Below are 72,089 nucleotides of genomic sequence, written 5' to 3'. Positions count from 1 at the left end.
AGACTAGACAAGACTAGACAAGACTAGACAAGACAAGACAAGACAAGACAAGACTAGACAAGACAAGACTAGACAAGACTAGACAAGACTAGACAAGACAAGACAAGACAAGACAAGAATGGACAAGACAAGACCAGACAAGACAAGACAAGACCAGACAAGACAAAACAACACAACACAATATGACATGACATGACATGACATGAGAAGACAAGACAAGGCAGGACAGGTCAGGACAGGACAGGACAGGACAGGACAAGACAAGACTAGACAAGACAAGACAAGACAAGACAAGACAAGACAAGACAAGACAAGACAAGACAAGACAAGACAAGACAAGACAAGACAAGACAAGACAAGACAAGAAGACAAGACAAGACAAGACAAGACAAGACTAGACAAGACTAGACAAGACTAGACAAGACAAGACAAGACAAGACAAGACAAGACTAGACAAGACAAGACAAGACAAGACCAGACAAGAAAAGAAAAGACAAGACAAGACAAGACTAGACAAGACAAGACAAGACTAGACAAGACTAGACAAGACTAGACAAGACTAGACAAGACTAGACAAGACTAGACAAGACTAGACATGACATGACATGACATGAGAAGACAAGACAAGGCAGGACAGGACAGGACAGGACAGGACAGGACAGGACAAGACAAGACAAGACAAGACAAGACAAGACAGGACAAGACAAGACAAGACAAGACAAGACAAGACAAGACAAGACAAGACAAGACAAGACAAGACAAGACAAGACAAGACAAGACAAGACAAGACAAGACATGACAAGACAAAACAAGACAAGAGAAAACAACACAACACACGACATGACAAGACTAGACAAGACTAGACAAGACTAGACAAGACTAGACAAGACAAGACAAGACAAGACAAGACAAGACTAGACAAGACAAGACAAGACAAGACAAGACCAGACAAGAAAAGAAAAGACAAGACAAGACTAGACAAGACAAGACAAGACTAGACAAGACTAGACAAGACTAGACAAGACTAGACAAGACTAGACAAGACTAGACAAGACTAGACAAGACTAGACATGACATGACATGACATGAGAAGACAAGACAAGGCAGGACAGGACAGGACAGGACAGGACAAGACAAGACAAGACAAGACAAGACAAGACAAGACAAGACTAGACAAGACTAGACAAGACTAGACAAGACAAGACAAGACAAGACAAGACAAGACAAGACAAGACAAGACTAGACAAGACAAGACAAGACACGACAAGACCAGACAAGAAAAGAAAAGACAAGACAAGACTAGACAAGACAAGACAAGACTAGACAAGACTAGACAAGACTAGACAAGACTAGACAAGACTAGACAAGACTAGACAAGACTAGACAAGACTAGACATGACATGACATGACATGAGAAGACAAGACAAGGCAGGACAGGACAGGACAGGACAGGACAGGACAGGACAGGACAAGACAAGACAAGACAAGACAAGACAAGACAAGACAAGACAAGACAAGGAGAAGACAAGACAAGACAAAACAACACAACACACGACATGACATGACATGACATGACAAGACAAGACAAGACAAGACAATATAAGACATGACAAGACAAGACAAGACAAGACAAGACAAGACAAGACAAGACAAGACAAGCCAAGACAAGACTAGACAAGACAAGACTAGACAAGACTAGACAAGACAAGACAAGACAAGACCAGACAAGACAAGACAAGACAAGACAAGACAAGACAAGACAAGACCAGACAAGACAAGACAAGACAAGACTAGACTAGACTAGACAAGACTAGACAAGACTAGACAAGACTAGACAAGACTAGACTAGACAAGACTAGACAAGACAAGACAAGACAATATAAGACATGACAAGACAAGACAAGACAAGACAAGACAAGACAAGACAAGACAAGACAAGACAAGACAAGACTAGACAAGACAAGACTAGACAAGACTAGACAAGACTAGACTAGACAAGACTAGACAAGACTAGACAAGACTAGACTAGACAAGACTAGACAAGACAAGACTAGACAAGACTAGACAAGACTAGACAAGACAAGACAAGACAAGGCTAGACAAGACTAGACAAGACTAGACAAGACAAGACAAGACAAGACAAGACAAGACAAGCCCAGACAAGACAAGACAAGACAAGACAAGACAAGACAAAACAAGACAAGACAAGACAAGACTAGACAAGACCAGACAAGACAAGACAAGACAAGACAAAACAAGACAAAACAAGACAAGACAAGACAAGACTAGACAAGACTAGACAAGACAATATAAGACATGACAATACACAACAAGACAAGACAAAACAACACAACACACGACATGACAAGACAAGACAAGACAATATAAGACATGACAAGACAAGACAAGACAAGACAAGACAAGACAAGACAAGACAAGACTAGACAAGACAAGACTAGACAAGACAAGACTAGACAAGACTAGACAAGACTAGACAAGACAAGACCAGACTAGACAAGACTAGACAAGACTAGACAAGACAAGACAAGACAAGACTAGACAAGACTAGACAAGACTAGACAAGACAAGACAAGACAAGACAAGACAAGACAAGACAAGACAAGACCAGACAAGACAAGACAAGACAAGACAAGACAAGACAAGACAAGACAAGACAAGACAAGACAAGACAAGACAAGACTAGACAAGACAAGACTAGACAAGACTAGACTAGACAAGACAAGACAAGACAAGACAAGACAAGACCAGACAAGACAAGACAAGACATGACAAGACAGGACAAGACAAAACAAGACAAGACAAGACAAGACAAAACAACACAACACAACATGACATGACATGAGATGACATGACAAAACAAGACAAGACAAGACAAGACAAGACAAGACAAGACAAGACAAGACAAGACAAGACAAGACAAGACAAGACCAGACCAGACAAGACAAGACAAGACAAGACAAGACAAGACAAGACAAGACAAGACAAGACAAGACTAGACAAGACAAGACTAGACAAGACTAGACTAGACAAGACAAGACAAGACAAGACAAGACAAGACCAGACAAGACAAGACAAGACATGACAAGACAGGACAAGACAAAACAAGACAAGACAAGACAAGACAAAACAACACAACACAACATGACATGACATGAGATGACATGACAATACACAACAAGACAAGACAAAACAACACAACACACGACATGACAAGACAGGACAAGACAATATAAGACATGACAAGACAAGACAAGACAAGGAGAAGACAAGACAAGACAAAACAACACAACACACGACATGACAAGACAAGACAAGACAATATAAGACATGACAAGACAAGACAAGACAAGACAAGACAAGACTAGACAAGACAAGACAAGACTAGACAAGACTAGACAAGACTAGACAAGACAAGACAAGACAAGACTAGACAAGACTAGACAAGACTAGACAAGACAAGACAAGACAAGACAAGACAAGACAAGACCAGACAAGACAAGACAAGACAAGACAAGACAAGACAAGACAAAACAAGACAAGACAAGACAAGACAAGACAAGACAAGACAAGACAAGACAAGACAAGACAAGACAAGACAAGACTAGACAAGACAAAACAACACAACACAATATGACATGACATGACATGACATGAGAAGACAAGACAAGGCAAGAGAGGACAGGACAGGACAAGACAAGACAAGACAAAACAACACAACGCAACACATGACATGACAAGACAAGACAAGACAATATAAGACATGACAAGACAAGACAAGACAAGACAAGACAAGACAAGACAAGACAAGACAAGACAAGACAAGACAAGACAAGACAGGACAAGACAAGACAAGACAAGACTAGACAAGACAAGACTAGACAAGACTAGACAAGACTAGACTAGACAAGACAAGACAAGACAAGACAAGACAAGACCAGACAAGACAAGACATGACAAGACAGGACAAGACAAAACAAGACAAGACAAGACAAGACAAGACAAGACAAAACAACACAACACAACATGACATGACATGACAAGACAATATAAGACATGACAAGACAAGACAAGACAAGACAAGACAAGACAAGACAAGACAAGACTAGACTAGACTAGACAAGACAAGACAAGACAAGACAAGACAAAACAACACAACACAACATGACATGACATGACATGACATGACAAAACAAGACAAGACAAGACAAAACAACACAACACAATATGACATGACATGACATGACATGAGAAGACAAGACAAGGCAGGACAGGACAGGACAGGACAAAACAACACAACACACGACATGACATGACATGACATGACAAGACAAGACAAGACAATATTAGACATGACAATACACAACAAGACAAGACAAAACAACACAACACACGACATGACAAGACAAGACAAGACAATATAAGACATGACAAGACAAGACAAGACAAGACAAGACAAGACAAGACAAGACAAGACAAGACATGAGAAGACATGACAATACAAAACAAGACAAAACAACACAACACAACATGACATGACATGACATGACATGAGAAGACAAGACAAGGCAGGACAGGACAGGACAGGACAGGACAAGACAAGATATGACAAGAGAAGACAAAACAAGACAAGACAAGTCAAGACAAGACAAGACAAGACAAGACAACACAACATGACATGACATGACATGACATGACATGACAAAACAAGACAAGACAAGACAAGACTAGACAAGACTAGACAAGACTAGACAAGACTAGACAAGACTAGACAAGACTAGACAAGACTAGACAAGACTAGACAAGACAAGACAAGACATGAGAAGACATGAGAAGACATGACAAGACAAAACAAGACAAGACAAGACAAGACAAGACAAAACAACACAACACAACATGACATGACATAACATGACATGACATGACAAAACAAGACAAGACAAAACAACACAACACAACATGACATGACATAACATGACATGACATGATAAAACAAGACAAGACAAGACAAGACAAGAATAGACAAGACAAGACAAGACTAGACAAGACTAGACAAGACAAGACAAGACAAGACAAGACAAGACAAGACAAGACAAGACAAGACAAGACAAGACAAGACAAGACAAGACAAGACAAGACATGACAAGACATGAAAAGACATGACAAGACAAAACAAGACCAAACAAGACAAAACAAGACAAGACAAGACAAGACAAGACAAGACAAGACAAGACTAGACAAGACAAGACAAGACAAGACCAGACAAGAAAAGACAAGACAAGACAAGACTAGACAAGACTAGACAAGACTAGACAAGACTAGACAAGACAAGACAAGACAAAACAACACAACACAACATGACATGACATAACATGACATGACATGACAAAACAAGACAAGACAAAACAACACAACACAACATGACATGACATAACATGACATGACATGATAAAACAAGACAAGACAAGACAAGACAAGACAAGACAAGACAAGACTAGACAAGACTAGACAAGACAAGACAAGACAAGACAAGACAAGACAAGACAAGACAAGACAAGACTAGACAAGACTAGACAAGACTAGACAAGACAAGACAAGACCAGACAAGAAAAGACAAGACTAGACAAGACTAGACAAGACTAGACAAGACAAGACAAGACAAGACAACACAAGACAAGACTAGACAAGACTAGACAAGACAAGAAAAGAGAAGACTAGACAAGACTAGACAAGACTAGACAAGACAAGACAAGACAAGACAAGACAAGACAAGACAAGACAAAACAAGACAAGACAAGACAAGACAAGACAAGACAAGACAAGACTAGACAAGACTAGACAAGACTAGACAAGACAAGACAAGACAAGACAAGACAAGACTAGACAAGACAAGACTAGACAAGACAAGACTAGACAAGACTAGACAAGACTAGACAAGACTAGACAAGACAAGACAAGACAAGACAAGACAAGACAAGACAAGACATGAGAAGACATGACAAGACAAAACAAGACAAAACAACACAACACAACATGACATGACATGACATGACATGAGAAGACAAGACAAGGCAGGACAGGACAGGACAGGACAGGACAAGACAAGATATGACAAGACAAGACAAAACAAGACAAGACAAGTCAAGACAAGACAAGACCAGACAAGACAAGACAAGACAAGACTAGAAAAGACAAGACAAGACAAGACAAAACAAGACAAGACAAGACTAGACAAGACTAGACAAGACTAGACAAGACAAGACAAGACTAGACAAGACTAGACAAGACTAGACAAGACAGGACAAGACATGAGAAGACATGAGAAGACATGACAAGACAAAACAAGACAAGACAAGACAAGACAAGACAAAACAACACAACACAACATGACATGACATGACATGACATGACATGACAAAACAAGACAAGACAAGACAAGAAAAGACAAGACAAGACTAGACAAGACTAGACAAGACTAGACAAGACTAGACAAGACTAGACAAGACTAGACAAGACTAGACAAGACTAGACAAGACAAGACAAGACAAGACAAGACAAGACAAGACAAGACAAGACAAGACAAGACAAGACAAGACAAGACAAGACAAGACAAGACAAGACAAGACAAGACAAGACATGACAAGACATGAAAAGACATGACAAGACAAAACAAGACAAAACAAGACAAAACAAGACAAGACAAGACAAGACAAAACAAGACAAGACAAGACAAGACAAGACAAGACTAGACAAGACAAGACAAGACAAGACCAGACAAGAAAAGACAAGACAAGACAAGACTAGACAAGACTAGACAAGACAAGACAAGACTAGACAAGACTAGACAAGACAAGACAAGACAAGACAAGACAAGACAAGACAAGACAAGACCAGACAAGAAAAGACAAGACAAGACAAGACTAGACAAGACAAGACAAGACAAGACAAGACTAGACAAGACAAGACAAGACAAGACAAGACAAGACAAGACTAGACAAGACTAGACAAGACAAGACAAGACCAGACAAGACCAGACAAGAAAAGACAAGACTAGACAAGACTAGACAAGACAAGAAAAGACAAAACAACACAAGACAAGACTAGACAAGACAAGAAAAGACAAGACTAGACAAGACTAGACAAGACTAGACAAGACAAGACAAGACAAGACAGGACAAGACAAGACAAGACAAGACAAGACAAGACAAGACAAGACAAGACTAGGCAAGACTAGACAAGACAAGACAAGACAAGACAAAACAAGACAAAACAAGACAAGACAAGACAAAACAACACAACACAACATGACATGACATAACATGACATGACATGACAAAACAAGACAAGACAAAACAACACAACACAACATGACATGACATAACATGACATGACATGACAAAACAAGACAAGACAAAACAACACAACACAACATGACATGACATAACATGACATGACATGACAAAACAAGACAAGACAAGACAAAACAACACAACACAATATGACATGACAAAACAAGACAAGACTAGACAAGACTAGACAAGACTAGACAAGAATAGACAAGACATGACAAGACAAGACAAGACAAGACAAGACTAGACAAGACAAGACAAGACAAAACAACACAAGACAAGACTAGACAAGACTAGACAAGACAAGAAAAGACAAGACTAGACAAGACTAGACAAGACTAGACAAGACAAGACAAGACAAGACAAGACAAGACAAGACAAGACAAGACTAGACAAGACTAGACAAGACAAGACAAGACCAGACAAGAAAAGACAAGACTAGACAAGACTAGACAAGACTAGACAAGACAAGACAAGACAAAACAACACAAGACAAGACTAGACAAGACAAGACAAGACAAGACAAGACTAGACAAGACAAGACAAGACAAGACAAGACAAGACAAGACAAGACTAGACAAGACTAGACAAGACTAGACAAGACAAGACAAGACCAGACAAGACCAGACAAGAAAAGACAAGACTAGACAAGACTAGACAAGACAAGACAAGACAAAACAACACAAGACAAGACTAGACAAGACAAGAAAAGACAAGACTAGACAAGACTAGACAAGACTACACAAGACAAGACAAGACAGGACAAGACAAGACAAGACAAGACTAGACAAGACTAGACAAGACTAGACAAGACAAGACAAGACAAGACAAGACAAGACAAAACAAGACAAAACAAGACAAGACAAGACAAGACAAGACAAAACAACACAACACAACATGACATGACATAACATGACATGACATGACAAAACAAGACAAGACAAAACAGCACAACACAACATGACATGACATAACATGACATGACATGACAAAACAAGACAAGACAAGACAAAACAACACAACACAATATGACATGACATGACATGACATGACAAAACAAGACAAGACAAGACATGAGAAGACATGACAAGACAAAACAAGACAAGACAAGACAAGACAAGACAAGAAAAGACAAGACAAGACAAGACTAGACAAGACTAGACAAGACAAGACAAGACTAGACAAGACTAGACAAGACAAGACAAGACAAGACAAGACAAGACAAGACAAGACAAGACAAGACAAGACAAGACAAGACAAGACAAGACAAGACTAGACAAGACAAGACAAGACAAGACCAGACAAGAAAAGACAAGACAAGACAAGACTAGCCAAGACTAGACAAGACAAGACAAGACTACACAAGACTAGACAAGACAAGGCAAGACAAGACAAGACAAGACAAGACAAGACAAGACAAGACAAAACAACACAAGACAAGACTAGACAAGACTAGACAAGACAAGAAAAGACAAGACTAGACAAGACAAGACTAGACAAGACTAGACAAGACAAGACAAGACAAGACAAGACAAGACAAGACAAGACAAGACAAGACAAGACAAGACTAGACAAGACTAGACAAGACTAGACAAGACAAGACTAGCCAAGACTAGACAAGACAAGACAAGACTACACAAGACTAGACAAGACAAGGCAAGACAAGACAAGACAAGACAAGACAAGACAAGACTAGACAAGACTAGACAAGACTAGACAAGACTAGACAAGACAAGACCAGACAAGAAAAGACAAGACTAGACAAGACTAGGCAAGACTAGAGAAGACAAGACAAGACAAAACAACACAAGACAAGACTAGACAAGACTAGACAAGACAAGACAAGACAAGACAAGACAAGACAAGACAAGACAAGACAAGACAAAACAAGACAAGACAAGACAAGACAAAACGACACAAGACAAGACTAGACAAGACTAGACAAGACTAGACAAGACTAGACAAGACAAGACAAGACAAGACAAGACAAGACAAGACAAGACAAGACTAGACAGACTAGACAAGACAAGACAAGACCAGACAAGAAAAGACAAGACTAGACAAGACTAGACAAGACTAGACAAGACTAGACAAGACTAGACAAGACAAGACAAGACAAAACAACACAAGACAAGACTAGACAAGACTAGACAAGACAAGAAAAGGCAAGACTAGACAAGACTAGACAAGACTAGACAAGACAAGACAAGACAAGACAAGACAAGACAAGACAAGACAAGACAAGACAAGACTAGACAAGACTAGACAAGACAAGACAAGACTAGACAAGACTAGACAAGACAAGACAAGACAAGACAAGACAAGACAAGACAAGACAAGACAAGACAAGACAAGACAAGACAAGACAAGACAAGACAAGACCAGACAAGAAAAGACAAGACTAGACAAGACTAGCCAAGACTAGACAAGACAAGACAAGACTAGACAAGACTAGACAAGACAAGACAAGACAAGACAAGACAAGACAAGACAAGACAAGACAAGACAAGACAAGACAAGACAAGACTAGACAAGACTAGACAAGACTAGACAAGACAAGACTAGACAAGACAAGAAAAGACAAGACTAGACAAGACTAGACAAGACTAGAGAAGACAAGACAAGACAAAACAACACAAGACAAGACTAGACAAGACTAGACAAGACAAGAAAAGGCAAGACAAGACAAGACAAGACTAGACAAGACTAGACAAGACAAGACAAGACAAGACAAAACAAGACAAAACAAGACAAGACAAGACAAGACAAGACAAAACAACACAACACAACATGACATGACATAACATGACATGACATGACAAAACAAGACAAGACAAAACAACACAACACAACATGACATGACATAACATGACATGACATGACAAAACAAGACAAGACAAAACAACACAACACAACATGACATGACATAACATGACATGACATGACAAAACAAGACAAGACAAGACAAAACAACACAACACAATATGACATGACATGACATGACATGACAAAACAAGACAAGACTAGACAAGACTAGACAAGACTAGACAAGACTAGACAAGACAAGACAAGACAAGACAAGACAAGACTAGACAAGACAAGACAAGACAAAACAACACAAGACAAGACTAGACAAGACTAGACAAGACAAGAAAAGACAAGACTAGACAAGACTAGACAAGACTAGACAAGACAAGACAAGACAAGACAAGACAAGACAAGACAAGACAAGACTAGACAAGACTAGACAAGACAAGACAAGACCAGACAAGAAAAGACAAGACTAGACAAGACTAGACAAGACTAGACAAGACAAGACAAGACAAAACAACACAAGACAAGACTAGACAAGACAAGACAAGACAAGACAAGACTAGACAAGACAAGACAAGACAAGACAAGACAAGACAAGACAATACAAGACTAGACAAGACTAGACAAGACTAGACAAGACTAGACAAGACAAGACAAGACCAGACAAGACCAGACAAGAAAAGACAAGACTAGACAAGACTAGACAAGACAAGACAAGACAAAACAACACAAGACAAGACTAGACAAGACAAGAAAAGACAAGACTAGACAAGACTAGACAAGACTAGACAAGACAAGACAAGACAAGACAGGACAAGACAAGACAAGACAAGACTAGACTAGACAAGACTAGACAAGACTAGACAAGACTAGACAAGACAAGACAAGACAAGACAAGACAAGACAAGACAAGACAAGACAAGACAAAACAAGACAAAACAAGACAAGACAAGACAAGACAAGACAAAACAACACAACACAACATGACATGACATAACATGACATGACATGACAAAACAAGACAAGACAAAACAGCACAACACAACATGACATGACATAACATGACATGACATGACAAAACAAGACAAGACAAGACAAAACAACACAACACAATATGACATGACATGACATGACATGACAAAACAAGACAAGACAAGACAAGACAAGACAAGACAAAACAAGACAAGACAAGACAAGACAAGACTAGACAAGACAAGACAAGACAAGACCAGACAAGAAAAGACAAGACAAGACAAGACTAGACAAGACTAGACAAGACAAGACAAGACTAGACAAGACTAGACAAGACAAGACAAGACAAGACAAGACAAGACCAGACAAGAAAAGACAAGACAAGACAAGACTAGACAAGACCAGACAAGAAAAGACAAGACTAGACAAGACTAGACAAGACAAGAAAAGACAAAACAACACAAGACAAGACAAGACCAGACAAGAAAAGACAAGACTAGACAAGACTAGACAAGACTAGACAAGACAAGACAAGACAAAACAACACAAGACAAGACTAGACAAGACAAGACAAGACAAGACAAGACTAGACAAGACAAGACAAGACAAGACAAGACAAGACAAGACAAGACAAGACAAGACAAGACTAGACAAGACTAGACAAGACTAGACAAGACAAGACAAGACCAGACAAGACCAGACAAGAAAAGACAAGACTAGACAAGACTAGACAAGACAAGACAAGACAAAACAACACAAGACAAGACTAGACAAGACAAGAAAAGACAAGACTAGACAAGACTAGACAAGACTAGACAAGACAAGACAAGACAAGACAGGACAAGACAAGACAAGACAAGACTAGACAAGACTAGACAAGACTAGACAAGATTAGACAAGACAAGACAAGACAAGACAAGACAAGACAAAACAAGACAAAACAACATGACATGACATAACATGACATGACATGACAAAACAAGACAAGACAAGACAAAACAACACAACACAATATGACATGACATGACATGACATGACAAAACAAGACAAGACTAGACAAGACTAGACAAGACTAGACAAGACTAGACAAGACTAGACAAGACAAGACAAGACAAGACAAGACAAGACAAGACTAGACAAGACAAGACAAGACAAAACAACACAAGACAAGACTAGACAAGACTAGACAAGACAAGAAAAGACAAGACTAGACAAGACTAGACAAGACTAGACAAGACAAGACAAGACAAGACAAGACAAGACAAGACAAGACAAGACAAGACAAGAAAAGACAAGACTAGACAAGACTAGACAAGACTAGACAAGACAAGACAAGACTAGACAAGACTAGACAAGACTAGACAAGACTAGACAAGACTAGACAAGACAAGACAAGACAAGACAAGACAAGACTAGACAAGACAAGACAAGACAAAACAACACAAGACAAGACTAGACAAGACTAGACAAGACAAGAAAAGACAAGACTAGACAAGACTAGACAAGACTAGACAAGACAAGACAAGACAAGACAAGACAAGACAAGACAAGACAAGACTAGACAAGACTAGACAAGACAAGACAAGACCAGACAAGAAAAGACAAGACTAGACAAGACTAGACAAGACTAGACAAGACAAGACAAGACAAAACAACACAAGACAAGACTAGACAAGACAAGACAAGACAAGACAAGACTAGACAAGACAAGACAAGACAAGACAAGACAAGACAAGACAATACAAGACTAGACAAGACTAGACAAGACTAGACAAGACTAGACAAGACAAGACAAGACCAGACAAGACCAGACAAGAAAAGACAAGACTAGACAAGACTAGACAAGACAAGACAAGACAAAACAACACAAGACAAGACTAGACAAGACAAGAAAAGACAAGACTAGACAAGACTAGACAAGACTAGACAAGACAAGACAAGACAAGACAGGACAAGACAAGACAAGACAAGACTAGACTAGACAAGACTAGACAAGACTAGACAAGACTAGACAAGACAAGACAAGACAAGACAAGACAAGACAAGACAAGACAAGACAAAACATGACAAAACAAGACAAGACAAGACAAGACAAGACAAAACAACACAACACAACATGACATGACATAACATGACATGACATGACAAAACAAGACAAGACAAAACAGCACAACACAACATGACATGACATAACATGACATGACATGACAAAACAAGACAAGACAAGACAAAACAACACAACACAATATGACATGACATGACATGACATGACAAAACAAGACAAGACAAGACAAGACAAGACAAGACAAAACAAGACAAGACAAGACAAGACAAGACTAGACAAGACAAGACAAGACAAGACCAGACAAGAAAAGACAAGACAAGACAAGACTAGACAAGACTAGACAAGACAAGACAAGACTAGACAAGACTAGACAAGACAAGACAAGACAAGACAAGACAAGACCAGACAAGAAAAGACAAGACAAGACAAGACTAGACAAGACCAGACAAGAAAAGACAAGACTAGACAAGACTAGACAAGACAAGAAAAGACAAAACAACACAAGACAAGACAAGACCAGACAAGAAAAGACAAGACTAGACAAGACTAGACAAGACTAGACAAGACAAGACAAGACAAAACAACACAAGACAAGACTAGACAAGACAAGACAAGACAAGACAAGACTAGACAAGACAAGACAAGACAAGACTAGACAAGACAAGACAAGACAAGACTAGACAAGACTAGACAAGACTAGACAAGACAAGACAAGACCAGACAAGACCAGACAAGAAAAGACAAGACTAGACAAGACTAGACAAGACAAGACAAGACAAAACAATACAAGACAAGACTAGACAAGACAAGAAAAGACAAGACTAGACAAGACTAGACAAGACTAGACAAGACAAGACAAGACAAGACAGGACAAGACAAGACAAGACAAGACTAGACAAGACTAGACAAGACTAGACAAGATTAGACAAGACAAGACAAGACAAGACAAGACAAGACAAAACAAGACAAAACAACATGACATGACATAACATGACATGACATGACAAAACAAGACAAGACAAGACAAAACAACACAACACAATATGACATGACATGACATGACATGACAAAACAAGACAAGACTAGACAAGACTAGACAAGACTAGACAAGACTAGACAAGACTAGACAAGACAAGACAAGACAAGACAAGACAAGACAAGACTAGACAAGACAAGACAAGACAAAACAACACAAGACAAGACTAGACAAGACTAGACAAGACAAGAAAAGACAAGACTAGACAAGACTAGACAAGACTAGACAAGACAAGACAAGACAAGACAAGACAAGACAAGACAAGACAAGACAAGACTAGACAAGACTAGACAAGACAAGACAAGACCAGACAAGAAAAGACAAGACTAGACAAGACTAGACAAGACTAGACAAGACAAGACAAGACAAAACAACACAAGACAAGACTAGACAAGACAAGACAAGACAAGACAAGACTAGACAAGACAAGACAAGACAAGACAAGACAAGACAAGACAATACAAGACTAGACAAGACTAGACAAGACTAGACAAGACAAGACAAGACCAGACAAGAAAAGACAAGACTAGACAAGACTAGACAAGACAAGACAAGACAAAACAACACAAGACAAGACTAGACAAGACAAGAAAAGACAAGACTAGACAAGACTAGACAAGACTAGACAAGACTAGACAAGACAAGACAAGACAAGACAGGACAAGACAAGACAAGACAAGACTAGACAAGACTAGACAAGACTAGACAAGACTAGACAAGACTAGACAAGACAAGACAAGACAAGACAAGACAAGACAAGACAAGACAAAACAAGACAAAACAAGACAAGACAAGACAAGACAAGACAAAACAACACAACACAACATGACATGACATAACATGACATGACATGACAAAACAAGACAAGACAAAACAGCACAACACAACATGACATGACATAACATGACATGACATGACAAAACAAGACAAGACAAGACAAAACAACACAACACAATATGACATGACATGACATGACATGACATGACAAAACAAGACAAGACAAGACAAGACAAGACAAGACAAAACAAGACAAGACAAGACAAGACAAGACTAGACAAGACAAGACAAGACAAGATCAGACAAGAAAAGACAAGACGAGACAAGACTAGACAAGACTAGACAAGACAAGACAAGACTAGACAAGACTAGACAAGACAAGACAAGACAAGACAAGACAAGACAAGACCAGACAAGAAAAGACAAGACAAGACAAGACTAGACAAGACCAGACAAGAAAAGACAAGACAAGACAAGACAAGACAAGACAAGACAAGACAAGACAAGACAAGACAAGACTAGACAAGACTAGACAAGACAAGACAAGACCAGACAAGACCAGACAAGAAAAGACAAGACTAGACAAGACTAGACAAGACAAGAAAAGACAAAACAACACAAGACAAGACTAGACAAGACAAGAAAAGACAAGACTAGACAAGACTAGACAAGACAAGACAAGACAAGACAAGACAAGACAAGACAAGACAAGACTAGACAAGACTAGACAAGACAAGACAAGACCAGACAAGAAAAGACTAGACAAGACTAGACAAGACAAGACAAGACAAAACAACACAAGACAAGACTAGACAAGACAAGACAAGACAAGACAAGACTAGACAAGACAAGACAAGACAAGACAAGACAAGACAAGACAAGACAAGACTAGACAAAACTAGACAAGACTAGACAAGACAAGACAAGACCAGACAAGACTAGACAAGACAAGACAAGACAAGACAAAACAAGACAAAACAAGACAAGACAAGACAAGACAAGACAAGACAAGACAAAACAACACAACACAACAAGACATGACATAACATGACATGACATGACAAAACAAGACAAGACAAAACAACACAACACAACATGACATGACATAACATGACATGACATGACAAAACAAGACAAGACAAGACAAAACAACACAACACAATATGACATGACATGACATGACATGACAAAACAAGACAAGACAAGACAAGAAAAGACAAGACAAGACAAGACAAGACAAAACAACACAACACAATATGACATGACATGACATGACATGACAAAACAAGACAAGACAAGACAAGACAAGACAAGACAAGACAAGACAAGACAAGACAAGACAAGACAAGACAAGACAAGACAAGACAAGACAAGACAAGACAAGACCAGACAAGAAAAGACAAGACAAGACAAGACTAGACAAGACTAGACAAGACAAGACAAGACAAGACAAGACTAGACAAGACAAGACAAGACAAGACAAGACAAGACAAGACAAGACTAGAAAAGACTAGACAAGACAAGACAAGACCAGACAAGACCAGACAAGAAAAGACAAGACTAGACAAGACTAGACAAGACAAGAAAAGACAAAACAACACAAGACAAGACTAGACAAGACAAGAAAAGACAAGACTAGACAAGACTAGACAAGACTAGACAAGACAAGACAAGACAAGACAGGACAAGACAAGACAAGACAAGACAAGACAAGACAAGACAAGACAAGACTAGACAAGACTAGACAAGACAAGACAAGACAAGACAAAACAAGACAAAACAAGACAAGACAAGACAAGACAAGACAAAACAACACAACACAACATGACATGACATAACATGACATGACATGACAAAACAAGACAAGACAAAACAACACAACACAACATGACATGACATAACATGACATGACATGACAAAACAACACAACACAACATGACATGACATAACATGACATGACATGACAAAACAAGACAAGACAAGACAAAACAACACAACCCAATATGACATGACAAAACAAGACAAGACTAGACAAGACTAGACAAGACAAGACAAGACAAGACTAGACAAGACAAGACAAGACAAGACAAGACAAGACAAAACAACACAAGACAAGACTAGACAAGACTAGACAAGACAAGAAAAGACAAGACTAGACAAGACTAGACAAGACAAGACAAGACAAGACAAGACAAGACAAGACAAGACAAGACAAGACTAGACAAGACAAGACTAGACAAGACTAGACAAGACAAGACAAGACAAGACAAGACAAGACAAGACTAGACAAGACAAGACTAGACAAGACAAGACAAGACTAGACAAGACTAGACAAGACAAGACAAGACAAGACAAGACAAGACAAGACAAGACAAGACAAAACAAGACAAGACTAGACAAGGCTAGACAAGACAAGACAAGACAAGACAAGACAAGACAAGACAAGACAAGACAAGACAAGACAAGACAAGACAAGACAAGACAAGACAAGACTAGACAAGACAAGACTAGACAAGACTAGACAAGACAAGACAAGACAAGACAAGACAAGACAAGACAAGACCAGACAAGAAAAGACAAGACAAGACAAGACTAGACAAGACTAGACAAGACAAGACAAGACTAGACAAGACTAGACAAGACTAGACAAGACACGACAAGACAAGACAAGACAAGACAAGACAAGACAAGACAAGACTAGACAAGACTAGACAAGACTAGACAAGACAAGACAAGACCAGACAAGAAAAGACAAGACTAGACAAGACAAGACAAGACAAGACTAGACAAGACAAGACAAGACAAGACCAGACAAGAAAAGAAAAGACAAGACTAGACAAGACAAGACCAGACAAGAAAAGAAAAGACAAGACAAGACTAGACAAGACAAGACTAGACTAGACTAGACAAGACTAGACAAGACAAGACAAGACAAGACAAGACAAGACAAGACAAGACAAGACAAGACTAGACAAGACTAGACAAGACTAGACAAGACAAGACAAGACAAGACTAGACAAGACTAGACAAGACTAGACAAGACAAGACAAGACAAGACAAGACAAGACAAGACAAAACAAGACAAAACAAGACAAGACAAGACAGGACAAAACAACACAACACAACATGACATGACATAACATGACATGACATGACAAGACAAGACAAGACAAGGCAAGACAAGACAAGACTAGACAAGACTAGACAAGACAAGACAAGACAAAACAACACAAGACAAGACTAGACAAGACTAGACAAGACAAGAAAAGACAAGACTAGACAAGACTAGACAAGACAAGACAAGACAAGACAAGACAAGACAAGACAAGACAAGACCAGACAAGAAAAGACAAGACAAGACAAGACTAGACAAGACTAGACAAGACAAGACAAGACTAGACAAGACTAGACAAGACTAGACAAGACAAGACAAGACAAGACAAGACAAGACAAGACAAGACAAGACAAGACAAGACAAGACTAGACAAGACTAGACAAGACTAGACAAGACAAGACAAGACCAGACAAGAAAAGACAAGACTAGACAAGACAAGACAAGACAAGACTAGACAAGACAAGACAAGACAAGACCAGACAAGAAAAGAAAAGACAAGACTAGACAAGACAAGACCAGACAAGAAAAGAAAAGACAAGACAAGACTAGACAAGACAAGACAAGACTAGACTAGACAAGACTAGACAAGACAAGACAAGACAAGACAAGACAAGACAAGACAAGACAAGACAAGACTAGACAAGACTAGACAAGACAAGACAAGACAAGACAAGACAAGACTAGACAAGACTAGACAAGACTAGACAAGACAAGAAAAGACAAGACTAGACAAGACTAGACAAGACAAGACAAGACAAGACAAGACAAGACAGGACAAAACAACACAACACAATATGACATGACAAAACAAGACAAGACTAGACAAGACTAGACAAGACTAGACAAGACAAGACAAGACAAGACAAGACAAGACAAGACAAGACAAGACTAGACAAGACAAGACAAGACAAGACAAAACAACACAAGACAAGACTAGACAAGACTAGACAAGACAAGAAAAGACAAGACTAGACAAGACTAGACAAGACAAGACAAGACAAGACAAAACAACACAACACAATATGACATGACAAAACAAGACAAGACTAGACAAGACTAGACAAGACTAGACAAGACTAGACAAGACTAGACAAGACAAGACAAGACAAGACAAGACAAGACTAGACAAGACAAGACAAGACAAGACAAGACAAAACAACACAAGACAAGACTAGACAAGACTAGACAAGACAAGAAAAGACAAGACTAGACAAGACTAGACAAGACAAGACAAGACAAGACAAGACAAGACAAGACAAGACAAGACAAGACAAGACAAGACAAGACAAGACTAGACAAGACTAGACAAGACTAGACAAGACAAGACAAGACAAGACAAGACAAGACTAGACAAGACTAGACAAGACTAGACAAGACTAGACAAGACTAGACAAGACAAGACAAGACAAGACAAGACAAGACAAGACAAAACAAGACAAAACAAGACAAGACAAGACAGGACAAAACAACACAACACAACATGACATGACATAACATGACATGACATGACAAGACAAGACAAGACAAGGCAAGACAAGACAAGACTAGACAAGACTAGACAAGACAAGACAAGACAAAACAACACAAGACAAGACTAGACAAGACTAGACAAGACAAGAAAAGACAAGACTAGACAAGACTAGACAAGACAAGACAAGACAAGACAAGACAAGACAAGACCAGACAAGAAAAGACAAGACAAGACAAGACTAGACAAGACTAGACAAGACAAGACAAGACTAGACAAGACTAGACAAGACTAGACAAGACAAGACAAGACAAGACAAGACAAGACAAGACAAGACAAGACTAGACAAGACTAGACAAGACTAGACAAGACAAGACAAGACCAGACAAGAAAAGACAAGACTAGACAAGACAAGACAAGACAAGACTAGACAAGACAAGACAAGACAAGACCAGACAAGAAAAGAAAAGACAAGACTAGACAAGACAAGACCAGACAAGAAAAGAAAAGACAAGACAAGACTAGACAAGACAAGACAAGAAAAGACAAGACTAGACAAGACTAGACAACACAAGACAAGACTAGACAAGACTAGACAAGACAAGAAAAGACAAGACTAGACAAGACTAGACAAGACAAGACAAGAAAAGACAAGACTAGACAAGACTAGACAAGACTAGACAAGACTAGACAAGACTAGACAAGACAAGACAAGACCAGACAAGACCAGACAAGAAAAGACAAGACAAAACAACACAAGACAAGACTAGACAAGACTAGACAAGACAAGAAAAGACAAGACTAGACAAGACTAGACAAGACAAGACAAGACAAGACAAGACAAGACAAGACCAGACAAGAAAAGACAAGACAAGACAAGACTAGACAAGACTAGACAAGACAAGACAAGACTAGACAAGACTAGACAAGACTAGACAAGACAAGACAAGACAAGACAAGACAAGACTAGACAAGACAAGACAAGACAAGACAAGACAAAACAACACAAGACAAGACTAGACAAGACTAGACAAGACAAGAAAAGACAAGACTAGACAAGACTAGACAAGACAAGACAAGACAATATAAGACATGACAAGACAAGACAAGACAAGACAAGACAAGACAAGACAAGACAAGACAAGCCAAGACAAGACTAGACAAGACAAGACTAGACAAGACTAGACAAGACAAGACAAGACAAGACAAGACAAGACAAGACCAGACAAGACAAGACAAGACAAGACAAGACAAGACCAGACAAGACAAGACAAGACAAGACTAGACTAGACTAGACAAGACTAGACAAGACTAGACAAGACTAGACTAGACAAGACTAGACAAGACAAGACAAGACAATATAAGACATGACAAGACAAGACAAGACAAGACAAGACAAGACAAGACAAGACAAGACAAGACAAGACAAGACAAGACTAGACAAGACAAGACTAGACAAGACTAGACAAGACTAGACTAGACAAGACTAGACAAGACTAGACAAGACTAGACTAGACAAGACTAGACAAGACAAGACTAGACAAGACTAGACAAGACTAGACAAGACAAGACAAGACAAGGCTAGACAAGACTGGACAAGACTAGACAAGACAAGACAAGACAAGACAAGACAAGACAAGCCCAGACAAGACAAGACAAGACAAAAAAAGACAAGACAAGACAAGACTAGACAAGACTAGACAAGACTAGACAAGACAAGACAAGACAAGACAAGACAAGACCAGACAAGACAAGACAAGACAAGACAAGACAAGACAAAACAAGACAAAACAAGACAAGACAAGACTAGACAAGACTAGACAAGACAATATAAGACATGACAATACACAACAAGACAAGACAAAACAACACAACACACGACATGACAAGACAAGACAAGACAATATAAGACATGACAAGACAAGACAAGACAAGACAAGACAAGACAAGACAAGACAAGACAAGACTAGACAAGACAAGACTAGACAAGACAAGACTAGACAAGACTAGACAAGACTAGACAAGACTAGACAAGACAAGACCAGACTAGACAAGACTAGACAAGACTAGACAAGACAAGACAAGACAAGACTAGACAAGACTAGACAAGACTAGACAAGACAAGACAAGACAAGACAAGACAAGACAAGACAAGACAAGACCAGACAAGACAAGACAAGACAAGACAAGACAAGACAAGACAAGACAAGACAAGACAAGACAAGACTAGACAAGACTAGACAAGACAAGACTAGACAAGACTAGACTAGACAGGACAAGACAAGACAAGACAAGACAAGACCAGACAAGACAAGACAAGACATGACAAGACAGGACAAGACAAAACAAGACAAGACAAGACAAGACAAAACAACACAACACAACATGACATGACATGAGATGACATGACAAAACAAGACAAGACAAGACAAGACAAGACAAGACAAGACAAGACAAGACAAGACAAGACAAGACAAGACAAGACAAGACTAGACAAGACAAAACAACACAACACAATATGACATGACATGACATGACATGAGAAGACAAGACAAGGCAAGACAAGACAAGACAAGACAAAACAACACAACACAACATGACATGACATGAGATGACATGACAATACACAACAAGACAAGACAAAACAACACAACACACGACATGACAAGACAGGACAAGACAATATAAGACATGACAAGACAAGACAAGACAAGGAGAAGACAAGACAAGACAAAACAACACAACACACGACATGACATGAGATGACATGACAAGACAAGACAAGACAATATAAGACATGACAATACACAACAAGACAAGACAAAACAACACAACACACGACATGACAAGACAAGACAAGACAATATAAGACATGACAAGACAAGACAAGACAAGACAAGACTAGACAAGACAAGACAAGACTAGACAAGACTAGACAAGACTAGACAAGACAAGACAAGACAAGACTAGACAAGACTAGACAAGACTAGACAAGACAAGACAAGACAAGACAAGACAAGACAACACCAGACAAGACAAGACAAGACAAGACAAGACAAGACAAGACAAAACAAGACAAGACAAGACAAGACAAGACAAGACAAGACAAGACAAGACAAGACAAGACAAGACAAGACAAGACAAGACTAGACAAGACAAAACAACACAACACAATATGACATGACATGACATGACATGAGAAGACAAGACAAGGCAAGAGAGGACAGGACAGGACAAGACAAGACAAGACAAGACAAAACAACACAACGCAACACATGACATGACAAGACAAGACAAGACAATATAAGACATGACAAGACAAGACAAGACAAGACAAGACAAGACAAGACAAGACAAGACAAGACAAGGCAAGACAGGACAAGACAAGACAAGACAAGACTAGACAAGACAAGACTAGACAAGACTAGACAAGACTAGACTAGACAAGACAAGACAAGACAAGACAAGACAAGACCAGACAAGACAAGACAAGACATGACAAGACAGGACAAGACAAAACAAGACAAGACAAGACAAGACAAGACAAGACAAAACAACACAACACAACATGACATGACATGACAAGACAATATAAGACATGACAAGACAAGACAAGACAAGACAAGACAAGACAAGACAAGACAAGACTAGACTAGACTAGACAAGACAAGACAAGACAAGACAAGACAAAACAACACAACACAACATGACATGACATGACATGACATGACAAAACAAGACAAGACAAGACAAGACAAAACAACACAACACAATATGACATGACATGACATGACATGAGAAGACAAGACAAGGCAGGACAGGACAAAACAACACAACACACGACATGACATGACATGACATGACAAGACAAGACAAGACAATATTAGACATGACAATACACAACAAGACAAGACAAAACAACACAACACACGATATGACAAGACAAGACAAGACAATATAAGACATGACAAGACAAGACAAGACAAGACAAGACAAGACAAGACAAGACAAGACAAGACAAGACATGAGAAGACATGACAATACAAAACAAGACAAAACAACACAACACAACATGACATGACATGACATGACATGAGAAGACAAGACAAGGCAGGACAGGACAGGACAGGACAAGACAAGATATGACAAGAGAAGACAAAACAAGACAAGACAAGTCAAGACAAGACAAGACCAGACAAGACAAGACAAGACAAGACAAGACAACACAACATGACATGACATGACATGACATGACATGATAAAACAAGACAAGACAAGACAAGACTAGACAAGACTAGACAAGACTAGACAAGACTAGACAAGACTAGACAAGACTAGACAAGACTAGACAAGACTAGACAAGACTAGACAAGACTAGACAAGACTAGACAAGACAAGACAAGACATGAGAAGACATGAGAAGACATGACAAGACAAGACAAGACAAGACAAGACAAAACAACACAACACAACATGACATGACATAACATGACATGACATGACAAAACAAGACAAGACAAAACAACACAACACAACATGACATGACATAACATGACATGACATGATAAAACAAGACAAGACAAGACAAGACAAGAATAGACAAGACAAGACAAGACTAGACAAGACTAGACAAGACAAGACAAGACAAGACAAGACAAGACAAGACAAGACAAGACAAGACAAGACAAGACAAGACATGACAAGACATGAAAAGACATGACAAGACAAAACAAGACCAAACAAGACAAAACAAGACAAGACAAGACAAGACAAGACAAGACAAGACAAGACTAGACAAGACAAGACAAGACAAGACCAGACAAGAAAAGACAAGACAAGACAAGACTAGACAAGACTAGACAAGACTAGACAAGACTAGACAAGACAAGACAAGACAAAACAACACAACACAACATGACATGACATAACATGACATGACATGACAAAACAAGACAAGACAAAACAACACAACACAACATGACATGACATAACATGACATGACATGATAAAACAAGACAAGACAAGACAAGACAAGACAAGACAAGACAAGACTAGACAAGACTAGACAAGACTAGACAAGACTAGACAAGACTAGACAAGACAAGACAAGACCAGACAAGAAAAGACAAGACTAGACAAGACTAGACAAGACTAGACAAGACAAGACAAGACAAGACAACACAAGACAAGACTAGACAAGACTAGACAAGACTAGACAAGACAAGAAAAGACAAGACTAGACAAGACTAGACAAGACTAGACAAGACAAGACAAGACAAGACAAGACAAGACAAGACAAGACAAGACAAAACAAGACAAGACAAGACAAGACAAGACAAGACAAGACAAGACTAGACAAGACTAGACAAGACTAGACAAGACTAGACAAGACAAGACAAGACAAGACAAGACAAGACAAGACAAGACTAGACAAGACAAGACTAGACAAGACAAGACTAGACAAGACTAGACAAGACTAGACAAGACTAGACAAGACAAGACAAGACAAGACAAGAAAAGACAAGACAAGACATGAGAAGACATGACAAGACAAAACAAGACAAAACAACACAACACAACATGACATGACATGACATGACATGAGAAGACAAGACAAGGCAGGACAGGACAGGACAGGACAGGACAAGACAAGATATGACAAGACAAGACAAAACAAGACAAGACAAGTCAAGACAAGACAAGACCAGACAAGACAAGACAAGACAAGACTAGAAAAGACAAGACAAGACAAGACAAAACAAGACAAGACAAGACTAGACAAGACTAGACAAGACAAGACTAGACAAGACTAGACAAGACTAGACAAGACAAGACAAGACTAGACAAGACTAGACAAGACAGGACAAGACATGAGAAGACATGAGAAGACATGACAAGACAAAACAAGACAAGACAAGACAAGACAAGACAAAACAACACAACACAACATGACATGACATGACATGACATGACATGACAAAACAAGACAAGACAAGACAAGAAAAGACAAGACAAGACTAGACAAGACTAGACAAGACTAGACAAGACTAGACAAGACTAGACAAGACTAGACAAGACTAGACAAGACAAGACAAGACAAGACAAGACAAGACAAGACAAGACAAGACAAAACAAGACAAGACAAGACAAGACAAGACTAGACAAGACAAGACAAGACAAGACCAGACAAGAAAAGACAAGACAAGACAAGACTAGACAAGACTAGACAAGACAAGACAAGACTAGACAAGACTAGACAAGACAAGACAAGACAAGACAAGACAAGACAAGACAAGACAAGAAAAGACCAGACAAGAAAAGACAAGACAAGACAAGACTAGACAAGACTAGACAAGACAAGACAAGACAAGACAAGACTAGACAAGACAAGACAAGACAAGACAAGACAAGACAAGACTAGACAAGACTAGACAAGACAAGACAAGACCAGACAAGACCAGACAAGAAAAGACAAGACTAGACAAGACTAGACAAGACAAGAAAAGACAAAACAACACAAGACAAGACTAGACAAGACAAGAAAAGACAAGACTGGACAAGACTAGACAAGACTAGACAAGACAAGACAAGACAAGACAGGACAAGACAAGACAAGACAAGACAAGACAAGACAAGACAAGACTAGACAAGACTAGACAAGACAAGACAAGACAAGACAAAACAAGACAAAACAAGACAAGACAAGACAAGACAAGACAAAACAACACAACACAACATGACATGACATAACATGACATGACATGACAAAACAAGACAAGACAAAACAACACAACACAACATGACATGACATAACATGACATGACATGACAAAACAAGACAAGACAAAACAACACAACACAACATGACATGACATAACATGACTTGACATGACAAAACAAGACAAGACAAGACAAAACAACACAACACAATATGACATGACAAAACAAGACAAGACTAGACAAGACTAGACAAGACTAGACAAGACTAGACAAGACAAGACAAGACAAGACAAGACAAGACAAGACTAGACAAGACAAGACAAGACAAAACAACACAAGACAAGACTAGACAAGACTAGACAAGACAAGAAAAGACAAGACTAGACAAGACTAGACAAGACTAGACAAGACAAGACAAGACAAGACAAGACAAGACAAGACTAGACAAGACTAGACAAGACAAGACAAGACCAGACAAGAAAAGACAAGACTAGACAAGACTAGACAAGACTAGACAAGACAAGACAAGACAAAACAACACAAGACAAGACTAGACAAGACAAGACAAGACAAGACAAGACTAGACAAGACAAGACAAGACAAGACAAGACAAGACAAGACAAGACAAGACAAGACTAGACAAGACTAGACAAGACTAGACAAGACAAGACAAGACCAGACAAGACCAGACAAGAAAAGACAAGACTAGACAAGACTAGACAAGACAAGACAAGACAAAACAACACAAGACAAGACTAGACAAGACAAGAAAAGACAAGACTAGACAAGACTAGACAAGACTACACAAGACAAGACAAGACAAGACAGGACAAGACAAGACAAGACAAGACTAGACAAGACTAGACAAGACTAGACAAGACTAGACAAGACAAGACAAGACAAGACAAGACAAGACAAGACAAGACAAAACAAGACAAAACAAGACAAGACAAGACAAGACAAGACAAAACAACACAACACAACATGACATGACATAACATGACATGACATGACAAAACAAGACAAGACAAAACAGCACAACACAACATGACATGACATAACATGACATGACATGACAAAACAAGACAAGACAAGACAAAACAACACAACACAATATGACATGACATGACATGACATGACAAAACAAGACAAGACATGAGAAGACATGACAAGACAAAACAAGACAAGACAAGACAAGACAAGACAAGAAAAGACAAGACAAGACAAGACTAGACAAGACTAGACAAGACAAGACAAGACTAGACAAGACTAGACAAGACAAGACAAGACAAGACAAGACAAGACAAGACAAGACAAGACAAGACAAGACAAGACAAGACAAGACAAGACAAGACTAGACAAGACAAGACAAGACAAGACCAGACAAGAAAAGACAAGACAAGACAAGACTAGCCAAGACTAGACAAGACAAGACAAGACTACACAAGACTAGACAAGACAAGGCAAGACAAGACAAGACAAGACAAGACAAGACAAGACAAGACTAGACAAGACTAGACAAGACTAGACAAGACTAGACAAGACTAGACAAGACAAGACCAGACAAGAAAAGACAAGACTAGACAAGACTAGACAAGACTAGAGAAGACAAGACAAGACAAAACAACACAAGACAAGACTAGACAAGACTAGACAAGACAAGAAAAGACAAGACTAGACAAGACTAGACAAGACTAGACAAGACTAGACAAGACTAGACAAGACTAGACAAGACTAGACAAGACAAGACAAGACAAGACAAGACAAGACAAGACTAGACAAGACAAGACAAGACAAAACGACACAAGACAAGACTAGACAAGACTAGACAAGACTAGACAAGACTAGACAAGACTAGACAAGACTAGACAAGACAAGACAAGACAAGACAAGACAAGACAAGACAAGACAAGACTAGACAGACTAGACAAGACAAGACAAGACCAGACAAGAAAAGACAAGACTAGACAAGACTAGACAAGACTAGACAAGACTAGACAAGACAAGACAAGACAAAACAACACAAGACAAGACTAGACAAGACTAGACAAGACAAGAAAAGGCAAGACAAGACAAGACAAGACCAGACAAGACCAGACAAGAAAAGACAAGACTAGACAAGACTAGACAAGACAAGACAAGACAAGACAAGACTAGAAAAGACAAGACAAGACAAGACAAAACAAGACAAGACAAGACTAGACAAGACTAGACAAGACAAGACTAGACAAGACTAGACAAGACTAGACAAGACAAGACAAGACTAGACAAGACTAGACAAGACAGGACAAGACATGAGAAGACATGAGAAGACATGACAAGACAAAACAAGACAAGACAAGACAAGACAAGACAAAACAACACAACACAACATGACATGACATGACATGACATGACATGACAAAACAAGACAAGACAAGACAAGAAAAGACAAGACAAGACTAGACAAGACTAGACAAGACTAGACAAGACTAGACAAGACTAGACAAGACTAGACAAGACTAGACAAGACAAGACAAGACAAGACAAGACAAGACAAGACAAAACAAGACAAGACAAGACAAGACAAGACTAGACAAGACAAGACAAGACAAGACCAGACAAGAAAAGACAAGACAAGACAAGACTAGACAAGACTAGACAAGACAAGACAAGACTAGACAAGACTAGACAAGACAAGACAAGACAAGACAAGACAAGACAAGACAAGACAAGAAAAGACCAGACAAGAAAAGACAAGACAAGACAAGACTAGACAAGACTAGACAAGACAAGACAAGACAAGACAAGACTAGACAAGACAAGACAAGACAAGACAAGACAAGACAAGACTAGACAAGACTAGACAAGACAAGACAAGACCAGACAAGACCAGACAAGAAAAGACAAGACTAGACAAGACTAGACAAGACAAGAAAAGACAAAACAACACAAGACAAGACTAGACAAGACAAGAAAAGACAAGACTGGACAAGACTAGACAAGACTAGACAAGACAAGACAAGACAAGGCAGGACAAGACAAGACAAGACAAGACAAGACAAGACAAGACAAGACAAGACTAGACAAGACTAGACAAGACAAGACAAGACAAGACAAAACAAGACAAAACAAGACAAGACAAGACAAGACAAGACAAAACAACACAACACAACATGACATGACATAACATGACATGACATGACAAAACAAGACAAGACAAAACAACACAACACAACATGACATGACATAACATGACATGACATGACAAAACAAGACAAGACAAAACAACACAACACAACATGACATGACATAACATGACTTGACATGACAAAACAAGACAAGACAAGACAAAACAACACAACACAATATGACATGACAAAACAAGACAAGACTAGACAAGACTAGACAAGACTAGACAAGACTAGACAAGACAAGACAAGACAAGACAAGACAAGACAAGACTAGACAAGACAAGACAAGACAAGACAAAACAACACAAGACAAGACTAGACAAGACTAGACAAGACAAGAAAAGACAAGACTAGACAAGACTAGACAAGACTAGACAAGACAAGACAAGACAAGACAAGACAAGACAAGACTAGACAAGACTAGACAAGACAAGACAAGACCAGACAAGAAAAGACAAGACTAGACAAGACTAGACAAGACTAGACAAGACAAGACAAGACAAAACAACACAAGACAAGACTAGACAAGACAAGACAAGACAAGACAAGACTAGACAAGACAAGACAAGACAAGACAAGACAAGACAAGACAAGACAAGACAAGACTAGACAAGACTAGACAAGACTAGACAAGACAAGACAAGACCAGACAAGACCAGACAAGAAAAGACAAGACTAGACAAGACTAGACAAGACAAGACAAGACAAAACAACACAAGACAAGACTAGACAAGACAAGAAAAGACAAGACTAGACAAGACTAGACAAGACTACACAAGACAAGACAAGACAAGACAGGACAAGACAAGACAAGACAAGACTAGACAAGACTAGACAAGACTAGACAAGACTAGACAAGACAAGACAAGACAAGACAAGACAAGACAAGACAAGACAAAACAAGACAAAACAAGACAAGACAAGACAAGACAAGACAAAACAACACAACACAACATGACATGACATAACATGACATGACATGACAAAACAAGACAAGACAAAACAGCACAACACAACATGACATGACATAACATGACATGACATGACAAAACAAGACAAGACAAGACAAAACAACACAACACAATATGACATGACATGACATGACATGACAAAACAAGACAAGACAAGACATGAGAAGACATGACAAGACAAAACAAGACAAGACAAGACAAGACAAGAAAAGACAAGACAAGACAAGACTAGACAAGACTAGACAAGACAAGACAAGACTAGACAAGACTAGACAAGACAAGACAAGACAAGACAAGACAAGACAAGACAAGACAAGACAAGACAAGACAAGACAAGACAAGACAAGACAAGACAAGACTAGACAAGACAAGACAAGACAAGACCAGACAAGAAAAGACAAGACAAGACAAGACTAGCCAAGACTAGACAAGACAAGACAAGACTACACAAGACTAGACAAGACAAGGCAAGACAAGACAAGACAAGACAAGACAAGACAAGACAAGACTAGACAAGACTAGACAAGACTAGACAAGACTAGACAAGACTAGACAAGACAAGACCAGACAAGAAAAGACAAGACTAGACAAGACTAGACAAGACTAGAGAAGACAAGACAAGACAAAACAACACAAGACAAGACTAGACAAGACTAGACAAGACAAGAAAAGACAAGACTAGACAAGACTAGACAAGACTAGACAAGACTAGACAAGACTAGACAAGACTAGACAAGACTAGACAAGACAAGACAAGACAAGACAAGACAAGACAAGACTAGACAAGACAAGACAAGACAAAACGACACAAGACAAGACTAGACAAGACTAGACAAGACTAGACAAGACTAGACAAGACTAGACAAGACAAGACAAGACAAGACAAGACAAGACAAGACAAGACAAGACTAGACAGACTAGACAAGACAAGACAAGACCAGACAAGAAAAGACAAGACTAGACAAGACTAGACAAGACTAGACAAGACTAGACAAGACAAGACAAGACAAAACAACACAAGACAAGACTAGACAAGACTAGACAAGACAAGAAAAGGCAAGACTAGACAAGACTAGACAAGACTAGACAAGACAAGACAAGACAAGACAAGACAAGACAAGACAAGACAAGACAAGACTAGACAAGACTAGACAAGACAAGACAAGACTAGACAAGACTAGACAAGACAAGACAAGACAAGACAAGACAAGACAAGACAAGACAAGACAAGACAAGACAAGACAAGACTAGACAAGACTAGACAAGACAAGACAAGACAAGACAAAACAAGACAAAACAAGACAAGACAAGACAAGACAAGACAAAACAACACAACACAACATGACATGACATAACATGACATGACATGACAAAACAAGACAAGACAAAACAACACAACACAACATGACATGACATAACATGACATGACATGACAAAACAAGACAAGACAAAACAACACAACACAACATGACATGACATAACATGACATGACATGACAAAACAAGACAAGACAAGACAAAACAACACAACACAATATGACATGACATGACATGACATGACAAAACAAGACAAGACTAGACAAGACTAGACAAGACTAGACAAGACTAGACAAGACAAGACAAGACAAGACAAGACAAGACAAGACTAGACAAGACAAGACAAGACAAAACAACACAAGACAAGACTAGACAAGACTAGACAAGACAAGAAAAGACAAGACTAGACAAGACTAGACAAGACTAGACAAGACAAGACAAGACAAGACAAGACAAGACAAGACAAGACAAGACTAGACAAGACTAGACAAGACAAGACAAGACCAGACAAGAAAAGACAAGACTAGACAAGACTAGACAAGACTAGACAAGACAAGACAAGACAAAACAACACAAGACAAGACTAGACAAGACAAGACAAGACAAGACAAGACTAGACAAGACAAGACAAGACAAGACAAGACAAGACAAGACAATACAAGACTAGACAAGACTAGACAAGACTAGACAAGACTAGACAAGACCAGACAAGACCAGACAAGAAAAGACAAGAAAAGACAAGACTAGACAAGACTAGACAAGACAAGACAAGACAAAACAACACAAGACAAGACTAGACAAGACAAGAAAAGACAAGACTAGACAAGACTAGACAAGACTAGACAAGACAAGACAAGACAAGACAGGACAAGACAAGACAAGACAAGACTAGACAAGACTAGACAAGACTAGACAAGACTAGACAAGACAAGACAAGACAAGACAAGACAAGACAAGACAAGACAAGACAAAACAAGACAAAACAAGACAAGACAAGACAAGACAAGACAAAACAACACAACACAACATGACATGACATAACATGACATGACATGACAAAACAAGACAAGACAAAACAGCACAACACAACATGACATGACATAACATGACATGACATGACAAAACAAGACAAGACAAGACAAGACAAAACAACACAACACAATATGACATGACATGACATGACATGACAAAACAAGACAAGACAAGACAAGACAAGACAAGACAAAACAAGACAAGACAAGACAAGACAAGACTAGACAAGACAAGACAAGACAAGACCAGACAAGAAAAGACAAGACAAGACAAGACTAGACAAGACTAGACAAGACAAGACAAGACTAGACAAGACTAGACAAGACAAGACAAGACAAGACAAGACAAGACCAGACAAGAAAAGACAAGACAAGACAAGACTAGACAAGACCAGACAAGAAAAGACAAGACTAGACAAGACTAGACAAGACAAGAAAAGACAAAACAACACAAGACAAGACAAGACCAGACAAGAAAAGACAAGACTAGACAAGACTAGACAAGACTAGACAAGACAAGACAAGACAAAACAACACAAGACAAGACTAGACAAGACAAGACAAGACAAGACAAGACTAGACAAGACAAGACAAGACAAGACAAGACAAGACAAGACAAGACAAGACTAGACAAGACTAGACAAGACTAGACAAGACAAGACAAGACCAGACAAGACCAGACAAGAAAAGACAAGACTAGACAAGACTAGACAAGACAAGACAAGACAAAACAACACAAGACAAGACTAGACAAGACAAGAAAAGACAAGACTAGACAAGACTAGACAAGACAAGACAGGACAAGACAAAACAAGACAAGACAAGACAAGACAAGACAAAACAACACAACACAACATGACATGACATAACATGACATGACATGACAAAACAAGACAAGACAAAACAACACAACACAACATGACATGACATAACATGACATGACATGACAAAACAAGACAAGACAAAACAACACAACACAACATGACATGACATAACATGACATGACATGACAAAACAAGACAAGACAAGACAAAACAACACAACACAATATGACATGACATGACATGACATGACAAAACAAGACAAGACTAGACAAGACTAGACAAGACTAGACAAGACTAGACAAGACAAGACAAGACAAGACAAGACAAGACAAGACTAGACAAGACAAGACAAGACAAAACAACACAAGACAAGACTAGACAAGACTAGACAAGACAAGAAAAGACAAGACTAGACAAGACTAGACAAGACTAGACAAGACAAGACAAGACAAGACAAGACAAGACAAGACAAGACAAGACAAGACTAGACAAGACAAGACAAGACCAGACAAGAAAAGACAAGACTAGACAAGACTAGACAAGACTAGACAAGACAAGACAAGACAAAACAACACAAGACAAGACTAGACAAGACAAGACAAGACAAGACAAGACTAGACAAGACAAGACAAGACAAGACAAGACAAGACAAGACAATACAAGACTAGACAAGACTAGACAAGACTAGACAAGACTAGACAAGACCAGACAAGACCAGACAAGAAAAGACAAGACTAGACAAGACTAGACAAGACAAGACAAGACAAAACAACACAAGACAAGACTAGACAAGACTAGACAAGACAAGACAAGACAAGACAAGACAAGACAAGACAAGACAAAACAAGACAAGACAAGACAAGACAAGACAAGACAAGACAAGACTAGACAAGACTAGACAAGACTAGACAAGACTAGACAAGACTAGACAAGACAAGACAAGACAAGACAAGACAAGACAAGACTAGACAAGACAAGACAAGACAAAACGACACAAGACAAGACTAGACAAGACTAGACAAGACTAGACAAGACTAGACAAGACAAGACAAGACAAGACAAGACAAGACAAGACAAGACAAGACAAGACAAGACAAGACTAGACAGACTAGACAGACTAGACAAGACAAGACAAGACCAGACAAGAAAAGACAAGACTAGACAAGACTAGACAAGACTAGACAAGACTAGACAAGACAAGACAAGACAAAACAACACAAGACAAGACTAGACAAGACTAGACAAGACAAGAAAAGGCAAGACTAGACAAGACTAGACAAGACTAGACAAGACAAGACAAGACAAGACAAGACAAGACAAGACAAGACAAGACTAGACAAGACAAGACCAGACAAGAAAAGACAAGACTAGACAAGACTAGCCAAGACTAGACAAGACAAGACAAGACTAGACAAGACTAGACAAGACAAGACAAGACAAGACAAGACAAGACAAGACAAGACAAGACAAGACAAGACAAGACAAGACAAGACAAGACTAGACAAGACTAGACAAGACTAGACAAGACAAGACTAGACAAGACAAGAAAAGACAAGACTAGACAAGACTAGACAAGACTAGAGAAGACAAGACAAGACAAAACAACACAAGACAAGACTAGACAAGACTAGACAAGACAAGAAAAGGCAAGACAAGACAAGACAAGACTAGACAAGACTAGACAAGACAAGACAAGACAAGACAAAACAAGACAAAACAAGACAAGACAAGACAAGACAAGACAAAACAACACAACACAACATGACATGACATAACATGACATGACATGACAAAACAAGACAAGACAAAACAACACAACACAACATGACATGACATAACATGACATGACATGACAAAACAAGACAAGACAAAACAACACAACACAACATGACATGACATAACATGACATGACATGACAAAACAAGACAAGACAAGACAAAACAACACAACACAATATGACATGACATGACATGACATGACAAAACAAGACAAGACTAGACAAGACTAGACAAGACTAGACAAGACAAGACAAGACAAGACAAGACAAGACAAGACTAGACAAGACAAGACAAGACAAAACAACACAAGACAAGACTAGACAAGACTAGACAAGACAAGAAAAGACAAGACTAGACAAGACTAGACAAGACTAGACAAGACAAGACAAGACAAGACAAGACAAGACAAGACAAGACAAGACAAGACAAGACTAGACAAGACTAGACAAGACAAGACAAGACCAGACAAGAAAAGACAAGACTAGACAAGACTAGACAAGACTAGACAAGACAAGACAAGACAAAACAACACAAGACAAGACTAGACAAGACAAGACAAGACAAGACTAGACAAGACAAGACAAGACAAGACAAGACAAGACAAGACAATACAAGACTAGACAAGACTAGACAATACTAGACAAGACTAGACAAGACCAGACAAGACCAGACAAGAAAAGACAAGACTAGACAAGACTAGACAAGACAAGACAAGACAAAACAACACAAGACAAGACTAGACAAGACAAGAAAAGACAAGACTAGACAAGACTAGACAAGACTAGACAAGACAAGACAAGACAAGACAGGACAAGACAAGACAAGACAAGACTAGACAAGACTAGACAAGACTAGACAAGACTAGACAAGACAAGACAAGACAAGACAAGACAAGACAAGACAAGACAAAACAAGACAAAACAAGACAAGACAAGACAAGACAAGACAAAACAACACAACACAACATGACATGACATAACATGACATGACATGACAAAACAAGACAAGACAAAACAGCACAACACAACATGACATGACATAACATGACATGACATGACAAAACAAGACAAGACAAGACAAAACAACACAACACAATATGACATGACATGACATGACATGACAAAACAAGACAAGACAAGACAAGACAAGACAAGACAAAACAAGACAAGACAAGACAAGACAAGACTAGACAAGACAAGACAAGACAAGACCAGACAAGAAAAGACAAGACAAGACAAGACTAGACAAGACTAGACAAGACAAGACAAGACTAGACAAGACTAGACAAGACAAGACAAGACAAGACAAGACAAGACCAGACAAGAAAAGACAAGACAAGACAAGACTAGACAAGACCAGACAAGAAAAGACAAGACTAGACAAGACTAGACAAGACAAGAAAAGACAAAACAACACAAGACAAGACAAGACCAGACAAGAAAAGACAAGACTAGACAAGACTAGACAAGACTAGACAAGACAAGACAAGACAAAACAACACAAGACAAGACTAGACAAGACAAGACAAGACAAGACAAGACTAGACAAGACAAGACAAGACAAGACAAGACAAGACAAGACAAGACTAGACAAGACTAGACAAGACTAGACAAGACAAGACAAGACCAGACAAGACCAGACAAGAAAAGACAAGACTAGACAAGACTAGACAAGACAAGACAAGACAAAACAACACAAGACAAGACTAGACAAGACAAGAAAAGACAAGACTAGACAAGACTAGACAAGACTAGACAAGACAAGACAAGACAAGACAGGACAAGACAAGACAAGACAAGACTAGACAAGACTAGACAAGACTAGACAAGACTAGACAAGACAAGACAAGACAAGACAAGACAAAACAAGACAAAACAAGACAAGACAAGACAAGACAAGACAAGACAAAACAACACAACACAACATGACATGACATAACATGACATGACAAAACAAGACAAGACAAGACAAGACAAGACAAGACAAGACAAGACAAGACAAGACAAGACAAGACAAGACAAGACAAGACAAGACAAGACAAGACAAGACAAGACAAGACTAGACAAGACTAGACAAGACAAGACAAGACCAGACAAGACCAGACAAGAAAAGACAAGACTAGACAAGACTAGACAAGACAAGAAAAGACAAAACAACACAAGACAAGACTAGACAAGACAAGAAAAGACAAGACTAGACAAGACTAGACAAGACAAGACAAGACAAGACAAGACAAGACAAGACAAGACAAGACAAGACTAGACAAGACTAGACAAGACAAGACAAGACCAGACAAGAAAAGACTAGACAAGACTAGACAAGACAAGACAAGACAAGACAAGACAAAACAACACAAGACAAGACTAGACAAGACAAGACAAGACAAGACAAGACTAGACAAGACAAGACAAGACAAGACAAGACAAGACAAGACAAGACTAGACAAGACTAGACAAGACTAGACAAGACAAGACAAGACCAGACAAGACCAGACAAGACTAGACAAGACAAGACAAGACAAGACAAAACAAGACAAAACAAGACAAGACAAGACAAAACAACACAACACAACATGACATGACATAACATGACATGACATGACAAAACAAGACAAGACAAAACAACACAACACAACATGACATGACATAACATGACATGACATGACAAAACAAGACAAGACAAGACAAAACAACACAACACAATATGACATGACATGACATGACATGACAAAACAAGACAAGACAAGACAAGACAAGACAAGACAAGACAAGACAAGACAAAACAACACAACACAACACAATATGACATGACATGACATGACATGACAAAACAAGACAAGACAAGACAAGACAAGACAAGACAAGACAAGACAAGACAAGACAAGACAAGACAAGACAAGACAAGACAAGACAAGACAAGACGAGACAAGACCAGACAAGAAAAGACAAGACAAGACAAGACTAGACAAGACTAGACAAGACAAGACAAGACAAGACAAGACTAGACAAGACAAGACAAGACAAGACAAGACAAGACAAGACAAGACAAGACTAGACAAGACTAGACAAGACAAGACAAGACCAGACAAGACCAGACAAGAAAAGACAAGACTAGACAAGACTAGACAAGACAAGAAAAGACAAAACAACACAAGACAAGACTAGACAAGACAAGAAAAGACAAGACTAGACAAGACTAGACAAGACTAGACAAGACAAGACAAGACAAGACAGGACAAGACAAGACAAGACAAGACAAGACAAGACAAGACAAGACAAGACTAGACAAGACTAGACAAGACAAGACAAGACAAGACAAAACAAGACAAAACAAGACAAGACAAGACAAGACAAGACAAAACAACACAACACAACATGACATGACATAACATGACATGACATGACAAAACAAGACAAGACAAAACAACACAACACAACATGACATGACATAACATGACATGACATGACAAAACAAGACAAGACAAAACAACACAACACAACATGACATGACATAACATGACATGACATGACAAAACAAGACAAGACAAGACAAGACAAAACAACACAACACAATATGACATGACAAAACAAGACAAGACTAGACAAGACTAGACAAGACTAGACAAGACTAGACAAGACAAGACAAGACAAGACAAGACAAGACAAGACAAGACAAGACAAGACTAGACAAGACAAGACAAGACAAGACAAGACAAAACAACACAAGACAAGACTAGACAAGACTAGACAAGACAAGAAAAGACAAGACTAGACAAGACTAGACAAGACTAGACAAGAGAAGACAAGACAAGACAAGACAAGACAAGACAAGACAAGACTAGACAAGACTAGACAAGACAAGACAAGACCAGACAAGAAAAGACAAGACTAGACAAGACTAGACAAGACTAGACAAGACAAGACAAGACAAAACAACACAAGACAAGACTAGACAAGACAAGACAAGACAAGACAAGACTAGACAAGACAAGACAAGACAAGACAAGACAAGACTAGACAAGACTAGACAAGACTAGACAAGACAAGACAAGACCAGACAAGACCAGACAAGAAAAGACAAGACTAGACAAGACTAGACAAGACAAGACAAGACAAAACAACACAAGACAAGACTAGACAAGACAAGAAAAGACAAGACTAGACAAGACTAGACAAGACTAGACAAGACAAGACAAGACAAGACAGGACAAGACAAGACAAGACAAGACTAGACAAGACTAGACAAGACTAGACAAGACTAGACAAGACTAGACAAGACAAGACAAGACAAGACAAAACAAGACAAAACAAGACAAGACAAGACAAGACAAGACAAAACAACACAACACAACATGACATGACATAACATGACATGACATGACAAAACAAGACAAGACAAAACAGCACAACACAACATGACATGACATAACATGACATGACATGACAAAACAAGACAAGACAAGACAAAACAACACAACACAATATGACATGACATGACATGACATGACAAAACAAGACAAGACAAGACATGAGAAGACATGACAAGACAAAACAAGACAAGACAAGACAAGACAAGACAAGAAAAGAAAAGACAAGACAAGACAAGACTAGACAAGACTAGACAAGACAAGACAAGACTAGACAAGACTAGACAAGACAAGACAAGACAAGACAAGACAAGACAAGACAAGACAAGACAAGACAAGACAAGACAAGACAAGACAAGACAAGACAAGACTAGACAAGACAAGACAAGACAAGACCAGACAAGAAAAGACAAGACAAGACAAGACTAGCCAAGACTAGACAAGACAAGACAAGACTACACAAGACTAGACAAGACAAGGCAAGACAAGACAAGACAAGACAAGACAAGACAAGACAAGACTAGACAAGACTAGACAAGACTAGACAAGACTAGACAAGACTAGACAAGACTAGACAAGACTAGACAAGACAAGACCAGACAAGAAAAGACAAGACTAGACAAGACTAGACAAGACTAGAGAAGACAAGACAAGACAAAACAACACAAGACAAGACTAGACAAGACTAGACAAGACAAGAAAAGACAAGACTAGACAAGACTAGACAAGACTAGACAAGACAAGACAAGACAAGACAAGACAAGACAAGACAAGACAAGACAAGACAAGACAAAACAAGACAAGACAAGACAAGACAAGACAAGACAAGACAAGACAAGACTAGACAAGACTAGACAAGACTAGACAAGACTAGACAAGACAAGACAAGACAAGACAAGACAAGACAAGACAAGACTAGACAAGACAAGACAAAACGACACAAGACAAGACTAGACAAGACTAGACAAGACTAGACAAGACTAGACAAGACAAGACAAGACAAGACAAGACAAGACAAGACAAGACAAGACAAGACAAGACAAGACAAGACAAGACAAGACAAGACAGACTAGACAAGACAAGACAAGACCAGACAAGAAAAGACAAGACTAGACAAGACTAGACAAGACTAGACAAGACTAGACAAGACAAGACAAGACAAAACAACACAAGACAAGACTAGACAAGACTAGACAAGACAAGAAAAGGCAAGACTAGACAAGACTAGACAAGACTAGACAAGACAAGACAAGACAAGACAAGACAAGACAAGACAAGACACGACAAGACAAGACAAGACAAGACAAGACAAGACAAGACTAGACAAGACTAGACAAGACAAGACAAGACTAGACAAGACTAGACAAGACAAGACAAGACAAGACAAGACAAGACAAGACAAGACAAGACAAGACAAGACAAGACAAGACAAGACAAGACAAGACAAGACAAGACAAGACAAGACAAGACAAGACCAGACAAGAAAAGACAAGACTAGACAAGACTAGCCAAGACTAGACAAGACAAGACAAGACTAGACAAGACTAGACAAGACAAGACAAGACAAGACAAGACAAGACAAGACAAGACAAGACAAGACAAGACAAGACAAGACAAGACAAGACAAGACAAGACAAGACAAGACAAGACAAGACAAGACAAGACTAGACAAGACTAGACAAGACTAGACAAGACAAGACAAGACCAGACAAGAAAAGACAAGACTAGACAAGACTAGACAAGACTAGAGAAGACAAGACAAGACAAAACAACACAAGACAAGACTAGACAAGACTAGACAAGACAAGAAAAGGCAAGACAAGACAAGACAAGACTAGACAAGACTAGACAAGACAAGACAAGACAAGACAAAACAAGACAAAACAAGACAAGACAAGACAAGACAAGACAAAACAACACAACACAACATGACATGACATAACATGACATGACATGACAAAACAAGACAAGACAAAACAACACAACACAACATGACATGACATAACATGACATGACATGACAAAACAAGACAAGACAAAACAACACAACACAACATGACATGACATAACATGACATGACATGACAAAACAAGACAAGACAAGACAAAACAACACAACACAATATGACATGACATGACAAGACTAGACAAGACTAGACAAGACAAGACAAGACAAGACAAGACAAGACAAGACTAGACAAGACAAGACAAGACAAAACAACACAAGACAAGACTAGACAAGACTAGACAAGACAAGAAAAGACAAGACTAGACAAGACTAGACAAGACTAGACAAGACAAGACAAGACAAGACAAGACAAGACAAGACAAGACTAGACAAGACTAGACAAGACAAGACAAGACCAGACAAGAAAAGACAAGACTAGACAAGACTAGACAAGACTAGACAAGACAAGACAAGACAAAACAACACAAGACAAGACTAGACAAGACAAGACAAGACAAGACAAGACTAGACAAGACAAGACAAGACAAGACAAGACAAGACAAGACAAGACAAGACAATACAAGACTAGACAAGACTAGACAAGACTAGACAAGACTAGACAAGACAAGACAAGACTAGACAAGACAAGAAAAGGCAAGACTAGACAAGACAAGACAAGACAAGACAAGACAAGACAAGACAAGACAAGACAAGACAAGACAAGACAAGACAAGACAAGACAAGACAAGACAAGACAAGACAAGACTAGACAAGACTAGACAAGACAAGACAAGACTAGACAAGACTAGACAAGACAAGACAAGACAAGACAAGACAAGACAAGACAAGACAAGACAAGACAAGACCAGACAAGAAAAGACAAGACTAGACAAGACTAGCCAAGACTAGACAAGACAAGACAAGACTAGACAAGACTAGACAAGACAAGACAAGACAAGACAAGACAAGACAAGACAAGACTAGACAAGACTAGCCAAGACAAGACAAGACTAGACAAGACTAGACAAGACAAGACAAGACCAGACAAGAAAAGACAAGACTAGACAAGACTAGACAAGACTAGAGAAGACAAGACAAGACAAAACAACACAAGACAAGACTAGACAAGACTAGACAAGACAAGAAAAGGCAAGACAAGACAAGACAAGACTAGACAAGACTAGACAAGACAAGACAAGACAAGACAAAACAAGACAAAACAAGACAAGACAAGACAAGACAAGACAAAACAACACAACACAACATGACATGACATAACATGACATGACATGACATGACAAAACAAGACAAGACAAGACAAGACAAGACAAGACAAGACAAGACAAGACAAGACAAGACAAGACAAGACAAGACAAGACAAGACAAGACAAGACAAGACAAGACAAGACAAGACAAGACAAGACAAGACTAGACAAAACTAGACAAGACTAGACAAGACAAGACAAGACAAGACAAGACAAGACAAGACAAGACAAGACAAGACTAGACAAGACAAGACAAGACAAGACAAGACAAGACAAGACAAGACAAGACAAGGCCAGACAAGAAAAGGCAAGACAAGACAAGACACGACAAGACAAGACAAGACAAGACAAGACAAGACAAGACAAGACAAGACAAGACAAGACAAGACAAGACAAGACAAGACAAGACAAGACAAGAAAAGACAAGACAAGAAAAGACAAGACTAGACAAGACTAGACAAGACAAGACAAGACAAGACAAGACAAGACAAGACAAGACAAGACAAGACAAGACAAGACAAGACAAGAAAAGACAAGACAAGACAAGACAAGACAAGAAAAGACAAGACAAGACAACCCAAGACAAGACAAGACAAGACAAGACAAAACAAGGCAAGACAAAACAACACAACACAACATGACATGACATGACAAGACAAGACAAAACAAGACAAGACTAGACAAGACTAGACAAGACAAGACAAGACACGACAAGACAAGACAAGACAAGACAAGACAAGACAAGACAAGACAAGACAAGACAAGACAAGACAAGACTAGACAAGACTAGACAAGACTAGACAAGACTAGACAAGACAAGACAAGACAAAACAAGACAAGACAAGACAAGACAAGACAAGACAAGACAAGACAAGACAAGACAAGACAAGACAAGACAAGACAAGACAAGACAAGACAAGACAAGACAAGACAAGACAAGACAAGACAAGACTAGACAAGACTAGACAAGACAAGACAAGACAAGACAAGAAAAGACAAGACAAGACAAGACAAGACTAGACAAGACTAGACAAGACAAGACAAGACAAGACAAGACAAGACAAGACAAGACAAGACAAGACAAGGCCAGACAAGAAAAGGCAAGACAAGACAAGACACGACAAGACAAGACAAGACAAGACAAGACAAGACAAGACAAGACAAGACAAGACAAGACAAGACAAGACAACCCAAGACAAGACAAGACAAGACAAGACAAGACAAAACAAGGCAAGACAAAACAACACAACACAACATGACATGACATGACAAGACAAGACAAAACAAGACAAGACAAGACAAGACTAGACAAGACTAGACAAGACAAAACAACACAACACAACATGACATGACATGACTAGACTAGACAAGACTAGACAAGACTAGACAAGACTAGACAAGACTAGACAAGACTAGACAAGACAAGACAAGACAAGACAAGACAAGACAAGAAAAGACAAGACAAGACAAGACAAGACAAGACAAGACTAGACAAGACTAGACAAGACAAGACAAGACAAGACAAGACAAGACAAGACAAGTCAAGACAAGAAAAGACAAGACAAGACAACCCAAGACAAGACAAGACAAGACAAGACAAAACAAGGCAAGACAAAACAACACAACACAACATGACATGACATGACAAGACAAGAAAAAACAAGACAAGACAGGACAAGACTAGACAAGACTAGACAAGACAAGACCAGACAAGAAAAGACAAGACAAGACTAGACAAGACTAGACAAGACAAGACAAGACAAGACAAGACACGACAAGACAAGACAAGACAAGACAAGACAAGACAAGACAAGACAAGACAAGACAAGACAAGACAAGACAAGACAAGACAAGACAAGACAAGACAAGACAAGACAAGACAAGACAAGACAAGACAAGACAAGACAAGACTAGACAAGACTAGACAAGACAAGACAAGACAAGACAAGACAAGACAAGACAAGACAAGAAAAGACAAGACAAGACAAGACAAGACAAGACAAGACAAGACAAGACAAGACAAGACAAGACAAGACAAGACAAGACAAGACAAGAAAAGACAAGTTAAGACAAGACAAGACAAGACAAGACAAGACAAGACAAGACAAGACAAGACAAGACTAGACAAGACTAGACAAGACAAGACAAGACAAGACAAGACAAGACAAGACTAGACAAGACTAGACAAGACAAGACAAGACAAGACAAGACAAGACAAGACAAGACAAAACAAGACAAGACAAGACAAGACAAGACAAGACAAGACAAGACAAGACAAGAAAAGACAAGACAAGACAAGACTAGACAAGACTAGACAAGACAAGACAAGACAAGACAAGACAAGACAAGAAAAGACAAGACTAGACAAGACTAGACAAGACAAGACAAGACAAGACAAGACAAGACAAGACAAGACAAGACAAGACAAGACAAGACAAGACAAGACAAGACAAGACAAGACAAGACAAGACAAGACAAGACAAGACAAGACAAGACAACCCAAGACAAGACAAGACAAGACAAGACAAAACAAGGCAAGACAAAACAACACAACACAACATGACATGACATGACAAGACAAGACAAGACAAGACAAGACAAGACAAGACAAGACAAGACAAGACAAGACAAGACAAGACAAGACAAGACAAGACAAGACAAGACAAGACAAGACAAGACAAGCCAAGACAAGACAAGACAAGACAAGACAAGACAAGACAAGACAAGACAAGACAAGACAAGACAAGACAAGACAAGACAAGACAAGACAAGACAAGACAAGACAAGACAAGACAAGACAAGACAAGACAAGACAAGACAAGACAAGATAAGACATGACAAGACAAAGCAAGACAAGACAAAACAACACAACACACGTCAGGACAGGACAAGACAAGACAAGACAAGACAAGGCAAGACAAGACAACACAACACACGACATGACATGACATCACAAGACAAGACAAGACAAGATAAGACATGACAAGACAAAGCAAGACAAGACAAAACAACACAACACACGTCAGGACAGGACAAGACAAGACAAGACAAGACAAGGCAAGACAAGACAAGACAAGACATGACAAGACAAGACAAGACAGGACAAGACAACACAAGACAAGACAAGACAAGACAAGACAAGACACGACAAAACAACACAAGACAAGACAAAACAACACAACACACGACATGACATTACATGACAAAACAAGACAAGACAAGACAAAACAAGAAAAACAAGACAAGACAAGACAAGACAAGACAAGACAAGACAATATAAGACATGACAAGACAAAACAACACAACACACGACATGACAAGACAAGACAAGACAAGACAAAACAACACAACACATGACATCTCATTACATGACAACATAAAACAAGACAAGACAAGACAAAACAAGACAAGACATGACAAGACAAAACAACACAGCACACGACATGACATGACATCACAAGACAAGACAAGACAAGACAAGATAAGACAAAACAACACAACACACGACATGACAAGACAAGGCAAGACAAGACAAGGCAAGACAAGACAAGACAAGACAAGACAAGACAAGACAAGACAAGTCAAGTCAAGACAAGACAAAACAACACAACACAACACACGACATGACAAGACAAGGCAAGACAAGACAAGGCAAGACAAGACAAGACAAGACAAGACAAGACAATACAAGACAAAACAAGACAAAACAAGACAAGACAAAACAACACAACAAACGTCAGGACAGGACACGAGAAGACAAGACAAGACAGGACAAGACAAGACAAGACAAGACAAGACCAGACAAGACAAGACAAGACAAGTCAAGACAAGACAAAACAACACAACACACGACATGACAAGACAAGGCAAGACAAGACAAGGCAAGACAAGACAAGACAAGACAAGGCAAGACAAGACAAGACAAGACAAGACAAGACAAGACAAGACAAGACAAGACAAGACAAGACAAGACAAGACAAGACAAGACAAGACAAGACAAGACAAGACAAGACAAGACAAGACAAGGCAAGACAAGACAAGACAAGACAAGACAAGACAAGACAAGACAAGACAAGACAAGACAAGACAAGACAAGACAAGACAAGACAAGACAAGACAAGACAAGACAAGACAAGACAAGACAAGACAAGACAAGACAAGACAAGACAAGACAAGACAAGACAAGTCAAGTCAAGACAAAACAACACAACACACGACATGACAAGACAAGGCAAGGCAAGACAAGACAAGGCAAGACAAGACAAGACAAGACAAGACAAGACAAGACAAGACAAGACAAGACAAGACAAGACAAGACATGACAAGACAAGACAAGACAAGGCAAGACAAGACAAGACAAGACAAGACAAGACAAGACAAGACAAGACAAGACAAGACAAGACAAGACAAGACAAGACAACACACGACATGACATGACATCACAAGACAAGACAAGACAAGACAAGATAAGACATGACAAGACAAAGCAAGACAAGACAAAACAACACAACACACGTCAGGACAGGACAAGACAAGACAAGACAAGACAAGACAAGACAAGACAAGGCAAGACAAGGCAAGACAAGACAAGACAAGACATGACAAGACAAGACAAGACAAGACAGGACAAGACAAGACAGGACAAGACAAGACAACACAAGACAACACAAGACAACACAAGACAAGACAAGACAAGACAAGACAAGACACGACAAAACAACACAAGACAAGACAAAACAACACAACACACGACATGACAAGACAAGAGAAGACAAGACAAGACAAAACAACACAACACATGACATGACATTACATGACAACATAAAACAAGAAAAGACAAGACAAGACAAGACAAGACAAGACTAGACAAGACACGACTAGACAAGACTAGACTAGACAAGACTAGACAAGACAAGACAAAACTAGACAAGACTAGACAAGACTAGACAAGACAAGACTAGACAAGACTAGACAAGGCCAGACAAGGCCAGACAAGAAAAGGCAAGACAAGACAAGACACGACAAGACAAGACAAGACAAGACAAGACAAGACAAGACAAGACAAGACAAGACAAGACAAGACAAGACAAGACAAGACAAGACAAGACAAGACAAGACAAGACAAGACAAGACAAGACAAGACAAGACAAGACAAGACAAGAAAAGACAAGACAAGACAAGACAAGACAAGACAAGACAAGGCCAGACAAGAAAAGGCAAGACAAGACAAGACACGACAAGACAAGACAAGACAAGACAGGACAAAGCAAGACACGACAAGACAAGACAAGACAAGACAAGACAAGACAAGACAAGACAAGACAAGACAAGACAAGGCAAGACAAGACAAGAAAAGACAAGACAAGAAAAGACAAGACTAGACAAGACTAGACAAGACAAGACAAGACAAGACAAGACAAGACAAGACAAGACAAGACAAGACAAGACAAGACAAGACAAGACAAGACAAGACAAGACAAGACAAGACAAGAAAAGACAAGACAAGACAAGACAAGACAAGACAAGACAAGACAAGACAAGAAAAGACAAGACAAGACAACCCAAGACAAGACAAGACAAGACAAAACAAGGCAAGACAAAACAACACAACACAACATGACATGACATGACAAGACAAGACAAAACAAGACAAGACAAGACAAGACTAGACAAGACTAGACAAGACAAGACAAGACAAGACCAGACAAGAAAAGACAAGACAAGACAAGACTAGACAAGACTAGACAAGACAAGACTAGACAAGACTAGACAAGACTAGACAAGACTAGACAAGACTAGACAAGACAAGACAAGACAAGACAAGACAAGACAAGACAAGACAAGACAAGACAAGACAAGACAAGACAAGACAAGACAAGACAAGACAAGACAAGACAAGACAAGACAAGACAAGACAAGACAAGACAAGACAAGACAAGACAAGACAAGACAAGACAAGACAAGACAAGACAAGACAAGACAAGACAAGACAAGACAAGACAAGACAAGACAAGACAAGACAATACAAGACAAGACAAGACAAGACAAGACTAGACAAGACTAGACAAGACTAGACAAGACTAGACAAGACTAGACAAGACTAGACAAGACTAGACAAGACAAGACAAGACTAGACAAGACAAGACAAGACAAGACAAGACAAGACAAAACTAGACAAGACTAGACAAGACAAGACAAGACAAGACAAGACAAGACAAGACAAGACAAGACAAGACTAGACAAGACTAGACAAGACAAGACAAGACAAGACAAGACAAGACAAGACAAGACAAGACAAGGCCAGACAAGAAAAGGCAAGACAAGACAAGACACGACAAGACAAGACAAGACAAGACAAGACAAGACAAGACAAGACAAGACAAGACAAGACAAGACAAGACAAGACAAGACAAGACAAGACAAGACAAGACAAGAAAAGACAAGACAAGAAAAGACAAGACTAGACAAGACTAGACAAGACAAGACAAGACAAGACAAGACAAGACAAGACAAGACAAGACAAGACAAGACAAGACAAGACAAGACAAGACAAGAAAAGACAAGACAAGACAAGACAAGACAAGACAAGAAAAGACAAGACAAGACAACCCAAGACAAGACAAGACAAGACAAGACAAAACAAGGCAAGACAAAACAACACAACACAACATGACATGACATGACAAGACAAGACAAAACAAGACAAGACTAGACAAGACTAGACAAGACAAGACAAGACAAGACCAGACAAGAAAAGACAGGACAAGACAAGACTAGACAAGACAAGACTAGACTAGACAAGACTAGACAAGATTAGACAAGACAAGACAAGACAAGACAAGACAAGACAAGACAAGACAAGACAAGACAAGACACGACAAGACAAGACAAGACAAGACAAGACAAGACAAGACAACCCAAGACAAGACAAGACAAGACAAAACAAGGCAAGACAAAACAACACAACACAACATGACATGACATGACAAGACAAGACAAAACAAGACAAGACTAGACAAGACTAGACAAGACAAGACAAGACACGACAAGACAAGACAAGACAAGACAAGACAAGACAAGACAAGACAAGACAAGACAAGACAAGACTAGACAAGACTAGACAAGACTAGACAAGACTAGACAAGACAAGACAAGACAAAACAAGACAAGACAAGACAAGACAAGACAAGACAAGACAAGACAAGACAAGACAAGACAAGACAAGACAAGACAAGACAAGACAAGACAAGACAAGACAAGACAAGACAAGACAAGACAAGACAAGACTAGACAAGACTAGACAAGACAAGACAAGACAAGACAAGAAAAGACAAGACAAGACAAGACAAGACTAGACAAGACTAGACAAGACAAGACAAGACAAGACAAGACAAGACAAGACAAGACAAGACAAGACAAGGCCAGACAAGAAAAGGCAAGACAAGACAAGACACGACAAGACAAGACAAGACAAGACAAGACAAGACAAGACAAGACAAGACAAGACAAGACAAGACAAGACAAGACAAGACAAGACAAGACAAGACAAGACAAGACAAGACAAGACAAGACAAGACAAGACAAGACAAGACAAGACAAGACTAGACAAGACTAGACAAGACAAGACAAGACAAGACAAGAAAAGACAAGACAAGACAACCCAAGACAAGACAAGACAAGACAAGACAAGACAAAACAAGGCAAGACAAAACAACACAACACAACATGACATGACATGACAAGACAAGACAAAACAAGACAAGACAAGACAAGACTAGACAAGACTAGACAAGACAAAACAACACAACACAACATGACATGACATGACTAGACTAGACAAGACTAGACAAGACTAGACAAGACTAGACAAGACTAGACAAGACTAGACAAGACAAGACAAGACAAGACAAGACAAGACAAGAAAAGACAAGACAAGACAAGACAAGACAAGACAAGACAAGACAAGACAAGACAAGACAAGACAAGACAAGACAAAACTAGACAAGACTAGACAAGACAAGACAAGACAAGACAAGACAAGACAAGAAAAGACAAGACAAGACAACCCAAGACAAGACAAGACAAGACAAGACAAGACAAGACAAGACAAGACAAGACAAGACTAGACAAGACTAGACAAGACTAGACAAGACAAGACAAGACAAGACAAGACAAGACAAGACAAGACAAGACAAGACAAGACAAGACAAGACAAGACAAGACAAGACAAGACAAGACAAGACAAGACAAGACAAAACTAGACAAGACTAGACAAGACAAGACAAGACAAGACAAGACAAGACAAGACAAGACAAGACAAGACTAGACAAGACAAGACAAGACAAGACAAGACAAGACAAGACAAGACAAGACAAGGCCAGACAAGAAAAGGCAAGACAAGACAAGACACGACAAGACAAGACAAGACAAGACAAGACAAGACAAGACAAGACAAGACAAGACAAGACAAGACAAGACAAGACAAGACAAGACAAGACAAGAAAAGACAAGACAAGAAAAGACAAGACTAGACAAGACTAGACAAGACAAGACAAGACAAGACAAGACAAGACAAGACAAGACAAGACAAGACAAGACAAGAAAAGACAAGACAAGACAAGACAAGACAAGAAAAGACAAGACAAGACAACCCAAGACAAGACAAGACAAGACAAGACAAAACAAGGCAAGACAAAACAACACAACACAACATGACATGACATGACAAGACAAGACAAAACAAGACAAGACTAGACAAGACTAGACAAGACAAGACAAGACACGACAAGACAAGACAAGACAAGACAAGACAAGACAAGACAAGACAAGACAAGACAAGACAAGACAAGACTAGACAAGACTAGACAAGACTAGACAAGACTAGACAAGACAAGACAAGACAAAACAAGACAAGACAAGACAAGACAAGACAAGACAAGACAAGACAAGACAAGACAAGACAAGACAAGACAAGACAAGACAAGACAAGACAAGACAAGACAAGACAAGACAAGACAAGACAAGACTAGACAAGACTAGACAAGACAAGACAAGACAAGACAAGAAAAGACAAGACAAGACAAGACAAGACTAGACAAGACTAGACAAGACAAGACAAGACAAGACAAGACAAGACAAGACAAGACAAGACAAGACAAGGCCAGACAAGAAAAGGCAAGACAAGACAAGACACGACAAGACAAGACAAGACAAGACAAGACAAGACAAGACAAGACAAGACAAGACAAGACAAGACAAGACAAGACAAGACAAGACAACCCAAGACAAGACAAGACAAGACAAGACAAGACAAAACAAGGCAAGACAAAACAACACAACACAACATGACATGACATGACAAGACAAGACAAAACAAGACAAGAGAAGACAAGACTAGACAAGACTAGACAAGACAAAACAACACAACACAACATGACATGACATGACTAGACTAGACAAGACTAGACAAGACTAGACAAGACTACACAAGACTAGACAAGACTAGACAAGACAAGACAAGACAAGACAAGACAAGACAAGAAAAGACAAGACAAGACAAGACAAGACAAGACAAGACTAGACAAGACTAGACAAGACAAGACAAGACAAGACAAGACAAGACAAGACAAGTCAAGACAAGAAAAGACAAGACAAGACAACCCAAGACAAGACAAGACAAGACAAGACAAAACAAGGCAAGACAAAACAACACAACACAACATGACATGACATGACAAGACAAGAAAAAACAAGACAAGACAGGACAAGACTAGACAAGACTAGACAAGACAAGACCAGACAAGAAAAGACAAGACAAGACTAGACAAGACTAGACAAGACAAGACAAGACAAGACAAGACACGACAAGACAAGACAAGACAAGACAAGACAAGACAAGACAAGACAAGACAAGACAAGACAAGACAAGACAAGACAAGACAAGACAAGACAAGACAAGACAAGACAAGACAAGACAAGACAAGACAAGACAAGACTAGACAAGACTAGACAAGACAAGACAAGACAAGACAAGACAAGACAAGACAAGACAAGAAAAGACAAGACAAGACAAGACAAGACAAGACAAGACAAGACAAGACAAGACAAGACAAGACAAGACAAGACAAGACAAGACAAGAAAAGACAAGTTAAGACAAGACAAGACAAGACAAGACAAGACAAGACAAGACAAGACAAGACAAGACTAGACAAGACTAGACAAGACAAGACAAGACAAGACAAGACAAGACAAGACTAGACAAGACTAGACAAGACAAGACAAGACAAGACAAGACAAGACAAGACAAGACAAAACTAGACAAGACAAGACAAGACAAGACAAGACAAGACAAGACAAGACAAGAAAAGACAAGACAAGACAAGACTAGACAAGACTAGACAAGACAAGACAAGACAAGACAAGACAAGACAAGAAAAGACAAGACTAGACAAGACTAGACAAGACAAGACAAGACAAGACAAGACAAGACAAGACAAGACAAGACAAGACAAGACAAGACAAGACAAGACAAGACAAGACAAGACAAGACAAGACAAGACAAGACAAGACAAGACAAGACAAGACAAGACAAGACAAGACAAGACAAGACAACCCAAGACAAGACAAGACAAGACAAGACAAAACAAGGCAAGACAAAACAACACAACACAACATGACATGACATGACAAGACAAGACAAGACAAGACAAGACAAGACAAGACAAGACAAGACAAGACAAGACAAGACAAGACAAGACAAGACAAGACAAGACAAGACAAGACAAGACAAGACAAGACAAGACAAGACAAGACAAGCCAAGACAAGACAAGACAAGACAAGACAAGACAAGACAAGACAAGACAAGACAAGACAAGACAAGACAAGACAAGACAAGACAAGACAAGACAAGACAAGACAAGACAAGACAAGACAAGACAAGACAAGACAAGACAAGACAAGACAAGATAAGACATGACAAGACAAAGCAAGACAAGACAAAACAACACAACACACGTCAGGACAGGACAAGACAAGACAAGACAAGACAAGGCAAGACAAGACAACACAACACACGACATGACATGACATCACAAGACAAGACAAGACAAGACAAGATAAGACATGACAAGACAAAGCAAGACAAGACAAAACAACACAACACACGTCAGGACAGGACAAGACAAGACAAGACAAGACAAGGCAAGACAAGACAAGACAAGACATGACAAGACAAGACAAGACAGGACAAGACAACACAAGACAAGACAAGACAAGACAAGACAAGACACGACAAAACAACACAAGACAAGACAAAACAACACAACACACGACATGACATTACATGACAAAACAAGACAAGACAAGACAAAACAAGAAAAACAAGACAAGACAAGACAAGACAAGACAAGACAAGACAATATAAGACATGACAAGACAAAACAACACAACACACGACATGACAAGACAAGACAAGACAAGACAAAACAACACAACACATGACATCTCATTACATGACAACATAAAACAAGACAAGACAAGACAAAACAAGACAAGACATGACAAGACAAAACAACACAGCACACGACATGACATGACATCACAAGACAAGACAAGACAAGACAAGATAAGACAAAACAACACAACACACGACATGACAAGACAAGGCAAGACAAGACAAGGCAAGACAAGACAAGACAAGACAAGACAAGACAAGACAAGACAAGTCAAGTCAAGACAAGACAAAACAACACAACACAACACACGACATGACAAGACAAGGCAAGACAAGACAAGGCAAGACAAGACAAGACAAGACAAGACAAGACAATACAAGACAAAACAAGACAAAACAAGACAAGACAAAACAACACAACAAACGTCAGGACAGGACACGAGAAGACAAGACAAGACAGGACAAGACAAGACAAGACAAGACAAGACCAGACAAGACAAGACAAGACAAGTCAAGACAAGACAAAACAACACAACACACGACATGACAAGACAAGGCAAGACAAGACAAGGCAAGACAAGACAAGACAAGACAAGGCAAGACAAGACAAGACAAGACAAGACAAGACAAGACAAGACAAGACAAGACAAGACAAGACAAGACAAGACAAGACAAGACAAGACAAGACAAGACAAGACAAGACAAGGCAAGACAAGACAAGACAAGACAAGACAAGACAAGACAAGACAAGACAAGACAAGACAAGACAAGACAAGACAAGACAAGACAAGACAAGACAAGACAAGACAAGACAAGACAAGACAAGACAAGACAAGACAAGACAAGACAAGACAAGACAAGACAAGACAAGTCAAGTCAAGACAAAACAACACAACACACGACATGACAAGACAAGGCAAGGCAAGACAAGACAAGGCAAGACAAGACAAGACAAGACAAGACAAGACAAGACAAGACAAGACAAGACAAGACAAGACAAGACATGACAAGACAAGACAAGACAAGGCAAGACAAGACAAGACAAGACAAGACAAGACAAGACAAGACAAGACAAGACAAGACAAGACAAGACAAGACAAGACAACACACGACATGACATGACATCACAAGACAAGACAAGACAAGACAAGATAAGACATGACAAGACAAAGCAAGACAAGACAAAACAACACAACACACGTCAGGACAGGACAAGACAAGACAAGACAAGACAAGACAAGACAAGACAAGGCAAGACAAGGCAAGACAAGACAAGACAAGACATGACAAGACAAGACAAGACAAGACAGGACAAGACAAGACAGGACAAGACAAGACAACACAAGACAACACAAGACAACACAAGACAAGACAAGACAAGACAAGACAAGACACGACAAAACAACACAAGACAAGACAAAACAACACAACACACGACATGACAAGACAAGAGAAGACAAGACAAGACAAAACAACACAACACATGACATGACATTACATGACAACATAAAACAAGAAAAGACAAGACAAGACAAGACAAGACAAGACTAGACAAGACACGACTAGACAAGACTAGACTAGACAAGACTAGACAAGACAAGACAAAACTAGACAAGACTAGACAAGACTAGACAAGACAAGACTAGACAAGACTAGACAAGGCCAGACAAGAAAAGGCAAGACAAGACAAGACACGACAAGACAAGACAAGACAAGACAAGACAAGACAAGACAAGACAAGACAAGACAAGACAAGACAAGACAAGACAAGACAAGACAAGACAAGACAAGACAAGACAAGACAAGACAAGACAAGACAAGACAAGACAAGACAAGACAAGACAAGAAAAGACAAGACAAGACAAGACAAGACAAGACAAGACAAGGCCAGACAAGAAAAGGCAAGACAAGACAAGACACGACAAGACAAGACAAGACAAGACAGGACAAAGCAAGACACGACAAGACAAGACAAGACAAGACAAGACAAGACAAGACAAGACAAGACAAGACAAGGCAAGACAAGACAAGAAAAGACAAGACAAGAAAAGACAAGACTAGACAAGACTAGACAAGACAAGACAAGACAAGACAAGACAAGACAAGACAAGACAAGACAAGACAAGACAAGACAAGACAAGACAAGACAAGACAAGACAAGAAAAGACAAGACAAGACAAGACAAGACAAGACAAGACAAGACAAGACAAGAAAAGACAAGACAAGACAACCCAAGACAAGACAAGACAAGACAAAACAAGGCAAGACAAAACAACACAACACAACATGACATGACATGACAAGACAAGACAAAACAAGACAAGACAAGACAAGACTAGACAAGACTAGACAAGACAAGACAAGACAAGACCAGACAAGAAAAGACAAGACAAGACAAGACAAGACTAGACAAGACTAGACAAGACAAGACTAGACAAGACTAGACAAGACTAGACAAGACTAGACAAGACTAGACAAGACAAGACAAGACAAGACAAGACAAGACAAGACAAGACAAGACAAGACAAGACAAGACAAGACAAGACAAGACAAGACAAGACAAGACAAGACAAGACAAGACAAGACAAGACAAGACAAGACAAGACAAGACAAGACAAGACAAGACAAGACAAGACAAGACAAGACAAGACAAGACAAGACAAGACAAGACAAGACAAGACAAGACAAGACAAGACAAGACAAGACAAGACAAGACAAGACAATACAAGACAAGACAAGACAAGACAAGACAAGACAAGACAAGACAAGACAAGACGAGACAAGACAAGACAAGACAAGACAAGACAAGACAAGACTAGACAAGACTAGACAAGACTAGACAAGACTAGACAAGACTAGACAAGACTAGACAAGACTAGACAAGACAAGACAAGACTAGACAAGACAAGACAAGACAAGACAAGACAAGACAAAACTAGACAAGACTAGACAAGACAAGACAAGACAAGACAAGACAAGACAAGACAAGACAAGACAAGACTAGACAAGACTAGACAAGACAAGACAAGACAAGACAAGACAAGACAAGACAAGACAAGACAAGGCCAGACAAGAAAAGGCAAGACAAGACAAGACACGACAAGACAAGACAAGACAAGACAAGACAAGACAAGACAAGACAAGACAAGACAAGACAAGACAAGACAAGACAAGACAAGACAAGACAAGACAAGACAAGAAAAGACAAGACAAGAAAAGACAAGACTAGACAAGACTAGACAAGACAAGACAAGACAAGACAAGACAAGACAAGACAAGACAAGACAAGACAAGACAAGACAAGACAAGACAAGAAAAGACAAGACAAGACAAGACAAGACAAGAAAAGACAAGACAAGACAACCCAAGACAAGACAAGACAAGACAAGACAAAACAAGGCAAGACAAAACAACACAACACAACATGACATGACATGACAAGACAAGACAAAACAAGACAAGACTAGACAAGACTAGACAAGACAAGACAAGACAAGACCAGACAAGAAAAGACAGGACAAGACAAGACTAGACAAGACAAGACTAGACTAGACAAGACTAGACAAGATTAGACAAGACAAGACAAGACAAGACAAGACAAGACAAGACAAGACAAGACAAGACAAGACACGACAAGACAAGACAAGACAAGACAAGACAAGACAAGACAAGACAAGACAAGACAAGACAAGACTAGACAAGACTAGACAAGACTAGACAAGACTAGACAAGACAAGACAAGACAAAACAAGACAAGACAAGACAAGACAAGACAAGACAAGACAAGACAAGACAAGACAAGACAAGACAAGACAAGACAAGACAAGACAAGACAAGACAAGACAAGACAAGACAAGACAAGACAAGACAAGACTAGACAAGACTAGACAAGACAAGACAAGACAAGACAAGAAAAGACAAGACAAGACAAGACAAGACTAGACAAGACTAGACAAGACAAGACAAGACAAGACAAGACAAGACAAGACAAGACAAGACAAGACAAGACAAGGCCAGACAAGAAAAGGCAAGACAAGACAAGACACGACAAGACAAGACAAGACAAGACAAGACAAGACAAGACAAGACAAGACAAGACAAGACAAGACAAGACAAGACAAGACAAGACAAGACAAGACAAGACAAGACAAGACAAGACAAGACAAGACAAGACAAGACAAGACAAGACAAGACAAGACAAGACAAGACAAGACAAGACTAGACAAGACTAGACAAGACAAGACAAGACAAGACAAGAAAAGACAAGACAAGACAACCCAAGACAAGACAAGACAAGACAAGACAAGACAAAACAAGGCAAGACAAAACAACACAACACAACATGACATGACAAGACAAGACAAAACAAGACAAGACAAGACAAGACTAGACAAGACTAGACAAGACTAGACAAGACAAAACAACACAACACAACATGACATGACATGACTAGACTAGACAAGACTAGACAAGACTAGACAAGACTAGACAAGACTAGACAAGACTAGACAAGACTAGACAAGACAAGACAAGACAAGACAAGACAAGAAAAGACAAGACAAGACAAGACAAGACAAGACAAGACTAGACAAGACTAGACAAGACAAGACAAGACAAGACAAGACAAGACAAGACAAGTCAAGACAAGTAAAGACAAGACAAGACAACCCAAGACAAGACAAGACAAGACAAAACAAGGCAAGACAAAACAACACAACACAACATGACATGACATGACAAGACAAGAAAAAACAAGACAAGACAGGACAAGACTAGACAAGACTAGACAAGACAAGACAAGACAAGACCAGACAAGAAAAGACAAGACAAGACTAGACAAGACTAGACAAGACAAGACAAGACAAGACAAGACAAGACAAGACAAGACAAGACAAGACAAGACAAGACAAGACAAGACAAGACAAGACAAGACAAGACAAGACAAGACAAGACCAGACAAGAAAAGACAAGACAAGACAAGACAAGACTAGACAAGACTAGACAAGACAAGACAAGACAAGACAAGACAAGACAAGACAAGACAAGACAAGACAGGACAAGACAAGACAAGACAAGACAAGACAAGACAAGACAAGACAAGAAAAGACAAGACAAGACAAGACAAGACAAGACAAGGAAAGACAAGACAAGACAACCCAAGACAAGACAAGACAAGACAAGACAAAACAAGGCAAGACAAAACAACACAACACAACATGACATGACATGACAAGTCAAGACAAAACAAGACAAGACAGGACAAGACCAGACAAGAAAAGACAAGACAAGACAAGACAAGACAAGACAAGACAAGGCTAGACTAGACAAGACAAGTTAAGACAAGACAAGACAAGACAAGATAAGACAAGACAAGACAAGACGAGACAAGACAAGACAAGACAAGACAAGACAAGACAAGACTAGACAAGACTAGACAAGACTAGACAAGACTAGACAAGACTAGACAAGACTAGACAAGACTAGACAAGACAAGACAAGACTAGACAAGACTAGACAAGACTAGACAAGACTAGACAAGACTAGACAAGACAAGACAAGACAAGACAAGACAAGACAAGACAAGACAAGACAAGACAAGACAAGACAAGACAAGACAAGACAAGACAAGACAAGACAAGACTAGACAAGACAAGACAAGACAAGACTAGACTAGACAAGAGAAGTTAAGACAAGACAAGACAAGACAAGATAAGACAAGACAAGACAAGACAAGACAAGACAAGACAAGACAAGACAAGACAAGACAAGACAAGACTAGACAAGACAAGACAAGACAAGACAAGACAAGACAAGACAAGACTAGACAAGACTAGACAAGACTAGACAAGACTAGACAAGACTAGACAAGACTAGACAAGACAAGACAAGACAAGACTAGACAAGACTAGACAAGACTAGACAAGACTAGACAAGACTAGACAAGACTAGACAAGACAAGACAAGACAAGACAAGACAAGACAAGACAAGACAAGACAAGACTAGCCAAGACAAGACAAGAAAAGACAAGACAAGACAACCCAAGACAAGACAAGACAAGACAAGACAAGACAAAACAAGACTAGGCAAGACACGACTAGACAAGACTAGACTAGACAAGACTAGACAAGGCAAGACAAAACTAGACAAGACTAGACAAGACTAGACAAGACTAGACAAGACTAGACAAGACAAGACTAGACAAGACTAGACAAGGCCAGACAAGAAAAGACAAGACAAGACAACCCAAGACAAGACAAGACAAGACAAGACAAAACAAGGCAAGACAAAACAACACAACACAACATGACATGACATGACAAGACAAGACAAAACAAGACAAGACAAGACTAGACAAGACTAGACAAGACAAGACAAGACCAGACAAGAAAAGACAAGACAAGACAAGACAAGACTAGCCAAGACAAGACAAGAAAAGACAAGACAAGACAACCCAAGACAAGACAAGACAAGACAAGACAAGACAAAACAAGACTAGGCAAGACACGACTAGACAAGACTAGACTAGACAAGACTAGACAAGGCAAGACAAAACTAGACAAGACTAGACAAGACTAGACAAGACTAGACAAGACTAGACAAGACAAGACTAGACAAGACTAGACAAGGCCAGACAAGAAAAGACAAGACAAGACACGACAAGACAAGACAAGACAAGACAAGACAAGACAAGACAAGACAAGACAAGACAAGACAAGACAAGACAAGACAAGACAAGACAACCCAAGACAAGACAAGACAAGACAAGACAAAACAAGGCAAGACAAAACAACACAACACAACATGACATGACATGACAAGACAAGACAAGACAAGACAAGACAAGACAAGACAAGACAAGACAAGACAAGACAAGACAAGACAAGACAAGACAAGACAAGACAAGACAAGACAAGACAAGACAAGACAAGACAAGACAAGACAAGACAAGACAAGACAAGACAAGACAAGACAAGACAAGACAAGACAAGACAAGACAAGACAAGACAAGACAAGACAAGACAAGACAAGACTAGACAAGACTAGACAAGACTAGACAAGACTAGACAAGACTAGACAAGACTAGACAAGACAAGACAAGACTAGACAAGACTAGACAAGACTAGACAAGACTAGACAAGACTAGACAAGACTAGACAAGACAAGACAAGACAAGACAAGACAAGACAAGACAAGACAAGACAAGACAAGACAAGACAAGACAAGACAAGACAAGACAAGACAAGACAAGACAAGACAAGACAAGACAAGACAAGACAAGACAAGACTAGACAAGACAAGACAAGACAAGACTAGACTAGACAAGACAAGTTAAGACAAGACAAGACAAGACAAGACAAGACAAGACAAGACAAGACAAGACAAGACAAGACAAGACTAGACAAGACTAGACAAGACAAGACAAGACAAGACAAGACAAGACAAGACTAGACAAGACTAGACAAGACAAGACAAGACAAGACAAGACAAGACAAGACAAGACAAGACAAAACTAGACAAGACAAGACAAGACAAGACAAGACAAGACAAGACAAGACAAGAAAAGACAAGACAAGACAAGACTAGACAAGACTAGACAAGACAAGACAAGACAAGACAAGACAAGACAAGAAAAGACAAGACTAGACAAGACTAGACAAGACAAGACAAGACAAGACAAGACAAGACAAGACAAGACAAGACAAGACAAGACAAGACAAGAAAAGACAAGACAAGACAAGACAAGACAAGACAAGAAAAGACAAGACAAGACAACCCAAGACAAGACAAGACAAGACAAGACAAAACAAGGCAAGACAAAACAACACAACACAACATGATATGACATGACAAGACAAGACAAAACAAGACAAGACAAGACAAGACTAGACAAGACTAGACAAGACAAGACAAGACAAGACAAGACAAGACAAGACAAGAAAAGACAAGACAAGACAAGACAAGACAAGACAAGACTAGACAAGACACGACTAGACAAGACTAGACTAGACAAGACTAGACAAGACAAGACAAAACTAGACAAGACTAGACAAGACTAGACAAGACAAGACTAGACAAGACTAGACAAGGCCAGACAAGAAAAGGCAAGACAAGACAAGACACGACAAGACAAGACAAGACAAGACAAGACAAGACAAGACAAGACAAGACAAGACAAGACAAGACAAGACAAGACAAGACAAGACAAGACAAGACAAGACAAGACAAGACAAGACAAGACAAGGCCAGACAAGAAAAGGCAAGACAAGACAAGACACGACAAGACAAGACAAGACAAGACAGGACAAAGCAAGACACGACAAGACAAGACAAGACAAGACAAGACAAGACAAGACAAGACAAGACAAGACAAGACAAGACAAGACAAGACAAGAAAAGACAAGACAAGAAAAGACAAGACTAGACAAGACTAGACAAGACAAGACAAGACAAGACAAGACAAGACAAGACAAGACAAGACAAGACAAGACAAGACAAGACAAGAAAGGACAAGACAAGACAAGACAAGACAAGACAAGACAAGACAAGAAAAGACAAGACAAGACAACCCAAGACAAGACAAGACAAGACAAAACAAGGCAAGACAAAACAACACAACACAACATGACATGACATGACAAGACAAGACAAAACAAGACAAGACAAGACAAGACTAGACAAGACTAGACAAGACAAGACAAGACAAGACAAGACAAGACAAGACAAGACAAGACGAGACAAGACAAGACAAGACAAGACAAGACAAGACAAGACTAGACAAGACTAGACAAGACTAGACAAGACAAGACAAGACAAGACAAGACAAGACGAGACAAGACAAGACAAGACAAGACAAGACAAGACAAAACAAGGCAAGACAAAACAACACAACACAACATGACATGACATGACAAGACAAGACAAAACAAGACAAGACAAGACAAGACTAGACAAGACTAGACAAGACAAGACAAGACAAGACAAGACAAGACAAGACAAGACGAGACAAGACACGACAAGACAAGACAAGACAAGACAGGACAAAGCAAGACACGACAAGACAAGACAAGAAAAGACAAGACAAGACAAGACAAGACAAGACAAGAAAAGACAAGACAAGACAACCCAAGACAAGACAAGACAAGACAAGACAAAACAAGGCAAGACAAAACAACACAACACAACATGATATGACATGACAAGACAAGACAAAACAAGACAAGACAAGACAAGACTAGACAAGACTAGACAAGACAAGACAAGACAAGACAAGACAAGACGAGACAAGACAAGACAAGACAAGACAAGACAAGACAAGACTAGACAAGACTAGACAAGACTAGACAAGACTAGACAAGACTAGACAAGACTAGACAAGACTAGACAAGACTAGACAAGACTAGACAAGACTAGACAAGACTAGACAAGACTAGACAAGACAAGACTAGACAAGACAAGACAAGACAAGACAAGACAAGACAAGACAAGACTAGACAAGACAAGACAAGACAAGACTAGACTAGACAAGACAAGTTAAGACAAGACAAGACAAGACAAGACAAGACAAGACAAGACAAGACAAGACTAGACAAGACTAGACAAGACAAGACAAGACAAGACAAGACAAGACAAGACTAGACAAGACTAGACAAGACAAGACAAGACAAGACAAGACAAGACAAGACTAGACAAGACAAGACAAGACAAGACAAGACAAGACAAGACAAGACAAGACAAGAAAAGACAAGACAAGACAAGACAAGACAAGACAAGAAAAGACAAGACAAGACAACCCAAGACAAGACAAGACAAGACAAGACAAGACAAGACAAGACAAGACAAGACAAGACAAGACTAGACAAGACTAGACAAGACTAGACAAGACAAGACAAGACAAGACAAGACAAGACAAGACAAGACAAGACAAGACAAGACAAGACAAGACAAGACAAGACAAGACAAGACAAAACTAGACAAGACTAGACAAGACAAGACAAGACAAGACAAGACAAGACAAGACAAGACAAGACAAGACTAGACAAGACAAGACAAGACAAGACAAGACAAGACAAGACAAGACAAGACAAGGCCAGACAAGAAAAGGCAAGACAAGACAATTCACGACAAGACAAGACAAGACAAGACAAGACAAGACAAGACAAGACAAGACAAGACAAGACAAGACAAGACAAGACAAGAAAAGACAAGACAAGAAAAGACAAGACTAGACAAGACTAGACAAGACAAGACAAGACAAGACAAGACAAGACAAGACAAGACAAGACAAGACAAGACAAGAAAAGACAAGACAAGACAAGACAAGACAAGAAAAGACAAGACTAGACAAGACTAGACAAGACAAGACAAGACAAGACAAGACAAGACAACCCAAGACAAGACAAGACAAGACAAAACAAGGCAAGACAAAACAACACAACACAACATGACATGACATGACAAGACAAGACAAAACAAGACAAGACTAGACAAGACTAGACAAGACAAGACAAGACACGACAAGACAAGACAAGACAAGACAAGACAAGACAAGACAAGACAAGACAAGACAAGACAAGACTAGACAAGACTAGACAAGACTAGACAAGACTAGACAAGACAAGACAAGACAAAACAAGACAAGACAAGACAAGACAAGACAAGACAAGACAAGACAAGACAAGACAAGACAAGACAAGACAAGACAAGACAAGACAAGACAAGACAAGACAAGACAAGACAAGACAAGACAAGACTAGACAAGACTAGACAAGACAAGACAAGACAAGACAAGAAAAGACAAGACAAGACAAGACAAGACTAGACAAGACTAGACAAGACAAGACAAGACAAGACAAGACAAGACAAGACAAGACAAGACAAGACAAGGCCAGACAAGAAAAGGCAAGACAAGACAAGACACGACAAGACAAGACAAGACAAGACAAGACAAGACAAGACAAGACAAGACAAGACAAGACAAGACAAGACAAGACAAGACAAGACAAGACAAGACAAGACAAGACAAGACAAGACAAGACAAGACAAGACAAGACAAGACAAGACAAGACTAGACAAGACTAGACAAGACAAGACAAGACAAGACAAGAAAAGACAAGACAAGACAACCCAAGACAAGACAAGACAAGACAAGACAAGACAAAACAAGGCAAGACAAAACAACACAACACAACATGACATGACATGACAAGACAAGACAAAACAAGACAAGACAAGACAAGACTAGACAAGACTAGACAAGACAAAACAACACAACACAACATGACATGACATGACTAGACTAGACAAGACTAGACAAGACTAGACAAGACTAGACAAGACTAGACAAGACTAGACAAGACTAGACAAGACAAGACAAGACAAGACAAGACAAGACAAGAAAAGACAAGACAAGACAAGACAAGACAAGACAAGACAAGACAAGACAAGACAAGACAAGACAAGACAAGACAAAACTAGACAAGACTAGACAAGACAAGACAAGACAAGACAAGACAAGACAAGAAAAGACAAGACAAGACAACCCAAGACAAGACAAGACAAGACAAGACAAGACAAGACAAGACAAGACAAGACTAGACAAGACTAGACAAGACTAGACAAGACAAGACAAGACAAGACAAGACAAGACAAGACAAGACAAGACAAGACAAGACAAGACAAGACAAGACAAGACAAGACAAGACAAGACAAGACAAGACAAGACAAAACTAGACAAGACTAGACAAGACAAGACAAGACAAGACAAGACAAGACAAGACAAGACAAGACAAGACTAGACAAGACAAGACAAGACAAGACAAGACAAGACAAGACAAGACAAGACAAGGCCAGACAAGAAAAGGCAAGACAAGACAAGACACGACAAGACAAGACAAGACAAGACAAGACAAGACAAGACAAGACAAGACAAGACAAGACAAGACAAGACAAGACAAGACAAGACAAGACAAGACAAGACAAGACAAGAAAAGACAAGACAAGAAAAGACAAGACTAGACAAGACTAGACAAGACAAGACAAGACAAGACAAGACAAGACAAGACAAGACAAGACAAGACAAGACAAGACAAGACAAGAAAAGACAAGACAAGACAAGACAAGACAAGAAAAGACAAGACAAGACAACCCAAGACAAGACAAGACAAGACAAGACAAAACAAGGCAAGACAAAACAACACAACACAACATGACATGACATGACAAGACAAGACAAAACAAGACAAGACTAGACAAGACTAGACAAGACAAGACAAGACACGACAAGACAAGACAAGACAAGACAAGACAAGACAAGACAAGACAAGACAAGACAAGACAAGACAAGACTAGACAAGACTAGACAAGACTAGACAAGACTAGACAAGACAAGACAAGACAAAACAAGACAAGACAAGACAAGACAAGACAAGACAAGACAAGACAAGACAAGACAAGACAAGACAAGACAAGACAAGACAAGACAAGACAAGACAAGACAAGACAAGACAAGACAAGACAAGACAAGACTAGACAAGACTAGACAAGACAAGACAAGACAAGACAAGAAAAGACAAGACAAGACAAGACAAGACTAGACAAGACTAGACAAGACAAGACAAGACAAGACAAGACAAGACAAGACAAGACAAGACAAGACAAGGCCAGACAAGAAAAGGCAAGACAAGACAAGACACGACAAGACAAGACAAGACAAGACAAGACAAGACAAGACAAGACAAGACAAGACAAGACAAGACAAGACAAGACAAGACAACCCAAGACAAGACAAGACAAGACAAGACAAGACAAAACAAGGCAAGACAAAACAACACAACACAACATGACATGACATGACAAGACAAGACAAAACAAGACAAGACAAGACAAGACTAGACAAGACTAGACAAGACAAAACAACACAACACAACATGACATGACATGACTAGACTAGACAAGACTAGACAAGACTAGACAAGACTAGACAAGACTAGACAAGACTAGACAAGACAAGACAAGACAAGACAAGACAAGACAAGAAAAGACAAGACAAGACAAGACAAGACAAGACAAGACTAGACAAGACTAGACAAGACAAGACAAGACAAGACAAGACAAGACAAGACAAGTCAAGACAAGAAAAGACAAGACAAGACAACCCAAGACAAGACAAGACAAGACAAGACAAAACAAGGCAAGACAAAACAACACAACACAACATGACATGACATGACAAGACAAGAAAAAACAAGACAAGACAGGACAAGACTAGACAAGACTAGACAAGACAAGACCAGACAAGAAAAGACAAGACAAGACTAGACAAGACTAGACAAGACAAGACAAGACAAGACAAGACACGACAAGACAAGACAAGACAAGACAAGACAAGACAAGACAAGACAAGACAAGACAAGACAAGACAAGACAAGACAAGACAAGACAAGACAAGACAAGACAAGACAAGACAAGACAAGACAAGACAAGACAAGACTAGACAAGACTAGACAAGACAAGACAAGACAAGACAAGACAAGACAAGACAAGACAAGAAAAGACAAGACAAGACAAGACAAGACAAGACAAGACAAGACAAGACAAGACAAGACAAGACAAGATAAGACAAGACAAGACAAGACAAGAAAAGACAAGTTAAGACAAGACAAGACATGACAAGACAAGACAAGACAAGACAAGACAAGACAAGACTAGACAAGACTAGACAAGACAAGACAAGACAAGACAAGACAAGACAAGACTAGACAAGACTAGACAAGACAAGACAAGACAAGACAAGACAAGACAAGACAAGACAAAACTAGACAAGACAAGACAAGACAAGACAAGACAAGACAAGACAAGACAAGAAAAGACAAGACAAGACAAGACTAGACAAGACTAGACAAGACAAGACAAGACAAGACAAGACAAGACAAGAAAAGACAAGACTAGACAAGACTAGACAAGACAAGACAAGACAAGACAAGACAAGACAAGACAAGACAAGACAAGACAAGACAAGACAAGACAAGACAAGACAAGACAAGACAAGACAAGACAAGACAAGACAAGACAAGACAAGACAAGACAAGACAAGACAAGACAAGACAACCCAAGACAAGACAAGACAAGACAAGACAAAACAAGGCAAGACAAAACAACACAACACAACATGACATGACATGACATGACAAGACAAGACAAGACAAGACAAGACAAGACAAGACAAGACAAGACAAGACAAGACAAGACAAGACAAGACAAGACAAGACAAGACAAGACAAGACAAGACAAGACAAGACAAGACAAGCCAAGACAAGACAAGACAAGACAAGACAAGACAAGACAAGACAAGACAAGACAAGACAAGACAAGACAAGACAAGACAAGACAAGACAAGACAAGACAAGACAAGACAAGACAAGACAAGACAAGACAAGACAAGACAAGACAAGACAAGACAAGATAAGACATGACAAGACAAAGCAAGACAAGACAAAACAACACAACACACGTCAGGACAGGACAAGACAAGACAAGACAAGACAAGGCAAGACAAGACAACACAACACACGACATGACATGACATCACAAGACAAGACAAGACAAGACAAGATAAGACATGACAAGACAAAGCAAGACAAGACAAAACAACACAACACACGTCAGGACAGGACAAGACAAGACAAGACAAGACAAGGCAAGACAAGACAAGACAAGACATGACAAGACAAGACAAGACAGGACAAGACAACACAAGACAAGACAAGACAAGACAAGACAAGACACGACAAAACAACACAAGACAAGACAAAACAACACAACACACGACATGACATTACATGACAAAACAAGACAAGACAAGACAAAACAAGAAAAACAAGACAAGACAAGACAAGACAAGACAAGACAAGACAATATAAGACATGACAAGACAAAACAACACAACACACGACATGACAAGACAAGACAAGACAAGACAAAACAACACAACACATGACATCTCATTACATGACAACATAAAACAAGACAAGACAAGACAAAACAAGACAAGACATGACAAGACAAAACAACACAGCACACGACATGACATGACATCACAAGACAAGACAAGACAAGACAAGATAAGACAAAACAACACAACACACGACATGACAAGACAAGGCAAGACAAGACAAGGCAAGACAAGACAAGACAAGACAAGACAAGACAAGACAAGACAAGTCAAGTCAAGACAAGACAAAACAACACAACACAACACACGACATGACAAGACAAGGCAAGACAAGACAAGGCAAGACAAGACAAGACAAGACAAGACAAGACAATACAAGACAAAACAAGACAAAACAAGACAAGACAAAACAACACAACAAACGTCAGGACAGGACACGAGAAGACAAGACAAGACAGGACAAGACAAGACAAGACAAGACAAGACCAGACAAGACAAGACAAGACAAGTCAAGACAAGACAAAACAACACAACACACGACATGACAAGACAAGGCAAGACAAGACAAGGCAAGACAAGACAAGACAAGACAAGGCAAGACAAGACAAGACAAGACAAGACAAGACAAGACAAGACAAGACAAGACAAGACAAGACAAGACAAGACAAGACAAGACAAGACAAGACAAGACAAGACAAGACAAGACAAGGCAAGACAAGACAAGACAAGACAAGACAAGACAAGACAAGACAAGACAAGACAAGACAAGACAAGACAAGACAAGACAAGACAAGACAAGACAAGACAAGACAAGACAAGACAAGACAAGACAAGACAAGACAAGACAAGACAAGACAAGACAAGACAAGACAAGACAAGTCAAGTCAAGACAAAACAACACAACACACGACATGACAAGACAAGGCAAGGCAAGACAAGACAAGGCAAGACAAGACAAGACAAGACAAGACAAGACAAGACAAGACAAGACAAGACAAGACAAGACAAGACATGACAAGACAAGACAAGACAAGGCAAGACAAGACAAGACAAGACAAGACAAGACAAGACAAGACAAGACAAGACAAGACAAGACAAGACAAGACAAGACAACACACGACATGACATGACATCACAAGACAAGACAAGACAAGACAAGATAAGACATGACAAGACAAAGCAAGACAAGACAAAACAACACAACACACGTCAGGACAGGACAAGACAAGACAAGACAAGACAAGACAAGACAAGACAAGGCAAGACAAGGCAAGACAAGACAAGACAAGACATGACAAGACAAGACAAGACAAGACAGGACAAGACAAGACAGGACAAGACAAGACAACACAAGACAACACAAGACAACACAAGACAAGACAAGACAAGACAAGACAAGACACGACAAAACAACACAAGACAAGACAAAACAACACAACACACGACATGACAAGACAAGAGAAGACAAGACAAGACAAAACAACACAACACATGACATGACATTACATGACAACATAAAACAAGAAAAGACAAGACAAGACAAGACAAGACAAGACTAGACAAGACACGACTAGACAAGACTAGACTAGACAAGACTAGACAAGACAAGACAAAACTAGACAAGACTAGACAAGACTAGACAAGACAAGACTAGACAAGACTAGACAAGGCCAGACAAGAAAAGGCAAGACAAGACAAGACACGACAAGACAAGACAAGACAAGACAAGACAAGACAAGACAAGACAAGACAAGACAAGACAAGACAAGACAAGACAAGACAAGACAAGACAAGACAAGACAAGACAAGACAAGACAAGACAAGACAAGACAAGACAAGACAAGAAAAGACAAGACAAGACAAGACAAGACAAGACAAGACAAGACAAGGCCAGACAAGAAAAGGCAAGACAAGACAAGACACGACAAGACAAGACAAGACAAGACAGGACAAAGCAAGACACGACAAGACAAGACAAGACAAGACAAGACAAGACAAGACAAGACAAGACAAGACAAGGCAAGACAAGACAAGAAAAGACAAGACAAGAAAAGACAAGACTAGACAAGACTAGACAAGACAAGACAAGACAAGACAAGACAAGACAAGACAAGACAAGACAAGACAAGACAAGACAAGACAAGACAAGACAAGACAAGACAAGACAAGACAAGAAAAGACAAGACAAGACAAGACAAGACAAGACAAGACAAGACAAGACAAGAAAAGACAAGACAAGACAACCCAAGACAAGACAAGACAAGACAAAACAAGGCAAGACAAAACAACACAACACAACATGACATGACATGACAAGACAAGACAAAACAAGACAAGACAAGACAAGACTAGACAAGACTAGACAAGACAAGACAAGACAAGACCAGACAAGAAAAGACAAGACAAGACAAGACTAGACAAGACTAGACAAGACAAGACTAGACAAGACTAGACAAGACTAGACAAGACTAGACAAGACTAGACAAGACAAGACAAGACAAGACAAGACAAGACAAGACAAGACAAGACAAGACAAGACAAGACAAGACAAGACAAGACAAGACAAGACAAGACAAGACAAGACAAGACAAGACAAGACAAGACAAGACAAGACAAGACAAGACAAGACAAGACAAGACAAGACAAGACAAGACAAGACAAGACAAGACAAGACAAGACAA

Source organism: Zeugodacus cucurbitae, chromosome X (assembly GCF_028554725.1).
Source record: "Zeugodacus cucurbitae isolate PBARC_wt_2022May chromosome X, idZeuCucr1.2, whole genome shotgun sequence".
In the NCBI taxonomy this organism is placed as follows: domain Eukaryota; kingdom Metazoa; phylum Arthropoda; class Insecta; order Diptera; family Tephritidae; genus Zeugodacus; species Zeugodacus cucurbitae.
This window is presented reverse-complemented; position numbering follows the sequence as displayed.